This window comes from Hemitrygon akajei, chromosome 7, assembly GCF_048418815.1.
Source record: "Hemitrygon akajei chromosome 7, sHemAka1.3, whole genome shotgun sequence".
Lineage (NCBI taxonomy): Eukaryota > Metazoa > Chordata > Chondrichthyes > Myliobatiformes > Dasyatidae > Hemitrygon > Hemitrygon akajei.
The window spans coordinates 10,044,344-10,116,432 of NC_133130.1; the positions used below are offsets into that span (position 1 = coordinate 10,044,344).

At 43.6% G+C, this 72,089-nt stretch overlaps 1 protein-coding gene across 4 annotated transcripts; it reads left to right on the plus strand.

Moving 5' to 3' along the window:
• The first annotated feature begins 3,403 nt into the window (after positions 1 to 3,403).
• Positions 3,404 to 39,097, plus strand: LOC140730219 (neuronal acetylcholine receptor subunit alpha-2-like). 4 transcript variants are annotated; one of them, XM_073050381.1, is made up of 7 exons: positions 3,404 to 3,529; positions 4,839 to 5,081; positions 13,067 to 13,218; positions 23,331 to 23,375; positions 25,703 to 25,812; positions 29,032 to 29,995; positions 38,814 to 39,097. In XM_073050381.1, exons 2-7 carry the CDS (start codon positions 5,015 to 5,017, stop codon positions 38,937 to 38,939), a joined length of 1,464 nt encoding a protein of 487 aa, XP_072906482.1. In that variant the 5' UTR covers positions 3,404 to 3,529; positions 4,839 to 5,014; the 3' UTR covers positions 38,940 to 39,097. The 4 variants fall into 4 exon arrangements, with proteins under 4 accessions (XP_072906482.1, XP_072906481.1, XP_072906480.1 ...); XM_073050380.1 differs by lacking the exon at positions 3,404 to 3,529 and adding an exon at positions 3,620 to 3,743; XM_073050379.1 differs by lacking the exon at positions 3,404 to 3,529 and adding an exon at positions 3,797 to 4,245.
• The last annotated feature ends 32,992 nt before the right edge of the window (positions 39,098 to 72,089 follow it).

Below are 72,089 nucleotides of genomic sequence, written 5' to 3' on the forward strand. Positions count from 1 at the left end.
AAGATTGACTACTAAGGTCTTTCTATCAACACTCCTAAGCACCCTACCATTTAGTCTTAGAATCAGAATTACTATCACTAACAGATGTCATGAAAAGTGTTGCTTTATGGCAGCAGTACAGTGCAATGCATTAAAAATTTCTATGCTTCAATGAGAATTATCTAAAAACATAAATAACACACACAAAATGCTGGTGGAACACAGCAGGCCAGGAAGCATCTATAAGGAGAAGCACTGTCAACATTTCGGGCCGAGACCCTTCATCAGGACTAACTAAGTAGTGTAACATGAGAGCAAAATAGTGAAGTAGTTTTCATGGGTTCATTGTCCACTCAGAATTCAGATGATAGAATTGAAAAAGTTGTTCCGAAAAGGTGGTTCTTCAGGCTCCTGTGCCTCCTCCCTACTGCAGCATTGAGAAGAGGGCATGTCCTGAATGATGGGGGTCCTTCTTGAGGCAATGCCTCTTGGAGATATCCTCAATGGTGTGCCTATGGTGGAGCTGGCAGGGTGTACAACCCTCTGCAGCTTTTTCCAATCCTGTGCATGGGACTGCCATGCCAGACGGTGATGCAACCATTCAGAGTGTTCTTCACTGTACATTTCTCAAACACGTTCTCCTAGAACTTGACTTCCTAAGGCGAACATAGACAGTACAGTGTAGGAACAGGCCATTCGGCCCACAGTGTTGTGTTGAACCAGCTATAAAGCAAATCAAAAACATCCAAACACTAATCCCTCCTACCTATATCATGTCCATATTACCCCATCTTTCTTACATCCCATGTAAATGTCTCTCAAGAGCCTCCAATGCATTTGCCTCTAGCACCATACCTGGCAGTGCATTCCAGGCATCCATCAGTCTCTGAGTGAAAAAACTAACCTCTCACATCCCTCTTGAACCTACCCCCTCTCACCTTCAATGTAGGCCCTCTGGTATTAGACTCTGGAAAACAGATTCTCTCTGTCTATTCTATCTATGCCTCTCATAATCTTATAAACCTTGATCAGGTTCCCCCTCAGCCTCAGCTGTTCCAGGATGAGGGGGATCTGTGCATCACTTTACACTTACTTGGTTGAATTCCATCTGTCACCCTTATTTTCCAGCTGATCTGTATCCTGCTGTTTCTTTAGACAAACTTCCTCACCAACATGAAAGATTCTACAGATGCTAGAAACCCAGAGCAACACACATGCACACAAAATGCTGGAGGAACCCAGCAGGTCAGGCAGCATCTATGTAAATGAATAAACAGTCGACATTTTGGTCCAAGACACTTCATCAGAACTGGAAAGGAAGGGTAAAGGTGGCAGATTAAAAAGTTGGGGGTAGGGGAAAGAGGACAAGCTAGAAGGTGATGGGTGAAGCCAGGTGAGTGGGGAAGGTAAAAGGCTGGAGAAGAACCAATCTGATAGGAGAGAATCATGGAACATACAAGAAAGGGTAGAAGGAAGTGCATCAGGGTAGATGATGTGCGAGGAAAAGAGGTGAGAGGCTAGAGTGAGGTATAGAAGAAAAGAGAAGGGGAGGGGTAAAGAAAAAAATGGAAAAGTAAATTACTGGAATGAGAATTCAATGTTCATGCTGCCAAAAGGTTGGAGGGTACCTAGACAGAATATGAGGTGTTGCATCTTCAATCTGAGGGTGGCCTCATCTTGGCAGAAGAGGAGGCCATGGACTGACATGGCAGAACAGGAATGGGGATAGGACTGAAAATGTTTGGCCACTGGGAATTTCCATTTGAGGCAGATGGAGTGGAGATCCTCAACATAGTGTTGGGGCTTACAAATACAGAGGAGGCAGCATTGGAAACACTGGATACAATAGACCACCAGAACAGATTCGCTACCTCACCTGGAAGGACTGGTTGGTACCTTCAATGGAGGTGAGGGAAGAGGTGAATGGTCAGCTGTAGCATTTCTCTCACTTGTGCCAGGAGGGAGATTAATGGGGAGGGATGAACGGACAGGGGAATCAGGGAGGAAGCGATCCCTGCAGAAAGTGGGAAAGGAGAGTGTAGGGGATGTGGAAGTAAAGATGTGTTTGATGGTAGGATCCTGTAGAAGATGGCAAACATTGTGGAGCATGATGCATTGGATTTGGAGGCTCATGGGGTGGTAGGTGAGGGTAAGAGGAATTCTATCCCTGTTAAGGCAGTGGGAAGATGGGTGAGCACAGATATCTGGAAAATGGTGGAGATGCAGAGGAGAAACATCCTCACTAATCACAAGTCCAGCGATGTCTGTGTGATCTGCAAACTTGTTAATCGCACCACCTGCATTCTCATCGAAGTGATTTATATGATACAAACAGCAGAAGTCTTAGCGTCAATCCCTACGAAAAACCACTTGCTAGAAAGTCTCTGTCTCCTATCACCATACATCGTGGATCCACATTGCCTCAGATCCCATGTGCCTCAACTTTCTGGACCACCAGGACCCCAACAAAAGTGTTAGGAAAGTCTTTGTAAACAATGGCCATGGCCCTCCTTCATCTGTTTACATTCGTTACCTCCTCAAAACCACGATTAAATAGAAACATAGAAAACCAACCGTACAATACAGGTCTTTTGGCCCACTGTATTGTGCTGAACATGTACTTTAGAAATTACCTAGGATTACCCATAGCCCTTTATTTTTCTAAGTTCGATGTACCTATCCAGGAGTCTCGTAAAAGACCCTATTGTACCTGTCTCCACCACCACTGCCAGCAGCCTATTCCATGCACTCACCACTCTCTGTATAAAAAACTTAACCCTGACATCGTCTCTGTGATGCACAAAGGGCAAGTTCAAGGACAGCTTCTACCACACTGTGATCAGGTTCTGGGATAGACCTCTTGTACAATAAGAAGGATTCTTGGCCTCACAATCAACCTCAATACGACCTTTCACTTTATCATTTATTTGCACTGCACCTTATCTGTAATTGTTACACCTTATTCTGCATTGTTATTGTTGGTACCTTGTTCTACCTCAATACACCATGTGATCGGATTGTGGAATGATATACAAGACAAGCTTTCACCCTGGTATTCAGTCACTAACTCCAGGACCAGTGTTATCTTTCTCTGAAGCTCACCAGGTGATCATCACTGGTCTCTCCTACCCCGCACAGTGGGAGCCCGTCCCATTCAGTTGGGCTGAGGCGGTTGGAGCCGGTGGGAGGTGACCGCAGTGGGTAAATGAAAAGCTGCTGGGCGGTGTCAGTGGGTGAGTGGGAGAGCAGGTGCCCACGGTGAGTGTTGAGAGGTGTCCACGTCGGTGGATGAAGAGCCGGTGGGCAATGCCCGCCATGGGTGGTGGGAGGTGCCTTCGGTGGGTTTGTGGGAGAGCCGGTGGGAAGTGCCCGCGACGAGTGGTGGGAGAGTCAGTGGACGATACGATCCTCGGCGCCGCTCAGTCTCCTCGGTCCCAAAAGCGCCTGAGTCCGATTCTTCCGGGTGGTTTGCCGGCTGATTTCCCGAGTTTTGTTCTGTCGGTTTGGATTATACATCTCCCCAGGAACAGACGAGTTGCTCTCCGCTCAGGTGCTTCTAATGGGATTGTTTACGGGCTGACCCATTGCTCAGATCGTGCTCACCCTACCTCTCTTGTCTCTCTGCCTCCCCTCCTCCTCCTCACCCTTGTGCCTCACCTCTCCTCCGCACTCCCCCTACCATATATCGCTCTCCCCTTGCCACACTTGAAGCTGTCCTGCGCAATCCTCGCTGATTTGATTTGACACAAACAACGCATTTCACTGTAAGTTCGATGTACTTGTGACGAATAAAGCTAATCTCTTTTCCTTCCTCTTCCCCATCATTTCTCCACCTCTCGCCCTACTCTCCTCCCTCCTTCCTCCACTCTCCTTTCCTCTTTCTCTTTTTCCCGTCCTTCTCTCTTTCTCTTCCTCCCCTCTCTCTCTTCTCTGCCCTCTCCTCTCCTCCCTCTCCAGGAGATGCCAGTCTCCTGCTGTTAATGTTGTTGCACCCCCTCCCTCGCTCTGTGAGAGGGAGTTTGGTTGGGAAAGCGAATGAGCCCTTGTCTCTGCCACCCCCCCCCCCCCAGACCCCCCATTGTCTCAGTTGCTCCGCCGCTGAGGAGATGGTCGGAGCTACGGATCGAGCTAGGCACTAACTCTCCGCTTTCAACCGAGGTCTCCGCCGTCTCAACGCCCTTACCCTCGGGAAAGTGACACCGTCGTCCCTTCACAACTTCAGCCGTGCAGCAACCGCAGTAGGCACATCTGTGTGTGTGTGCATTTGTGAGTATCTGTGTGATTGTGTATTGTGCGTGTGCTTAAGACGGAGTGCACCTGTATGCGAGAGTGTCTGAGAGCACGTGTACGCTGTGCAGATGTGCCAGAGAGGGAATTGTAAGGGAGAGGATGTATGTAAATGTGATAGTGAGTGCGGAGGTGTGTATGTTTGCGTGTGTTGTGAGTCTGATAGTGGGGTGTGTATATGCTGTATATGAGTGTGTGTGGGTTGTTTGTGAGCGGTGAGTTCATGCGTGTGTGAGAACTAGAAACATTATGTGAGAGAGATAGTGTGTGAGTGAGAAAGTCTGTGTGTGTGAGAGAGAAAGACATAGATAGTGTGTGTGTGTATATGTGGGTGTAGAGAGAGGGGGAATGAGAGTGGTTGTGAATGAGTGCGGGAGAGAGAGAGAGAGAAAGAGAGAGGGAGTGTTGAGTCGCTGGGCTGTGAATTGATCCAGTCTGGGACCGACTCTTGCTCATTGCCGTTGTCCGGTGCTGCCTCTCGGGACCCCGGCCCAGCCAATCCCTCTCACCAGCACTTCACTTCCCTCCTACTGTTTAAATGTTAACATGAACATCTCTCTCCTACCCCGCAGAGCCGCTTTTACCCCCCGTTGCACCGCTCCTCCCCGCGAGGCTCTAACATATCCCCAGAGGCGGGGACAACGGCGAGACCGATTGTTGGTGGGGCCGGCGGCCACTCGGCCCTTCAGCATCGTACTAACGCTGGCGCCACCAGCCCGAGGCTGCAACGCGTCGGTGTGAAATTCGGATGAAGAACGCAACGGTCAGAGGCGCCTGCCTCCTCCTCTCTCTCTCCGCCGCTTTCCCAGGACCCGGTGAGTAGATCATGAGGATCCGGACCCTCAATACCTCTCTCCCTTCCCTCCACACTGCCGCACCATCACTCTTCACCCCGAAGCCGTCGTCCTGTTCCGTTGGTTATGGGAAACGCTGAGGGGAAAGTAAAGACGTCAAATGCAGGGCAAACGCCCCACCCCCACATATTGTGATTAAGCCTGAAGGAGGGAGAAGAGATGTGGGTAGGGGAGTGGTGCATGTTGGGTTTCAGCTCTGGCTCTCCCCATCACGAACATCACCTCCTCCTGTCACCCAGGCTGGGGCTGGGGGAATTCACCTGTCTTGTCCCTCCCTACAACCCACATCTGGGGGTGGGGTGGGGGGGGGGCGGTTGGTCTGTGACCGTGATCAGGGACTTCATTCGCTTGGCGGTTTTATTAGGCTTCAGGCTTACATGGGGCCCACGCTGTGCCGACTGACTTACCCTCTCTATACTGAACAGTAGAGCCCAGGAACGGGCACTTCGGCTCATCGTGTCTGTGCCAATCGTGATGCCAAATTAATCTAGCCCCATCTCCCAAGACAATGGGCACAGGCAGGTAAGCAGAGGCCAGAGGAGGGAACAGAAGAAGAGGGAAGGGTGAGGGAAAGAATCATGCCATCAGGTTTGAGGGTATCCAGACGGAATATAAAGTGTTGCTCCTACACCATGAGGGCACTCTCATTTTGGCACGAGGAGGCCATGGACCCAAATATCGGAACGGGAATCGGAATTAAACGGGGAGTGCACAGTGAGGATGGGCTCCCACTGACCCACCCCCAAATAAATGCTCCCAAGCTTCTCAGATAGCGTCTTACAAACAAGACCGACTCCTGGCCTGCACTGGTGGTTTGGCTACCAAGCCCGGTGGAATCGTTTCTGCTGATAGGAGAGGCGGCAACGGCGAGTATTGGCGTCTTAAAACACGACGCTCCGGGCAGATGGAGCTCGTCAGCCGTGGTGGGCAGCTCATCTAGGAAAAGGATAAATCTGATCTTAAATCTCAGCTGCCTTGGCGCCATACCCATTCACGGGGAAGGCCTCGAGAGGAAAGCCGTGAGAATCCGGAGTTGGAGTCACAAAGAAGTTCAACTCTGATTGGTAACTCGCTGGTGCCAAACTGTATCAGCCTCTGCCCTTCTTTTGGGTCAATCCGCCGCATGGTTGGGGGTGGAGGTGCGTGAGTCTGCTGCATGGGCAACAGCTTCCTTTTCACATTGTACTGTCCTGGCTTGTGTATGATCCATGGTCGATCAACGGAGGGCCACTATCCAGTGTAGGAGAAGGTGAAGGCACTGCAGGTTCCATACTGGAGAAAACCTGCAGATACTGGAGATCCAGAGCAACACAGACACGATGCTGGAGGAACTCAGCAAGCCAGCCAGCATCTGTGGAGAAGAGTAAACAGTCAGGCTTCTCTTCCTTCCTGAGGGTCTCAGCCTGAAACTTCAGCAGTTTACTCTTTTTCATAGATGCTTTCTGGACTGCTGAGCTCCTCCAGAATTTTGAGTGTGTTGCAGGGTTCAGACAACCCTCCTGGTGAGCTGGGGAGGAGATGGACTGTTTTCTCATGTTATTCCTGAACATGAGAATCACTCCTTTGTTATCTCAAAGTCAAACTCGATTTATCCTCAAACTACAGTAAGTCCATAGGACCATAAGACATGGAAGCAGAATTAAGCATTTTGACCCATCGAGTCTGCACCGCCATTTCATCACGGTCGATTTATTATCTCTCTCAACCGTCCTGACTGATCAAGTACCTATCAACCTCTGCTTTAAGCATATCCAATGACTTATCTTCACAGCCGTCTGTGACAATGAATTCCACCGATTCACCACCCTCTGGCTGAAGAAATTCCTCTTCATCTCCATTCTAAAGGGTGTTCTTCTATTCTGATGCTGTGGCCGCTGGTCCTAGATTTCCCCACTACAGGAAATATACCCTCCACATCCACTCTATCTGGGCCTTTCAATATTCGATAGGTTTCAATGAGATTACCGCCTCATTCTTCGAAACTCCAGCGAGTACAGGCCGAGAGCCAACCAACTCTCCTCATACATTAACCCTTTCATTCCTGGAATAATTCTCCTCCGGACCCTCTCTAGTTAAGGGATCCCCAAACTGCCCACAATACTCCAAGAGCATTCTGACCAATATCTTCTAAAGCCTAAATGTCATATACTAGCTTGTCACCATATACGACTACGAGATCTCTGGACTCTACTTATAGAACTACCGTTCATTGATCTCCCACCAGACCCAGTGCAAGACGATCAACGTTAAATGCCAACTCTGTCTCCTCCTCCACAATCTGACCTGCTGAGCTTTTCCAGAATTTGGAGGCTGTACTTTGGACTTCATGACCTTGGCTGCACTTTGGACTAGTAATCTCCTGTGCCCTCCACCCCAGTCTCTGTGAATATCAGCTCTCCACCTACCACGGAGTGCGGGTTTAGTCTGGATTAACAGGGTGACATTTAGATGGACTCTGATGTGCTCCCTGATCCTGAAAAGCCCAGGGGAAATCCCTCAGGGTGTGTGTGTGTGTGTGTGTGTGTGTGTGTGTGTGTGTGTGTGTGTGTGTGTGTGTGTGTGTGTGTGTGTGTGTGTGTGTGTGTGTGTGTGTGTGTGTGTGTGTGTGTGTGTGTGTGTGTGTGTGTGTGTGTGTGTGAAATAAAAACAGGAACTCAGCATAGTCAGACAGCAAGACAGCATCTGTGGAGGGGTATACACACAGTTGATGTTTCGGGTCGAGAATATTAGTCCTGTAGAAGGTCTCGATCCGAAATTTCAGCTGTTTATTCAGTTCTATATACACTGCCTGACTTTCTGAGTTCCTCCAGCATTTTGTGGCTGTTGCTCTAGATTCCGAGCATCTGCAGAACCTCTTGTGTTTGAAACAGTAAGAGAATGCAGAATAAAATGCATCAGGTGACAGAAACAGTACCATGCAAATAAACAGATCATTACAATGTTGATTGTGAGGGCACCTGTCCATTTGTCGTTCTGGGGGTAAGAAAGTCATTGGGTATATTTAAAGCAGGTAGGCACTTGATTAGTCAGGGCTTCAAAGGTTACAGGATGAAGGCAGGAGAATACGATTGGGGGGTAAGGGAATAATAAAACGGCCATAATCAAACAGTGGAACAGACTCGAATGACTAAATGGCCCAATTCTGCTCCTTTATCTTATAATCTTATAGTCTTTACCAGTTTTGTTATAATGGTGTAACAATTGTCCTTGAGTGTGTGTCTGTCTGTGTCTCCACAGACGCTGCCTGACCAACCCGCTGAGTGCTTCTGACGATCTCTTTGTTCGGGATTCATTGGTTTTAACCGTTTCTCTTTCCCTGAGCTCCCCCAGCATGACCGCACCAGGTCGCCTGGGCGCCAATGGCAGCGTTAATGTTCCTGAGCCTCCCTCCTTTGCAACAATTCTCTGCCCCTTTTAGCTAGTGGGAGTTTTCCTTTCCCACCCCTCTACAACCCTCACCCCCATCATCCCTCAGCCATGGACTGGGGGAAGGGAGCGGAGGAGGAGAGAGGAGGTGCAGTGGGGCAGTGAGAAGGAGCTGACAGACAGGGCTGGAGCGGGGGTGGGATGCAGTGATCACAGTGGGGTTTGTCCAAGTTAATTCTCTCTCGACATGAGAGGCACGGAACAGTGTTCAGCCAACACCTGGATTCTGATTTAATTAATAAGAGAAAGAAAAGTGAGTTAAATTGAAAAGTGATTCAATATTTATAGAATACGGCATAGTATGGTAGTGGTTAATATTATGTTTTACAGCATCAGCGAAGCGGGTTCAATTCTTGCTGCTGTCCGTAAGGAGCTCGTATGTTCTCCTCGTGATTGCTTGGGCTTTCTAGAGTCATAGAAAAGCACGGAACAGAAACAGGACATTCAGCCCATCTAGTACATGCCAAACCATTTATACTGCCTACTCTCATTGACCTGCACTGGGACAATAACCCTCCATGTACCGATCCAAGCTTCTCTTAAGCATTGAAATCCAGCTCGCAAACACCACTTGTGCTGGCAGCTCATTCTACACTTACAATACCCTCAGAGCGAAGAAGCTTCCCCTGGTGTCCTCCTGAAGTTTTTCACCTTTCCCCCTAACCTGTGACCTCTAGTTGTAGTCCCACCTAACCCCAGTAGAAAAAGCCTGCTTGCAGTTACCCTATCTATCTCTCTCATCATTTTGTAAACTCTATCAACTCTCCTCTCAATCTTCTATGGTCTGAGGATTAAAGTCCAGGCCTATGCAACTGCTTCAGTTTCTTCCCAAACTTCAAAGAAAATTCCAGGTTAATTGTTTACATGGGTGTAATTAGGCAGTGTGTACTCTTTGGGCTGGAAGTGCCTGTTATCGTGCTATGCCTCTAAGATCTAAATTTAAATGGAAAACAGCACAGCGCAGTAACAGGCCATTTGACCCACCACATCCTCATGATACTAATTTAAGCTGCATGCTATTTATCCCTCATTTTCCCACATATTCATGTGCATGTTTCAATGCCTCTGTTACACCTGATTATACCCCTGGCACTTGAAGAGGTGTCACCCTCCTTAACAATGGTAATGAAGGAGCGTCGCAGTGTGGAAGGGTCGGTACTCAGGAAGTGCCACATTGTGGGGGAGCAGTAGTGATAGAGCGCCTCAGTTTGCTAAAGTGGTACAGAGGGAGCGGCACACTGTAAGAGAGGCAGACCGAAGACATTGGCCTCAAGCATTCTATATCACTACAGCACCAACATTAACTCACTGTCCACATTGAAGTCCCAATGCTACCGAAGTCCACAATACGGGATTTGTTAAATCATTAACGGTAACGTCCGATATTGTGGTCCAATAGGGTTTAGATAGTCTCCTGATTCTGCAAAGAAAGATCACCAAAGGGAAAATTGAATCCAGGGCATCTGACCAGAAAGATAAAAATAAATTGTAAAGGCACATTTAATAGAAAGGGAAGTATTAACAAAAGTTAATAAGGGTCACTGCCTGAAGCAGCACAATCTAGATTAGGTTATAATGAAACAGCTCCATCATGGGCACTGGCCTCCCCAGCGTCGAGGACATCTTCAAAAGGCGATGCAGGACTGAAGGTGCTGTATTTAAATGCACGTAATATTTGGAGTGAGGTGGATGAACTCGTGGCGCAATGAGAGATTGGTCAGTATGACATTGTGTGCATCGCTTAGTCGTGGCTGAAAGAAAGTCATAGTTGGAACTTAACATTAACATCGAAATGACAGGCAGGAAGGCATAGGACAGGGATGGCCAGCCTATGGCGCATGCGCCAAAAGTGATGCATTGGATGATTAGAAGTGGCGCACTGCACCCCAGTGATAATAATAAAACAGTAAACCTACTCATGCAAAAAGTATTAACCAAAAACCGATTCGTAGAAAAAAAAAATCTATAACAGGAATTCAAGTAGCTTAGAGCTAGAAATGGGTTTTACTGAGAATAAATCTAACTTAGCAATTTTTAAAACTATTTTATTATTTCATGCACATCTTTTGGCGAATGTAACACTGACAGACACCAACAGAATCAACAAACTCATTCATAAGGCCAGTGATGTTGTGGGGGTGGAACTGGACTCTCTGATGGTGGTGTCTGAAAAGAGGATGCTGTCCAAATTGCATGCCATCTTGGACAATGACTCCCATCCAGTCCATAATGTACTGGTTAGGCACAGGAGTACATTCGGCCAGAGACTCATCCCACTGAGATGTAACACTGAGCGTCATAGGAAGTCATTCCTACCTGTGGCCATCAAACTTTACAACTCCTTCCTTGGAGTGTCAGACACCCTGAGCCAATAGGTTGGTCCTGGACTGGTTTCCACTTGGCATGATTAACTTATTATTATTTAATTATTAATGGTTTTATATTGTTATATTTCTTCACTATTCTTGGTTGGTGCAGCTGTAACGAAACCCAATTTCCCTCAGGATCAATAAAGTATGTCTGTCTGTTATCTTCTTTCACATTAATCTGTTTTCAATTTTAAAGAAATGTTCAATGAGTCAAACTAGGAAAGAAGGACCTTTGTTCTGCAGTCGTTCCATAACTGTTCAATACACGTTTGATATTCGTTTGATCCCGAGGCGCCAGGCGTCTGCACCAGCGGTGCGTCGCAGGTTTTTGCCAGTCAGTTTACAATTGACATATGCGCTACGGAGTTGTGCTTTGTTCACCCTTTGTGAACATTTGCAGTTCTGTACTTCTTCGAAAATTAAGCCTTATTTTTATATTCAGTTACCCATCACAGTGCAAAAGAAAATGAGCAAAAGTAAAGCAGAAAGTGATAGTAAGTGTGAATTCAATGAGCAGTGGGAAAATTAGTTCTTATTTATAGCGGGTCCATCAGGAAAACCGTTGTGCATTGTTTGTGAAAACACTTTCTCACATAATAGAAGACATGGTCTTAATAGACACTATAAAACACAACATCAGACTGAAATAGAAGGAAAACTGAAGCTAGTGCTTGGGTCTGAGTTACGGAAAGAATATGTGATTAAGAAAAAGGAAGAAACCAAAAGAAGACAAAATATATTTGTTAAAAGTCTCATTAAGGTAAGTAATGTTTATCCAGAATGAGGGGTCACAGTTTAAGGATAAAGGGGAAGCCTTTTAGGACTGAGATGAGGAAAAACTTCTTCACAGAGAGTGGTGAATCTGTGGAATTCTCTGCCACAGGAAACAGTTGAGGCCGGTTCATTGGCTATATTTAAGAGGGAGTTAGATATGGCCCTTGTGGCTAAAAGGATCAGGGGGTATGGAGAGAAAGCAGGTACAGGGTTCTGAGTTGGATGATCAGCCATGATCATACTGAATGGCGGTGCAGGCTCGAAGGGCCGAATGGCCTACTCCTGCACCTATTTTCTATGTTTCTATCTTGTTTTTTATATTAAATCAATATATCATGTAAAATGCTAAATATGTCTATATAAATATTTTTTACAAGAATTGAATGGGGTACAAGAGTTGCACGGCACATCTGAACTCGTGCGTGAAAAAATTGACGCATGGAATGTAAAAGGTTGGCCACCCCTGGCATAGGCAGTGGTGAGCCTCTGTTGGTAAGAGATGGAATTAAGAGGTGACATAGGGTCAAAGAATGTTGTATCTTTGTAGGTGGAGTTAAGAAACTGCAAGGGTGAAAACCATTATGGGAACCAGAATAGACTTCATATATAGATTTTATTAGGGTGCTTAATATAAAGCAACCCTGAGAGGGCAGTGATAATAATAAGATTAATTCATACTGCAATTTGAGAGGGAGAAGCATAAGTCAGATGTATCAGTATTGTAATGGAATAAGGGGAATTACAGAGGCACGAGAGAGGAGCCTGCCCAGGTGGATTGGAGGAGGATACCGGTAGGGGATGACAGCAGAGTAGAGATGGCTGAAGTTTCTGGGAATGGTTCACAAGGTACAGCATAGATACGTCCCACAGAAGAAATTGTTATCAAATGACAAGGGAAGTTAAGAACTCCATAAAAGCCAAGGAGTGGGCAAATAATATAGCAAAAGAGAGTGGGAGTTGGATGATTGGGATGTTTTTTAAAATCCAGCAAAAGGCAACTAAAAAGGAAGGAAAAGATGAAATATCAAAAAGATGCAAACTAGCCAATAATATAAAGCAGGATACTGAATGTTTTTTTCAGTTATACGAATTGTAAAAGGGAGGTGAGAGTTGATATAGGACCACTCAAAGATGATGTGGATGCAATAGTAATGGGGGACAAAGAAATGGTGGGTGATGTTAATGCATACTTTGCATTAGGCTTCACTGTGGAAGACACTGGCAGTGTGCTAGAGATCCCTGAGTGTCAGGGAGCAGGAGTGAGTGGCATTGCCATTACCCAGCAAAAGTTCGAAGCAAACTGAATCGTACTATACTGTGATAGTGTGATCCTCTGAGAACTTCCCGTTAACCTCTCTGTCTCTGCTTTGCTTCCAGTCCGTGGTCAGGAGAGGACGCACTCCCAGGCTGAGGAGAGACTTTTCAAGCACCTCTTCACTGGCTACAACCGCTGGTCCAGGCCTGTGGCCAACAGCTCAGACGCTGTCATCGTCACCTTCGGCCTCTCCATTGCCCAGCTCATTGATGTGGTGAGATACAAGTGTTTCCTTCCTCAGTGTGGGGGTAGGGTTGGCCTTTATACCGATAGATGGAGACTGGAAGGAGAGGACAGGATTATAGTGCAGTTTCAAATGGGAAAACACGTCAGGCTGTCCCAGGTAAGTGAATCTCGGGATTGGATGTCCGTGCGAATAGGAGGCACAAGGAAGAGTGCCGGCAAGCCCAGAGTTCAAGAAGCAGTCCAGGCGTCGGGAAAGAAGATTGGAGCCTGAAAGTTGAATGGATTGCTGAAAGCTGAAGCCCGATTGCCAAAGGATGGAAGTGTGTGTGTGTGTGTGTGTGTGTGTGTGTGTGTGTGTGTGTGTGTGTGTGTGTGTGTGTGTGTGTGTGTGTGTGTGTGTGTGTGTGTGTGTGTGTGTGTGTGTGTGTGTGTGTGTGTGTGTGTGTGTGTGTGTGTTGTTACGAACCCCGTAACTGGGTCACTTACCAGCAAAGATAGAGAGGTCTGTTGAAGTCTGATGGTACTATTTTTAACAGTATTTATTGGTAAAAATACACAAAAATAATATCAATGCAAACATACAGATACTATACGTTGTCAATACTAACTCTAAAAGTGCGGGTATAATAATAATCAATAAGAAATAAGCTCTATCGTTGTCTAGGGGATAATGTAGTGTCCGATGGAAATATAAAAGTCACTCAAGTTCATTCAGGCTGCAGTCTTTGGTTGGAGTCAAAAGACAGATTTTTAGAACTTGCCAGCTTTTCCTTTTTATGATGTCGATCCTTCCAGAGTTCCGTGGGTGTTGGTTTCTCCTTTTAGCTAAAGCCGTTCTTCCGTGGTAAGGCCCCCAATCCCAGCAAAGGGAAAGGACGCACGCGAGCCCCCCACCGGCCGTCGCTACTAAACGCTGTCACGGGACTTCCAGCGTCTCTCCTGGTGCGTCTCAAGGGGTTGTTCCTCAGACCCTCTTTTATCCTTACTCATGGGGTCTCAGATGTCAATCAGGTTGGGATGATGCCATCCCCCAACCAGCCCACTCTGGTCATTCCCTGAGGGCTTCAATGAATAGTACAGTACTCAATACACAATTCCGTCTCCAAGAGACAATGGCCGGTATCCATGGCTTTGTCTCGCTGAGGGCAGGACTACATTCCAAACCCTTGAGGATTCTCTCTCATTTCCTGGGTCCCCAGACCTGAATTAATAGCGATCTTGCGATTCTCAAAAAGGAGGGGGCTACTTTCTACCCTTTGGCCCCTCAGAGTTGTGGCACGTTCATAACTCTGTGTGTGTATGTGTGTGTGTGTGTGTGTGTGTGTGTGTGTGTGTGTGTTTGTGTGTGTGTGTGTGTGTGTGTGTGTGTGTGTGTGTGTGTGTGTGTCTGTGTGAGAGAGAGAGAGAGAGAGTGAGAGAAAAGGGGCTGTTTTTTGCTGTTGCTGTTTTGTTGCTAATTGTGTTATTCTGCTGAACATTGTGGGTGGGCTATTATGGTGCTGGAATGTGCGGTGACCCATTCAAATCCAGTGGTGCCCCATCTAGCTATCCTGGTGATTTTTGCTGTGTTCTTCATCCCCGGTCCGGGGCCATGGTTCCCTGATCTACTGTCCAGGGACCTAGTTCCCTGACCCACCCTTTCCATTCTGGATGCAGCAATTCAGATCGACAGGTTCACAATACACTGCTGAGTCTTTTAAAGCCAAAGGGGGTGGAGTGTCCTTCACAATCAACTCCTCGAGGTGTACAAACATGGCAATGCTGCCCTAGTCTTGTTCACCAGACCTGGAATACCTTAAAATCAAGTGCCGGCCATTTTACCTGCCGCGGGACTTTTCAGCCATCATTTTGGTAGTGGTGTATATCCCACCTCAGGCCAATGACAAACAGGCTCTGGACAAACTGCTCAGAGTGATCAACAGGCAAGAAACTGCACATCCTGTGCCTTCTCCATCATCCTGAGGGATTTTAAACAGGCCAACTTGAAGAAGTATCTAAATAATAATTACCAACATAATGCCAGTGGAACCAACACACTAGACCACAGTCACACCACTATCCAGAGTGCTTATGGTGCTATCCCACACCCACACTTCAGAGAGTCTGATCACTTGACTGTACTTCTACTCCCTGAGTATAGGCAGAGACTGAAGACTGAGGACCAAGAAGGTATGGACAAGGGAAGCACAGGAGCACTTACAGGACTGCTTTGAATTGGTGGACAGGACTGTATTCAGGGATCAGTTTTCGAGTTTTGATGAGTACATCCCTGACTTCATTAAAACCTGCGTAGATGAGAACCTACTGTACATGTACAAATCAAAAGCAGGTTCATGGTCTGCTGAGGGCTAAATCTATGGCATTCAAGCCTGGTGACCCAGGTCTGCACAAGAACACCAGGTATGACTTGTGGAGGGCTAATTCAAGAGCTAAGAAACAATTCCAAGCGAGGTTGGAGGTGACTTCGGAAGCGCGCCAACTCTGGCAGGGTTGCAAGACATTAGTTCCTACAAAGTGAAACCCAGCATCATGAATGGCAGTGACACTTCACTCCCACATGAGCTCAACATCTTTTTTGCTCGCTTTGAAAGGGAGAACAAAACTACAGCTATGAGGACTCCTTCTGCACCCGGTGACCCTGAGATCTCCATCTAAGAGGCCAACATCAGGCTGTTTTTCAGGAGGGTGAACCTTCACAAGGTGGCAGGCCCCAATGGATTACCCGTTAAGGCTCTGAAAACCTGTGACAACCGACTGACAGAGGTGTTCAAAGACATTTTCAATCTCTTATTGCTACAGTCGCAAGTTCCCACCTGGTTCAAAAGGGTAACAATCATACCAGTGCCCAAGAAGAGCAGGATGAGCATCCTTTACTGTCGTCCAGTAGCTTTCATGTCTACAAAGATGAAATGCTTTGAGAGGTTGGTCATAGCTAGAATCAACTCCTGTCTCAGCAAGTTCCTGGACCCACTGCAATTTACTAATTGTGACAGTAAGTCGATGATGGATGCAATCTCATTGGCTCTTCATACGGCCTTAGATCACCTGGACAATACACATACTTATGTCAGGATGCTGCAGCTCTGTGTTTAACACGATCATTCTTACAGTCCTGGTTGTAAAGCTATGGAACCTGGGCCTCTGTACCTCCTTTTGCAACTGGATCCTTGACTTCCTAACTGTAAGACCACAATCGGTGCAGATTGGAAATAACATCTCCACCTCACTCTCAATCAATATTGGCACACCTCAGGGATGTGTGCTTAGCCCACTGCTCTACTCTCTTGACAATCATGACAGCTTAAATGCCATCTATAGATTTGCTGATGATTCAACCATTCTTGGCAGAATCTCAGATGGCGACAAGAGGGTGTACAGGAGCAAGATATCCCAGCTAGTTGAGTGGTGTCGCAGCAACAGCCTTGCACTTGATGTTAGTAAAACTAAACAGCTGACTGTGGACTTCAGGAAGTTTAAAGACAAAGGAACACACACCAGTCCTCATAGAGGTATCAGAAGTGGAGTGAGTGAGCAATTTCAAGTTCCTGAGTGTTAATATCTCTGAGCACCCATCTGGGTTCTAACATATCTGTGCAGCTATATAGAAGGCAAGACAATGGTAGATTTCATTAGGAGTTTGAGGAGATTTGGTATGCACCCCAAAACACTCACAAATTTTTACGGATGTACCATGGAGAGCATTCTGACTGGCTGCATCACCATCTGGTATGGGCTGGTGGTTGGGTACTGCATAGGATCGAAGTAAGCTGCAGAAAGTTGTAAAGTTAGTCAGCTCTGTCATGGACACTAGCCTCTGTAGTATCCAAGACATCTTCAAGGGCATCTTCTTAAGGATCCCCACCACCCAGGACATGCCCTCTTCACACTGTTACCATCAGGTAGGAGGTAAAGAAGCCTGAAGGAACACACTCAGTGATTCAGGAACAGCTTCTTCCCCTCTGTCATCTGATTTCTGAACCAGTGAACACTACCTCACTACTTATTTTAAATTTCTAGTTTAGCACTATTTATTTAACTATTTAATATACATAAATGTATTTACTGTAATCCACATTTTTCCTATATTATCATGTATTTCATTGTACTGCTGCCACAAAGTTAACAAATTTCACAACACATGCCAGCGATATTAAACCTGATTCTGAGTCTATCCAGGGCCCACTCCTTGAATATCTGTCAGGGGCCCCAGTTTCTTGATCCATTGTCAGGGCCCCAGTTCCTTAATCCACTCCCCAGGGCCCCAGTTCCCTGATCTACTGTTCGGGGCCCAGCACCCCAGTTCACTGTCCGGGAGTCTGGTTCTATGAGACACTGTCAGTGACTTCAGTTTCTTGATTCACTGTTCTGGGCCTAGTGTCCTGATTCACTGTCCGAGGATCCAGTTATCTGATCCACTGTCCAGATTCCAGATTGCTATCCTCTCATTAAACCTACTTTATTTCCTGTGCTTCTTTCAAACTTACTCTGCTGAATCTAAAATATATAAAGTGGAGGGAAGAGGAATGTCCTGATGTAGATCTCAAACCAGAATATCGACATTGCTCTCCAGGTATGCCAAATGGCTTGCTGAGTTGCTCCTGCAGTTTGTTCTCAACTTGTATTTAAAGATGCTTTAGCTTTACTTGTTGCATGTACGTACACCGAAACATACCATCGTCATCATCATCATGTGCTGTGTCAAACGGCCATCCTTGATCTTGGCAAATTTTTCCACACAAATGGTTTGCCATTGCCTTCTTCTGGACAGTCCCTTTATGGATTGGGTGATGCCAACTGTTATCAATACTTTCCAGAGATTGTCTGCCTGATGCCAGCGGTCACATAAGCAGGACCTGCGATATGTATCAGCTGTTTATACGACCATCCACCACCTGCTCCCCTGGCTTCACATGACCCTGTTCAGGGGGCTAACAGGTGCTACACCTTGCCCAAGGATGACCTGCAGGTTAGCGGAGGGAAGGAGTGCCTTACACCTCCTTTGGTGAGAGCTATCTCCACCCTGCCTCCCACAAAACATACAATGAACAGCGTTAAATCAAGTCAGCGGGTATGTGCTGGGGGCAGCCCACAAATGTCGCCGTGCTTCTGGCACCAACATAGCATGGCAACAACTGACTAACCCTAATGCGCGTGTCTTTGGACTGTGGGAGGAAACCGGAGCACAGCGAGGAATCCACGTGCTCACAGGGAGAGTGTACAAACCCCTTCAGACAGCAGTGGCAACTGAACCCGAATCAGTGATCTCCGGCATTGGAAAGGGTTGTGCTAACAGCTATCCTACCATGGTCGCCCCAGACACAGGCAGCAGAGATCTGGGCCGTGCGTTTGCGGAGGGTGTAGGAGGGAAGGCAGTGGTGGGAATTGAATTCTGATCTTACAGCCAAAGGCACTGTGCTAACTCTCACACTGCGTGCCCTCCCACACTGTAAACGTTAAGCTGTGACATCAACAATTGTGAGGTCATCATACTATGGGACTTTTGAATAGTGGGATAGAAACTGAATCTGAGCCGGGTGTTGCATGTTCTCAGGCATTTGTATCTGCTGCTCAGTGGGAGAGAAGAGAGAAGATTTTATTGAGATAGTGTGTGGAATGGGTTCTTCCAGCTGTTCAGCTACACCACTCAGCAACTCCCAATTTAACCCTAGCCAAGGGGTTCCCAATCTTTTGTTTTGCCATGGACCAAGACCATTAAATAAGGGGTCCATGAACCCCTGTTGTAGCCTAGTCACATGAAAGCTTAGCTTACCAACCTTCATGCCTTTGGATTGTGGGAGGAAACCCATGCGGTCACGGAGAGAACGCACAAACTCATACAGACAGTGGCAGGTCTAGGATAGGTGATGTTCCTGATCATCTTGGCTGCTTTACTGAGTCAGCAGGAAGTGTGGACAGACTCCACAATGGGAAAACGCTTCTCCCTATAGATGCTGCCTGGCCTGCTGTGTTCCACCAGCATTTTGGGTGTGTTGTTGTTTGAATTTCCAGCATCTGCAGATTTCCTCCTGTTTGCTCCTGATCATCTTGGCTGCTTTACTGAGTCAGCAGGAAGTGTGGACAGACTCCACAATGGGAAAACTGGTTTCTGTGATGTGCTGAGCTGTGTCCACAAATCTCTGTAGTTCTAGTGGTCACGTGCAGAGCAGTTGCCATACCCAACAATTGGTGAGCCAGAGGACCAGTTGCTCTGCTGTCTGACTCTATAATTCTATGATTGTGGAGGAACTAGATGACAAATAAACACACTTATGTTCTTAGATGTTTAATGTTTAATGAGCCCTCTACTGAATCATTTATATTCACATTGTGGTACATTATTTGTGCTGTGGATATTGAGAGTGTCTCATTCTCTCTGACAATTTCCCATAACTTGTAACCCTTTAACACTCCCAGGGAGCCTCCCTCCACAAGCAGTCCTGTGCTGGGCAAGAGGAAGCATTCTCCGCAGTGAGTCAGTAATCATTTCCCACCTCCTGTATTCCACTGAGGTCTTGCACAGACCAACAATTTCTTAAATTGGCAATGACCTGGGTGCAGGAACTGCTCTAGGCTGATAGGAGTCCCCACCTAGTCCGCATGTCCTCTCTGCTCCCCTCTCCCATCAGACAGAAGATACAAGCACAGCTTTTATCCCGCTGTTAAAGACTATTGAATGGAACTTCTGTACGATAAGACGCACTCTTGCCCTCACAGTCTGCCTGCTCTGCACTCTCTCTGTGACTGTTACACTTTTTATTGCACCCTGTTATGTTTTATCTTGTACTCTCAATACACTGTAATGATCTGATCTGTAGGAACAGTGTGCAAGACAAGCATTTCACTGTATCTCAGTACACGTGACAATAAAAAACCAATACCAAAAATCCTCTTAGCTCATTGTGGCTCTTCTGTGGCCAGATAACATCTGGTTATGCAGATGTGAACCCTGGGTTGATTCTTTGAGCTACAAAAGGTTCTTGGACTTTTCACAGAGCAGAATTTTCAGAGAGAGCACAGAACACCATAGGGTACAGGGCAACGCTCCCTCTCATTTTTTTTACAAGATGCGCAGAGCAACCATTGCTCTGAGCAGGAATTTGTTACTTAGCCTAAAAACTGTGCGACATTTTAAATGAGATCATGTAGAGGAAATTTCCAGCTGCGCAGACTGGTGGCATTTTAGTTGCATCCACACAGCCTAGACAGAACAGTGGTATGGGTCCTTCATCCAATGATATTGTACCGACTTTATAAACGAATCCAAGTTCAGCCTAATCCTTCCCTCCAACAGAGCCTAACATTTCAGGATGCAATCCAAGCGAGGGTGTAATGCTGAGGCTTTGTAAAGAATTGCTCAGACTGCCCTCGGGGTATTGTGAGCAGTTTTGGTCCCCTTATCTGAGAAAAGATGTGCTGGCAGTGGCTGGCACTGGAGCAGGTCCAGAGGAGGTTTGCAAGAATGATTCTGGGAATAAAAGGGTTAACATAGGTGGAGCTTTTGCTGGCTTTGGGCCTGTACTTGCTGGCATTTAGAAGAGTGAGGAGGGAAACCTCTCAAATATTGAAAGGCCCAGGTAAAGTGAAAGTGGAGAGGATGTTTCCAATAATGAGGGAGTCTATGACCAGAAGGCACAGCCTCAGAACAGAAAAATATCCATTAAGAACAGAGATGAGGAGAACTTTCTTTGGCCAGAGGGGAGTGAAACTGTGAAATTCATAACCACAGATGCTTGTGGAAGCCAAGTCATTACGTATATTTAAAGCTGAAGTTGATAGGTTCTTGATTAATCTGGGAAGAAGGCAGGAGAATGGTGTTAAAAGGGATAGTAAATCAGTGATGAGGATTTGGAGGCAGGGTTAAACTTACGGTACAAGGAGGGGGATAAAGAGTGTGGGGAGGGGGAGAATTTGTTAAGACAAGGGATTAGGGCAGAAGGAGGGGTTATGAGGAAGGAGATAGGTGAGGAGATGTTGTACAAGAGGAAGGAGGAGATGGGCAGGTGAGAGGAGGAGAGTGCAAGGAGGGGTTCAGTCCAGAGGAGGATGCATGGAAGGGGGGTTTCATTCTGGAGGAGAGGGTCATGGAGGGGAGGAACGTGCAGGGGGAGGGGTTCAGTCTGGACGAGGTGAGTAGAGGGAAGGGGAGTGCAGGGAGAGGGATTCAATCTCAAGGAGGGGAAGGTATAGAGAGTAGGCATTAGAGTGTGGGGATGGGGTAGAAGTGGATTGAGGAGGGTTCACTGGAAGGGAGGAGATTACAAATGCCTCAGTCCATGAAGGATCGGGGAGACCCTGCACCGTGAACTGCGAAGCCCAGTCCCTACATTGTCACACGAGCCAGTTATCCGTGGCGGCCTTGGCCGCACACAGGATGGTGAGCTGGGTGACAGCACAGCCTGTTGATGCTCACTCCATGCCATACCACGGCAAGGTGTGTGCTGCTCGTGCAGTGTTACTGGAACAGAAATATTCCTTCCTGCCTGCCGATAACTCACAACCATTTCAGGTCCTCCAAGTCTCCTCACCAGAATGGCTTTCAGAATGGGGAGCCCAGTCCCTGGCAGCCATCAGGAATATCGGCCAACAGCAATGGCTGCCTGTGGGATCTTGGTGTGTGAAGACTGCTGCCATGTTTCCCATGTCATCACTTCAAATCCCATCTCCACTGCTTGTCAGGAGCTTTGAGGTAAATCATCAAGAAGGTTGTTATTTTGGGTCAGCAGTACAGTGAAATACATAAATAATTCTGTAAATTACAAAATAAATAGTGCTAAAGGGAAATAACTGGTTAGTGTTCATGGACCGTACAGAAATCTGATGGTAGAGAGAAGATTTCTTCCTCAGTCATTGAGTGTGTGTCTTCAGGCACCAATGCCTCCTCCCTGATGGTATTAATGAGAAGAGGGTATGTCCTGGGTGGGGTCAGTCCTTAATTGATGGATGCGGCCTTCTTGAGGCAACATCTTTTGAAGACGTCCTCGATGCTGCTGGGGGTGTTGTGCCCATGATGGAGATGGTTGAGTTTGCAACCCGCTCACAAACAAGAGCAGATCTGCAGGTGCTGGAAATCCAAGCAACACACACAACATGTTGGAGGAACTCAGCAGGCCAGGCAGCATCCATGGAAATGATTCTGGCCTGAAGAAGGGACTCAGCCTAAAACATCAGCTGTTTACTCTTTTACATCGATGCTGCCTGACCTGCTGAGTTCCTCAGCAGATTGTGTGTGCTGTTTACAACCCTCTGCTGCTTTTTCCAACCCTGTGCATTGGCTCCTCCATGCAGTCAGAATTCCCTCCACCAAAACTTTCTTGAGTCTTTGGAAGACATAAAATCACCTTAAACTCCTAATGAAGTAGAGCCACTGGTGCGTCTTCTTCATGATTGCATCAATGTGCTGGGCTCAGGACAGATCCTCTGACAATCTGCCACCAGGAACTTGAAGCCTCTCACCCGTTCTACCACTGACCCTTTTCCTGAAATACACAATCAATTCCTTAGTCTTTCTGATCTTCAGAGCAAGGTTCTGGCTGCTGCACCACTCATCCAGTCCTTCTATCTCATTCTTGTACACCTCCTCGGCACCATCTGAAATTCTGTCATCAGCGAATTTATAGAAGACATTTGAGCTCTGTCTGGCCACACAGTCATCAGTGTAGAGAGAGAAGAGCAGTGGACTAAGCACACATCCCCAAAGTGTGCCAATGTTGATTGTCAGCAAAGAGCAGATGTTATTACCGAATCCTACTGACTATGCGGATTAAATTAAAGCGGTATTTCGGGTTAGCATTGTAACGCGTGCTGAGTGAAAGGATTCTCTTGCATACTGTTCATACAGATCAATGTACTACGGGGTATTGAGTCAGTACTGCAGATAAAGAATAAGGTGCAAAGCCACTAAGATGTAGATTATGAGGTCAAGAATCTCTTTTATAGTACCAAATAACAATGGGGAAGAGGCTGTCCTTGAGCCTGGTGGTTTGTCTCTGGGGAGGCTGGTGTTAGTTCTGTGATGTCGCTGGGTTCAGTCAGAGACCGATGGTCAATACTGGCCCTCGTCAGCCATAGCCGCATGGGCTGATTTATTTTCGGGTGAGCACGGGTAAGAGCTGACTGTTGTCTCTGTACTGCCCCCTACAGGATGAGAAGAATCAGATGATGACCACCAACGTCTGGCTGAAGCAGGTGGGTCTGTCCTCGTTCTACCACTTCCCAACTCAGGCATCACCAGCCCAGAATCTCCTCAGAGAATCATAGGCCCACACAGCAGGGAAACAGCCCTGATGCTTACCAGGATTCTCAGCTACGCTAATACCACTTACCTGTGTTTGGCCCATATTCCTCTAAACCATGGTTTCCCAACCTGGACCTCACAGTTAATGGTAGGGGTCCATGGCATAAAAAAAGAAACCTTTATTTTCTGTTTACTTGTCCAAGTAGAACATGGCAGCATAGAGAGATCACAGAGGCAAATTTACTTCAGTCTAGGGATGTGTGAAGTGATCCACTATGGAAGATTGAATTTGATGACAGATTACAAGGTTAAGGGCAGGTCTCTTGGTAGTGTCCAATCTAATCCCTTGAGTTCTTCCGGGAGTCAGAAATGATGAGCAGTCTTAATTCAAATATTTCAGTTTATTTTACAGTACAAACAAACATACAGATTCTAAGGAAACTAAATGAAGAGCGGAGAAATGATGCTAAAGGGAATTCATGCTAAGGGTTATAAAACAAAGGAATAAAGAAATAAATGGTGGCAGTTCTGAAAAATCCACTACTTTTATAGATAAGATAAAGAAAATCCCTTAGTTATTTAACAGGCCACATAATTAAAACAATTACATCACGTGGGTCATTTGCTAATACTTAGCCAATGAAAAATGACAGAGGTGATAAACCATTAGTATAGCTGCTATAAGCACTTTCTGCCAGTGGGTGTGAAAATACAAGGAGTTTGTTAGAAAGTACAAATCTATAAAAAGGATTATTTAAAAACCAGTTGTTTCCAATAATAACGGAGAAGAGCAGAGGGACCTGGTCGTTGCTTGTTGCTGCACAAGTTGTACCTACCTAAATGCATTTTAAATGTTGTTAACACAGCTGCCTCAAACACTTCCTCTGCAGCTCATTTCGTACTCTCTGTGAACTCTCTGAGAGTTCTGTGAACTCTTTCCCCTCTTGTTTTTCATCCCCCAGCAATGGGAAAGAGATGATGTGCATTAACCCCAATTCTCTAGATTCCATGGTCCCCTCTCCTCTCCTATCAAATTTCTTCTTCTCAGCCCTTTACCTCTTCCACCTATCACCTTCCAGCTTCTTACTTCCCCCTCCCCCCACCCGCCTACCTTCCTCCTCACCTGCTCTCATATACCCACCAGCTGGCTTGTACAACTCTTCCTTCCCCTACCTTCTGGCTTCTGTCCTCTTCCTTTCCAGTCCTAATTAAATTCTCTGTCTGGAGCATTGATTCTTTATCCTCTCCATAGATGCTGCCTGACCTTCTGAGCTCCTCTGTCAATTTGTGTGTGCTGCTCTTGTTGTCCAGAGAACCGTTTTCATTGGCCAGCCTGATGGGAGCTGAACTTCTAACCTACTCTAAGATCATTCTAATCCTAACCTCCCACATAGCCCTCAAGTTTTCTATCATCCATGTGCCTATTTAAAAGTTAATTAAATGTCCCAAATGTGTCTGCCTCCACCACCACTCTGACAGCAGGTTCCACACACCCACCACTGTGTACCATGAAAGAAAACTCCCTCTAATATCTCCCCTATACTCGCCCCAACTCAGCTTACAATTAGCCATCACTGCCCCACAAAAAAAACCTGGCTGTCCACTCACTCTCTGTCTTTGTTAACCAGAGAGTGGCAAATCTGGAATTCAGTGCCACAGACAGCTGTGGAGGCCATGTCACTGTGTACATTTAAGGTGGAGGTTGACAGGTTTTTGATTAGTCAGGGCATCAAAGGTTATGGAAAAGGGGCCAGAAAATGGATTTCAGAGGGATAATAAATCAGCCATGATGGAATTACAGAGCAGACTTGATGGATTGAATGGCCTTACTCTGCTCCTATTTCTTACGGTCCTATCCCCTTGTATTCCTCTATCGTCACCTCTCATCCTCCTATTGTATAGACAATAATATATACAGTGACGGGTTCAAAACAGCAGACTGGTGCAGAGGTTGTAGTGCAGTGTGACATCGTGGAACAAGAAATGTTAAAGTGGCAATAATGGAATAACCGAGATAGAGAGTGAAGAGTCCGAGGACTGGGAAGCTACACTGGGAATAGGATTGGTTCAGCAGTCTGGGTACAATGGAGTACAGGTGTTTGCAGAGATATGGGAATGTTCCAAGTTGGTTTACTCAGTGACAAGTGCCAACTGTATCACCAATAACACAGTCACCTTTCACCCTCACAATGATGCTTCACCGCTGACCTCCTGCCAGGTACTGTTCCAGCTCCTTGTAAACTCTGTGTAACTCCTATTTGTCTCCTGTCTGTTGTAGGAATGGTTTGACTACAAACTCACATGGGATCCTGGTGAGTTTGATAATGTAACCTCAATCCGTGTCCCATCTGAGATGATCTGGATACCCGACATTGTTCTGTACAACAAGTGAGTCTCACAGGGAATGGCTGGGGAGAGGTGGTGGAGAAGGTGGGAAGCTGAAAGGAGGAGGGAAATGCAAATGTGGGGATCTATAGAGGCCTGCTGATCAGCTAGTCTAACTTCCCGGAAGATTCAAGTACAGGTGTGAAACACAAACTGGACATTTGACATTCTAGTGGTAAATAAAACCCTGGTTAGTCCACACTTGGAGAATTGTGTTTGGTTCTGGTCACCTCACTATAGGAAGGATGTGGATGCATTGGAGAGGATGCAGAGGAGATTTATCAGGATGCTGCCTTGATTACAGAGTGTGTCTTATGAGGGTTGGTTGAGTGAGCTTTTCTCTTTGGAGCGAGAGGTGACTTGATAGAAGAATACAGAATGATAAGATGCATAGATCAGAGACATTTCCCAAGGCAGAAATGCCTAGTAGGAGGGAGCATAATTTTAAGGTGATTGGAAGTAAGAATAGGGAGATGTCAGAAGTAGCCTTTTCATATAGAGAAGGGACACACTGCCAGGGCTGGTGGTAGAGGCAGATACATTAGGAGATATTTACAAGTTTCTTGGTTAGTGTTATGATCCAGCAACAATGAATATATGACTGAGACAGGTTTTTTATAACAAATAAAACATTTATTAAACACTGCTACAAAAAAACCCAAAAGTAAATAAATGACTAACTTAACCGGAAGTCGACTGCTATACGGCAGCTTGAACAGTTCTTAAACTGTGAAATGCAAACTCAGTTCTTTAAAGTAGTATTGCAAAAAGTCCAAAATGATTTACACAGTCAGTTAGGAGAGACTTTCCTTGAAGTAATAAATGCTCTTTCACGACGTTACTGCTGATCCCAGCCGAAGTATGCATTGCCGAGGGATTTACAATAGAAGCAAATAAAACAGCTTAAAGGCACTGACCTTTCCTTGGCGAAACTCTGCATCCAACTCTTTCTGCTCTTTTGGCAAATTAGGAGTTATCTTGGACATAAGTTACTAATTCCTTGTACAAAGATTAAATAAAGGTCGAACCTGTTTCATGGCCAACATCAACTTTCCTCGATCCTTCAGCTTCCCGAACTTCGATAAATCTTCACTCTCCGACTAGACTGAACTGGCAATATTGTAGCAAAACTGCCGGCAATAACCTTTGAGACTTAGGGCAGAAAATAAAACTCCACTTTAAAACAAAACTGTGTCATAACTTCGAATACACAGCAAAACAGAGTCACAGGCAAATTCAACCACGAACTGCCCTGCGTCACAGGGAGGAGTTCTCCTTTTATACACTGTTGAAAAAAAACTGTCACATGACCTCTCACTGGCAGGAAAATTACATCACTCCACCATGACAAGACCATTACATCATGCCCAGCATAGTCTCAATTACATCATGGTCATGTGACAGGCACAAGATACCCACGGGTGCGTAACAGTTGGGCACATAGAGGAAGGAAAATGGAGAGCTGTGTGGGAGGGAAGTGATCTTTGAGGGAAGGGTTAGATTGATATTGGAGTAGGTTAAAAGGTCGCAGAACATCATTTGCCAAATGGCCTGTATAGTGTTGTAATGTTCAATGTTCTATGCTAAATTGGAGAGTCCATGAGCAAGTTCTGGGACACAGATTCCTATACAGATAAGGTGATGAGTGAAACTTCCTCTACACTGTCTTGGCAAAAAAAATGGGTTAGACACAGAGCAAAACTTCCTCAACATTGTCCAATTACATAGTCTCAGGGGAGGGTCAAAACAGGTTAGATATAGAGTGAACATCCCTCTACAATGTCCCATCACACACTCCCAGGGCAGGGACAACACAGGTTAGATACAGAGTGAACATCCCTCTACACTGTCCCACCACACACTCCCAGGGCAGGGACAATGCAGACTAGATACAGAGTAAACATCACTCCAACATTAACCAGTAACCTACTGTCAGGGCAGTGACAGCATGTTTTAGATACAGAGTGAGTCTAAGACTAGAGGATACAGCCTCACAATAGAGGGGTATCCTTTTAGAATGGATATGAGGAGGAATTTTAGCCAGTGAATGGTACTTGGTCCAAAACATTGACTGTAAGGATCTTAGCCCGAAATTTTGACTGTACTTTTTTTCATAGATGCTGCCTGGCCTTCTGAGTTCCTCCAGCATTTTGTGTGTGTTGCAGCTGTGGAGGCCAAGCCTTTTTGTGTATTTAAGGGCGAGGTTGATAGATTCTTGATTGGTCAGGGCATGAAGGGATATTGGGGGAGGAGGAGACAGGAGATAGGGCTGAGAGGATAAATGGATCAGCTGTGATGTACTGGCAGAGCAGACTCGATGGGCAGAAAGACCTAATTTTGCTCCTATATCATATGGTCTTCTGGTTGTATGGTACAAGGGAACCATTCAATAGCCTTATGACGGTAGAATAGAAGCTGTCCTTGAGCCTGGCACTACAGGCTTTCAGGCTTTTGTATCTTCTGTCCGATGGCAAAGGGGGAAACAGTGGCTTCCTACTGTTGTTGGGAGAGATTTGAGGTGGCAGGTTTGGGTTTGAGGGTGGAGTTGAGTCAATGGTGAAGAAAGCAAATGCAATGTTAGGATTCATTTCAAAAAGACTAGATTATAAAAGCAAGGATCTAATGCTAAGGCTTAAGGCATTGGTCAGACCACACTTGGAGTATTGTGAGCAGTTCTGAGCCCCTTAGGAAGGATGTGCTAGCATTGGAGAGGGTCCAGAGGAGGTTCACGAGAAAGAGAGGATTAACATACGAGGAACATTTAATGTTCTTAACCTATACTTGCTCAAGAATGAGGGGGTTCTCATTGAAACCTGCTGACTATTGAATAGCCGAGATAGAGTGGATGTGGAGAAGATGTTTCCAATGGTGAAACAGATAGTGCCAGAGGGCACATCCTCAAAATAGAGGGATGTCCATTTAGGACAAGGTGAGGAGGAGTTTCTTTAGCTAGAGGGTGATGTCTGTGGAATTCATTGCCACAGATGGCTATGGAGATCAAGTCAATGGATATATTTAAAGCAGAGTTTGATAGGTTCTTGATTACTAAGGATGTCAAAGTTACAGAGAGAAGGTGTGAGAATGGGGTTGACAGGATTAAATCAGCCATGACGGAAAGGTGGAGCAGACTAGATGGGCCAAATGGCCCCTTTCTGCTCCTATGTGGTTTTATGGTCTCTACCTACTGGCACGGGACAGCTGAGCTATCTTTCCTGTTTGCAGTGCTGATGGTGAGTTCGCTGTGACACACATGACCAAGGCTCACCTCTTTGCAGCCGGCCGTGTCCAATGGGTTCCGCCAGCCATCTACAAGAGCTCGTGCAGCATCGATGTCACCTTCTTCCCCTTCGACCAGCAGAACTGCAGGATGAAGTTTGGTTCATGGACTCATGACAAGTCCAAGATCGACCTTCGCTTCATGGACAGGAAAGTGGACCTAAAAGACTACTGGGAGAGCGGTGAATGGGCTATCGTCAATGCTGTGGGCACCTACAACAGCGAGAAATATGACTGCTGCTACGAAGTTTATGTTGACATCACATACTCCTTCATCATCAGGAGGATGCCCCTCTTCTACACTGTCAACCTCATCATCCCCTGCCTCCTCATCTCCTGCCTAACTGTTCTGGTCTTCTACCTGCCTTCAGGCTGCGGGGAGAAGATCACTCTCTGCATCTCCGTCCTGCTCTCTCTCACCGTCTTCCTGCTGCTCATCACGGAGATCATCCCCTCCACCTCGCTGGTCATCCCCCTCATCGGCGAGTACCTCCTCTTCACCATGATCTTCGTCACCCTCTCAATCATCATCACTGTCTTTGTCCTCAACGTCCACCACCGCTCGCCCAGCACCCACAGGATGCCCCGGTGGGTGCGCCGCCTGTTCCTGGAATTTGTTCCCCGCTGGCTCTTCATGCGGAGGCCAACACATCCGGCCGAGACTTTTGTCAACAGGCAAGGCCTGCTGGAGCTGGAGACAAGGGACTCTAGCCCGGGCCTGGCACTCCGCCAAGCCGTGCCATCAGTGACCCCCCACAGTCATCCCTGCCAGTGCCACGTCTGGAATTGCAGACCCGGAGAGGGCCCCGAGGTCAGGTCCAGTCCGCCGCTGTCTGCCGGCATCATCCGTGCACTGGAGGGGGTGAACTACATCGCCAATCACCTGCGTGCTGAGGATGCAGACTTCTCGGTGAGCACTGGGCGGGGGGAGCCATGTGATGTTCTCACACTGGGGAGTGGGAAGACATGGTGGGAGTCTAGGGTACAGAGAGAATCGTGCAGGGACCGAGAGGGTTCGGGTGGGGAGAATCTTCAAGATACACTGCATGGAAATGGGTTCTTTGGCCCAGCTTTTCAATTCCGAGTAAGAGTCCCATCTGAATCAATCCCAGTGGCTCGCATTGGTTTATTAATTAATTTATTTGTATTTGGAGATGCAGCACTAGCGATACATCCCTTTGTCGACTAATGAGCTGTGCCACCCAGTTTAACCCTAGCCTCATTACAAGACAATTTACAATGACCAATTAACCTACGAACCAGTTCATCTTTGGACTGTGGGAGGAAACCAGAGAACCCAGTGAAAACCCATGCACTATGAGAAGGACGAGCAAGCTTCTTACAGATGGTGCTGGAAATGAAATCTGAATTCCCACGCCTTGAGTTGCAATAGTGTTGTAGTGGATCATCATAGCTGTCACCTTGCATATGTGAGCTTAAATACCACAGTTAGAGTATGTGGTCCTAGTCTGTCACTTAGCCCGCTGACCAACCTGAGGGCAGTTTTGTTTACAGCACGTGGAGGGTGCCCGGAGTGGGCTGCCAGGGTTGGAAGTGGAGGCAGATACGAAAGTGGTGTTTACGAGGCTATTAGACAAGTGAACAACCAGGGAATGAAGGATGTAGAATGTGTGCTTTGAAGATGAGGTTATTTTAAATTGATATCATGGTCAATACAAACATGATGGGCCAAAGGGCCATTTCCAGTGCTGTACTCTTCTCCATTCTAACCAATCATAATGAACGGATACCCCGGTCAAATCCTCCTTGGGTAGGTCCTGTGGTTGTGACCTTTCTTCACCTCTAGCTTCACCTGGGTGGACATGGTGTGTCAGGTGTAGACAACTTCTAACCTTCTCTGACAGTTCTAAGGTAATTGACAGATTACCCATTGAAAGGAGTGGATCCCAATGTCTTCCTCATCAGCCTGCCAGATAGTGTGCTGTCTTAGTTTGATTTTCCCAGGGATGTGTGTCCTGCCTTTGCCAGATACCAGCTGACAGACTCTGTTGTTAAGCTGCTGATAGAAGACTGTCTTCGGAAGCTGTTAAAAAGTTCAAGAACGTTGTCTCATCATCTTTTCCTTGTTTCACTTGTTTCTCTGATCACACGACCTTCCACATTGACGTAGTTAATATTTTCATGTAATGAGTACCTTCGTCATGTTGAGTAACTCAAAGTTTAACTTTCAACTTATTTAATGACTTTGTACGAAAACTATGGACCTAACTCACTGCACCAGAAACCCATAAAGAGATCTGATCCCACAGTGACAGAACAGGGTGACTGAATCTCCCTTTCCCACTGCAATCTCCGTCACACAAAGCTCGAAGTTTGTCTTCATCGACTATCAGTGAAATGCCTACCACAAGGTATGGGAGCACAATCAGACCATTTGGCCCATCGAGTCTTCTCTGCCATTCAATTATGGCTGATTCTTTTCACTGTAATCCTTAACCCTTTTACCAGTCAAGGACCTATCAATCTCTGCATCAAACACAAATATGACTTGTCCTCCACGGACATCAGTGGTAATGAATTCCACAGCTTCACCGCCCTCTGGCTAAGGAAATTCCTTTTTAGCTCTGTTCTAAAAGCAAGTCCTTTATACATTGTGTAATGATTTGATCTGTGCAAGACCCGCTTTTCTCCATACATGTGACATAAATAATCAAAATACCCCTTTGTTCTGAGTCTGCACCATCTGCTCCGAGACTCTCCCACTGTTAGAAACATCCTCTCTGGGTACAGTCTATCCAGGTCTTTCAATATTTGATAGGATTCAATGTGATAACCACCCCACCCCACACCCCACACAACATCCTTCTGAGCTCCAGTGAGTACAGTCCCAGAGACATCAAACACTGGAAAATACTGGAGGGATATTCAGCAGTGTCAAAGCCTTTCGTCATCATCATGACAATTTAAGTAAATTTTACTGCGGAGTGACTGTATATTCAAGTGACACAATGGAGCAATGGGTAGAGAATCTGCTTCAGAGCACCAGAGACCCAGGTTTGATCCTGACCTTGGGTGCTGTCTGTGTGGAATTTACAATTATGCTTGGAACTGTAAGCGACTGGGTGACTGGAATGATACTCACCGTAAGGCAGATGTGTACACACACACACACACAAACTCAGCAGGTCAGGCAGCATCTATGGATGGGAATAACTGGTTAATGTTTCAGGCTGAGAATAATATCATAAGATATTTGAGCAGAATTAGTCCATTCAGCCCATCATCAACTCTATTCTGCTATTCCATCATGGCTGGTCCATTTCCTTCTTAACCCCATTCTCCTGAGTTCTCCCTGTAACCTTTCATGCCCTGAATAATCAAGAACCTATCAACCTCTGCCTTAAATACACCCAATTACCTGGCCTCCGCAGCAGCTTGTGATGATGAATTCCACAGATTCACCACCCTCTGGCTAAAGAAATTCCTCCTCATCTCCATTCTAAATGGATGCTCCTCTATTCAGAATTTGTGCTGTCTGATCCTAGACTTCCCCACTATAGGGAACATCCTCTCCACATCCACTCCATCTAGGCCTATGCATATTTGGCAGGTTTCAATGGAATGCCTCCCCCCCTCATTATTCTCTAAAGAGTTCAGGCCCAGAGCCATAAAGAAACTCCTATATGATAAGCCTTTCATGTTTGGAATTATTTTTGTGAATGCCGTTTGAACCCTCTCCAATGTCAGTAAGTGAAGCCTCACTAGTTCTTAAAAAGCCTTATTATTATTTCCTTGCTTTTATACTCCAGTTCACTCAAAATGAATGCTAACATTGCATTCGCCTTCCTCACCACCAACTCAACCTTCCTAATTTGTCAAAGTCCTTCTGCAGTCTTCCTGCATCCTAAACAGTCTTTGCCCCTCCACCTTGTATTGTCCACAAACTTGGCCACAAAGCCTTCAATTCCATCATCTAAATCATCACAGTAATCATGTCATAGTGTCCATGCCAAAAACATTTAAGCTGTCTACTCCCATCAACCTACACTGGGGATCATAGCCTTCCATACCCTTACCATCCATGTACCTCTCCAAACTTCTCTTAAACATTGAAATCGGGCTTGTGTGCACCACTTGTGCTGGCAGCTCATTCCACACTCTCATCACCCTCTCTGTTCCCCTTAAACTGCTTACCTTTCACCCTTAATCCAAGGCCAAGTTCACTCAACCTATTCTCATAATGCATGCTCCCCAATACAGGCAACATCCTTGTAAATCTCTGCACCCTTTCTATGGTTTCCACATCCTTCCTGTAGTGAGACGACCAGAACTGAGCACAGTACTCTAAGTGGGGTCTGACCAGGGTCCAAAATAAATGCAACATTAACTCTCGGCTCCTAAGTTCAATTCCACGATTGATGAAGGCCAATACTCCATTTGCCTTCTTAACCACAGAGTCAACCTGCACAGCAGCTTTGAGTGTCCTATGGACTCGGACCCCAAGATCTCTCTGATCCTCCACACTGCCAAGAGTCTTACCATTAATACTATATTCTGCCATCATATTTGACCTACCAACATGAACCACTTCACGCTTATCTGGGTTGAGCTCCATCTGCCACTTCTCAGCCCAGTTTTGCATCCTATCAATGTCCTGCTGTAACCTCTGACAGCCCTCCACACTATCCACAACACCTCCAACTAGGACTACTCTAGCTGTAGTCCTACCCAACCTCAGTGGAAAAGGCAGCTTACGTTTACCCTAATTAAACTCCTCATAATTTTGTTTTGCTCTATCTAATCGCTACTCAATCTTCTACATTCTAAGGAATGCAGTCCTATCTCTATTCAATATTTCCTTATATCTCAGGAAATTGTAGATTTTCTCTCTACTCTTTCAACCTTGTTTACATCTTTCCTGTAGGTATTTGACTAAAACTGAACTCAATACTCCAAATTAGGCCTCATCAATGTCTTATACAACTTCAACATATTATCACCTGTATTCAGTACATTGATATATGAGAGCCAATGTGCCAAAAGCTTTCTTTACATCCCTATATAACTGTAATGCCACTTTCAATGAATTATGGACCTGTGTTACCAGATCCCTTTGTTCTACTGCCTTGCTGAGTGCCCTACCATTCACTGTGTAAGACCTACCCTAGTTGGTCCTACCAAAGCGCAAAACCTCACACTTGTCTGCATTAAATTCCACCTGCCATTTTATGGCCCATTTTTGCAATAGATCCAGATCTCTCTGCAAGCCTTGATAGTCTTTCTTGCTGTTCACTACACCCCCAATCTTGATGTCATCTGCAAATTTGCTGATCCAGTTGACCACATTGATATAGATGAGAAACAATAAAGAACCCAGCAGTGATCCCTGCTACACACGACTGGTCACAGGTCTCCAGTCTATGACCACCCTCTGGCTTCTCCCACAAAGCCATTGTCAAATCCAATTGAGTACCTTGTCTTGAATGCCGAGTGACTGAACCTTCTTGACCAACTTTCCATGCGGGACCTTGACAAATGTCTTGCTAAAGTCCATTTAGACCACATCCACAGCCTTGCCTTCATCCCCATTCCTGGTAACTTCCTCGAAAAACACTCTAAAATCAGTTAGACATGACCTGCTACTCATGAAGCCATTCTTAATTGGTCCATGCCTATTCAAATACTTACATATCTGATCCCATAGAATACCTTCAACTAACTTTCCCACAACTGATGTCTGACTCATTGGCCTATAATTTCCTGGTTTCTGTTTCGAGCCTTTTTGAAACAGTCAAACAACAATCCTCTGGGACTTCTCCTGACACTAATGTTGATTTAAATATCTCTTCTAGGGCCCTGATAATTTCTGCCCTTTCCTTTTGTAGGTTCTGAGGGAGCACCTTGTCAGGCCCTAGGGATTTATCCACTCTGATTTCCCTCAGGATAGCAAACAGCTCATCCTCTGGAATCTGTGCAAGGTCCATAAAGTTGATGCTGTTTTGCCTCACTGCAATAGACTCTGTGTCTGTCTCATTGATATACAACATAAAAATAATTGTGGAACTCCACCATTTACTGGTAGTCACTCAGAAAAGTCTCACTTTATTCCCACTCTTTGCCGCCTGCCAATCAACAACTGTTTTATCCATGCTAGAATCCTTCCTGTAGTACCATGTGCTCTTATCTTGTTAAGCAGCCTTATGTGCAGTACCTTGTCAAGTGCCTTCTGAAAATCTAAATACACAACATCTACCGATTCTCCTTTGTCTATCCTGCTTGTTTTTTCTTCAAAGAATTCCAATAGATTTGTCAGGCAAAATTTTCCCTCAAAAGAACCATGCTGACTTTAGGTTATTTTATCATGTGCCTCCAGGTAACCTTACAGTTGACTCTAGCATCTTCCTGACCAGTGAGGTCAGACTAATTGGACTATGTTTTCTTATCTTCTGCCTCCCTCCCTTTTTGAAAAGTTGAATGATATTTGCTGTTTTCCAGTCTTTGAGAACCATGCCAGCATCCAGTGACTCTTGTAACATCATTACTAATGTCTCCACAATCTCTTCAGCTACCTCTTTCATAAACCTGGGATGTAGTCCACCTGATCCAGGTTGACTAATCTACCTTCAAACCTTTCACCACCTCCCTAGTAATAGCAATTGCACACACTTCTGCCCCCTGATACTCTCAAACCTCTGGCATAGTTAGAGTCTTCCACAGTGAAGACTAATGCAAGGTACTTTTTAGTTTGTCAGCCATTACTACTTCTCCAGCATCATTTTTCAGCAGTCCAGTATCTGCTCTGACCTCTCTTTTACTCTTTAAATATATGAGAAAACTTTTGGTATCCTCTTCTATATTATTGGCTATCTATTTCTTCTCTTCCTTCCTTATGGCTTTTTGCTTCCCTTTTCTTGGTTTCTAAAACTTCTCAATCCTCTAACTTCCCACTGCTTTTGGTCTATGATCTGCCCTCACATTTGCTTTTATGTTTGTTTTGACTTTCCTTGTCAGGCACAGTTGTGTCATCCTACCTTTAGAATACTTCTTTTTCTTTGGTGTGTATCAATCCTGCTTCCTCCAAATTGCTCCCAGAAACTCCAGCCATTGCAGCTCTGCTGTTCCCTGCTCATGTCCCCTTCCAAACAACTTTGGCCAGCACCTCTCTCGTGCCTCGGTAAATCCCTTTGCTCCACTATAGTACTGTTACATTTATTGTCCTTCTCAGATTGCCGGGTGAATTATATCATATTATGTTCAGAGGCAAGTATATATCTCACATTCGTGTATTTTTACACTTGGAGTTTCATAACTCCACCCACAAGGATTCTACAACTTTTGATCCTATGTCACCACTTTCTAAGGATTTGATTTCATTTTTAACAACAGAGCCATGCCACCCTCTCGACCTGTTTGCCTGCCCTTTTGATATAATGTTTGTCCTTGGATGTTAAGCTCCCACCCATAATCTTCTTCCACCCATGTTTCACTGATACCCACAAAGTCATACCTGCCATTGTCTAATTGCGCTACAAGATCATCTACATTATTCTGTATACTGCATGCTTTCAGTCCTGTATTCATCACTTGTCGATTTTGTTCTCCTGAATATCAGAAACATCGGAACTTGCCACAAAAGTTGTATGTTTATTCCTCTGCACAGATGCTGCCTGACCTGCTGAGATCCTCTTGTGTGTTACACAAGATTTCCAGCATCTGCAGACTCTCTTATTGTCCCCAAAGTTGGACTTAAATCTGCGCTGAAAATTTGATGAGTAAATGAGAGGCAGGGAAAGCTATACAGAGTTAAGGCCGCCTGATGGAGGGATCAAGTCCCACTGGATGATCTCCTGTATGATCACTGGATGATGTCCTGTATGTAACCAATAGAGTCAGAATCATTCAGCACAGAAACAGGCCCTTTGTGTCACGGTCTGGTCCGTTGACCCCTCATTTCTGTTTATTGCCTTTTCCCCGTGTTCTGCTGGGTTCTGTGACTAGGGAACTCAATTCACATCTGAACCGGCAGCATAAAAACTCCGGCTTACATCTACTCAGTGCAGGACTGTCACATCAGCCAGAGCAGCAATGTATGTTCTGGGTGGCCAAGAATTCTGGACCATCACCTGAGCCTCCTGGGCTATGCGGCAATGCTCGTTCTGGGCCGCCAAGAATAGGGACCATCTTCCGAGCCAGGACATAGAATTGTCTGTCGTTGTTGGGTTTTGTTGCCTCGTATCCATCCAAGGGTTACTGGCCATTTGCCGCTCCTCTGAGCCAAGATACAAATCGTCTGTCTTCGTATGGTGTTGTCGTCTCCATGTTCAAGTCCAAGTCCAAGCTCCGTCTCCGTGTCCAAGTTCCGAGTCCCGGCTCAGTGTCCAAGTTCTGAGTCCCGGCTCTGTGTCCAAGTCAAGTCCAAGTCAACGTTCAAGTCCGCGTAAGAATCCTAACCCGCTCTCTGTACCTGTGTCCTGCACTTAAGTCCACTCTAGCTGCTCATTGCAACACTTTGGACCAAATGGTGCATGCCCCATCCCAGCTAGTCCCATTTGCCAGTGTTAGCCCATAACCTTTTAAACCTTTTCAATCCACATCTGTCCAAGTGTCTTCTAAAAGTTGTTATTGTATCTGTCTCAACCACTTCCTCTGTCAGCTATTCTTACATAGATACAAGCAATTTGTTTGTAAATAAGTTGCACCACAAGTTTTAATTAAATCTCTCCTCCCTCTCCTTAACCCTCCAGTTTGTAATTCCACCACTCTGGAAAAAGACTGAGTGACTGAGGTTTTATGAAGCCACACTATTGCATTGCAAACTGTTCTGGGTCCCTTATCTAGGAAAATATGTGCTGGTAATGGAGGGGTCCAGAGGAGGGTCAGGAGAATGATTCCTGGAATAAAAGGATTAATGTATGAGGAGTGTTTGATAGCTCTGCACCTGTACTCGTTGGAATTTAGAAGAATGCTTGGGGTGTGGGCATTCACAAAAGCCTATTGATTATCGACAGGCCTAGAAAGAGTGGATATGGAGAGGATGTTTCTGATAGAGAGCACAGTGTCAGAATAGAGGGACATCTCTTTAGGATAGAGATGAAGAGAAATTTCTTTTACCAGAAGATGGAAAATCTGTGGAATTCATTGCCACAGATGGGTGTGGACACCAAGCACTGGGTATATTTATAGCGGAGGTTGATAGGTTCTTGATCAGTCAGGGCGCTAAAGAATGGGGATGAGCCCATTTACTATGAGCCCACAGTAAATCAGTCATACTGAGAAGGTGGGTCAGACTTGATGGACCAAATGGCCTAATTCTATTCCTTATGGTCTTATGTGCTCACGCAGTCAGTGTCACTCATGATCTTATACACGTCTGTGACATCACCTTTCAGTCTCCTGCAGTTTAAGGAATAAAGTCCAACCTTTCTCTATACCTCAGTCTCTCAAATACTGTCAGCAGTCTCTCGTGGTTCCAAATGTGACAGAAGTGTTTAATGAATGAGCTCCCACATTTTAGGAGATTAATCCACTTCCCCAGGAATTCCGGAGCATCCAGAGCATTCTAGCACAGCTCAGAAGGTCACAAGCTCTTGTTGTTCTCTTTCTCACTCATTTCCAGGTGCATGAATATCCAGTAGACCTGGAATTTCTAGCCCTGACACTGGAGAAGTTCAAAGTTCAGATGGAGAGCAGCAGATACCCCAAAACTGCTGAACCTTCCATCTTCCCAATTTCACCTGATTTTTCCCCGTTCTCCTCCACCACTACAGGTCAAAGAAGACTGGAAGTACGTTGCCATGGTGATTGACCGGATCTTTCTCTGGATATTCATCATTGCATGCCTGTTAGGAACCATTGGACTTTTCCTGCCCCCGTGGCTGGCTGGAATGATCTGAAGATGGGAGGATGATAGAGCCAGAATAACACACTCCAATCAACCCTGCCTGCCATGACCCACACACTGAACCCTTGCACAACTCTCTGCACCAAACTGTTACCAGTAATGCATTTTAATGAAAATAGATAATAATAAAAATAATTTGAATGTTGTGGATTTGTGGTTCAGTAAAATTTTTATCATCAGTTGATGCTTCTTCAATGTAATGGAAGATTCCAGAAAATACTTGCATCTCTTGGTCTTCATTATTCGGGGGGCTGAGTTCAAAGTTGTAAGGTAATATAGCAACTCTGTAAAACTCTGGTTGGACCACACTCAGAATATTGTGTTCAGCTGGTCACACCATTATAGCAAGGTTGTGGAAGCTTTTGAGAGTGGGCGAAGGAGGTTTACCAGGACACTGCCTGGAATAGAGAGGATGTCTCATAAGGATAGGTTGAGTGAGCCAGAGCTTTTCTCTCTAGAGAGAAGGAGGATGAGAGACTTTATCCAAGGGTGGAAACGATTAATAGGAGGGGGCATCATTTTAAGCTGATTGGAAGAAGTTTGAAGTGAGAAGTAGATCTTCTACACAGAGAATAGTGAGTGTGTGTTGAGTGATCTGTCAGGGGTGGTGGTAGAGGCAGAAACATTAGCAACATTTAAGAGGCACATATACGACAGAACAATGGAGAGTGAAGTGGGAGAGAAGGTTTAGATTGATCTTTATGTGTTTAGAGATACAGAGTGGCCTTCCATGGCCATCCTCCTCAACAGCAGATTATCACTTTGCATACTGTTGGGGGGAGTGACCCAGCAGAGGAAAGTCACAGTGGTTGGATCTCTGGCACTGATTCTGGCTCTCTGACTCAAAAGAGATGTGGGCAGAAGAGATGAGCTGTGGCGACAGGAGATTCATTAGACAGGAGAACAGAAAGGAGGATCTGTGAGTGAAAATGAGATTCCTGGACGGCATACTTTCTTCCTGATGCTAGGGTCCAGGACAACTCAGATTGAATCCTCAGCATTCTTAGGTTGGAGGGTGAACAGCCAGAGGTTGTTGTCCATGTAATTACAAATTATATTTGTTGGAAGAGTCATAATTTCTGCAGAGTGAGTTCAGGAAGTTAGAGGCTCAGTTAAAGGGCAGGCCCTCCAGGGTTGTGATTTCAGGAATTCTACCCATGCCACGTGCTAGTGAGGCCAAAACTAGGAAGGTTATAGCATTTAATATGTTGCTAGGGAGTTGGTGTAGGAGGGAGGGCATAAGAATTTTGATCACTGGGCTCTCCTCCAGGGAAGGTGGGACCTGTATAGAAGAGACAGTTTGCATCTGAACTGGAGGAGAACTAATATCCTAGTGGAAAGGTTCTCCATTGCTGCACGGTGAGGTTTAATCTAGATTTGTAGGGGGATGGGAACCAGAGTGCCAGAACAGTTAGTGAAGAGGTTGTGGAGGCAGATGTTGGTAAGACCTCAACCAAAGTCAGGAATCAAAAGGTTGAGTACCTCCACTCCGTCCGTCACAATAGACAGGACTTCCCGGTTGCCACCCACTTCAACTCTGCCTCTCATTCCCATCTAGATATGTCCATACATGGCCTCCTCTACTGCCATGATGAGGCCAAACTCAGGTTGGAGGAGCAACACCTCATCTACCGTCTGGGTAGCCTCCAGCCTGGTGGTATGAACATTGAATTCTCCAATTTCCGGTAATTTCCTCCCCCTCCCCCTATCCCAGGTCCCTTTCTGCCTCTCTCCCCTTTCCACTTTCTGCTCCTTTATCTCTACAGTTCTTTCATGCTTATCCCCTCCCCCCTTTATCTTTCCTCTGATTGGTTTTTCACCTGGCGCCTCTAGGCCCTACCCCCTCCCTTATCTCTATTACTGGGCTTCAGCCCTCTGTTCCCCCCCATTCCTGATGAAGGGTCTCGGCCCGAAACGTTGGCTACTCTTTTCTCACGGATGCTGCCTGACCTGCTGAGTTCTTCAAGTGTTGTGTACGTATTCTTTGATCCACAGCATCTGTAGTTGTATTTTTGTGAAAAGGTTGAGCATAGTACGACCAGAAACCTGAGATGCGTATATTTCAGTGCGAGAGGTATCACAGGAATGGTGGATGAGCTCAAGGCATGGATCCACATCAGGAATTCTGACATTGTAGCCATTAGTGAAACTTGGTTGCAGGAGGGGCAGGACTGGCAGCTCAATATTCTGGGGTTCCATAGTTTTAGACCTGACAGAGCAGGACAGATTAAAGGAGGAAGGGTGGTGTTACTGGACAGGGAATATGTTTCAGCCGTGCATCAACAGGACAGACTAGAGAACTCAGCCAGTGACACAATATGGGTGAAGCTGAGAAATAAGAAAAGTATGACCATGCTATTTTACAGACCACCCAGCAGTCCAAGGGATTTTGAGAAGCAAATTAGGAGAGTTTGCAGGCTGTTTCAAGAAAAATAAGAGTTATAGAATGTGATTTTAACTTTTGACATATCAAAAGGGATTCTTATACTGTAAAAAGACCAGGTGAGATAGTGTTTGTCAGCTGTGTTCAGGATAGTTTTCTTCATCAGCATGTAGGGGGAGAGGGAACGGCCAGGGTTTGTGATGCATATTGGCATCAATAACAGGCAGAAAATGGGAAGAGGTCCAACGCACTGAGTATAGGGAGTCAGGAAAGAGTAGTATCTCCGGATTACCCTCTGTGCTGTGGCCCAGTGCAGGTAGAAATGGGGTGATAGACAAATGAGTGAGTGGCTGCAGAGACGGTGCAGGGGACAGAGTTTCAAGTTCTCCAATCAATGGAATCTTTTTTTGGTGAAAGGGTGACCTGGACAAGAGAGACAAGTTGCACTTGAATTGGAGGGGAGCCAATATCCTGGCCACAGAGTTTGCTGAATCCACTCAGGAGAGTTTAAACTAGTTTTGCTGGGGTCTGGGAACTGCAGGCCCAGGTCATTATGGGAAGGATCAGATCAGAAGGAATATGTCAGGAAAAGTATCGAAAGGTGGAATCAAAATAACAGGTATGATGGGTCAGATAGTTTGAAGAGTGTATATTTTAATGTTAAGAGTAATATGGGTATGGGTAATCTAGAGCAAGGATCAGTACATGAAATGACGATGTTGTAGCCATTACTGAAGCTTGGCTGAGAGAAAGGCAGGAATGGGTGATTAATGTATCAGGTTTCCAAAGTTTTAGAAAAGATGGAAGAGGAGGTAAAAGAGAGTTTGGAGTTGCATGACTAATCAGAGACAATATCACAGCTGCACCCAGGGGAGACAGGATTGTTATGTGGCTGGCAACAATGAATATAGAATTGAGTTAGGTTTTATAAACAAACATAACCACTTATTAAACTCTGCCCAACAAAAGTGAAAAGTAAACAAACAATTAACTTAACCGGAAGTTAACTGCTATACGGCAACTTAACAAACAGCCAAACTCTGGAATAGTTCTTAAAGTGGTAAATTTGAACACAGTCTTAAAGTGATAAATTCAAAAGTCCAAGTGATTTATACAGTCAGTAAGGAGAGACTTCACTGCAATAACTATTTCGCCGAAGAAATGACGAATCTGCTGATCACAGTCGAGTGATGCCTTGTCCGAAGGATTCATGACGAAGGAAATGAAACGGCTTAAAGGAACTGACCTTTTTTGCTGCTGGAAAGTGAACACTGCACAAACCTTCCTGATCTTGCAGGAGTTATCTCCGATGCAGATCACTATTCCTGAACAAAGATTCAATAAGGTCAATCCTTTATAAAACCGCTGAACGACACCAACTTTACTCAATCCTTTGGATTCCCGTACTTCAGTACAGTCTTCACTCTCCAACTCGACTGTAAAGATAAAACAAAGATGCAACAAACCAGAACCAGCAGCAATTGGTGAAACTGCCGGCACAACGGCTTTTGCTCCTTACAATAGAAAGTAGAAACTCCCCTTTAAAAACAAAACTGCGTCATGAGATGAATACACAGAAAAACTAACTAACGAACTACCCCGAACTAACTGCGTCACTGCTGGGGTTTCCCCTTCTATACCTGTTGGAACATAACATCACGTGACCACACACCCGCGGGAAAATTACATCATATGACCTCAAACTGGTGGGAAAATTATATCACCCTACCATCACAAGACAATTACATCACGCTCACAAGATACTCAATTACACCATGGTCATAAAACCCATGGAGTACATAACACCTCCCTCCAAAAAAAGGAAAATTCCGGTTTTGTTATGAACAAAATTTTAACAACTATTTACAAAATAAAACAAATGTAAAAAATCTACAACCTACACACTATACATAGAATTATCATACAGCACCTTACAAACTAATATACAGTAGGAGTGTTACAAATGTTAAAATCACACTCTGTAAAAAAATTACATTGTACATTCAACATCTAGATAGTCAGCAATCACATTATCTTTGCCTTTAATATGAATTATCAAAATATTACATTCCTGTAACATCAAACTTTGTTGCTGAATTGGAGTTTGATTTATTTCCTTAACTATTTTCCTTAACCAAGCCCAGACCTACAACATAACCAAGGTAGGTCACAGTGGCATGAACAAATTCACTTTTATCTAAGTTAATAATGCAGTTAGTTTTTGAAAGCCTTGCAAATAGTTTCTCCATCTCAGTAATACGTGCTTCCCAAGTATCATTTCCTGTTACTAAATCAGAGCCGTCTCTATTTCCTGAGGAGACTGAGGTCCTTTAACATCTGCCAGACGATGCTGAGGATGTTCTACAAGTCTGTGGTGGCCAGTGCTATCATGTTTGCTGTTGTGTGCTGGGGCATCAGGCTGAGGGTAGCAGACACCAACAGAATCAACAAACTCATTCGTAAGGCCAGTGAAGTTGTGGGGGCGGAACTGGACTGTCTGATGGTGGTGTATGAAAAGAGGATGCTGTCCAAGTTGCATGCCATCTTGGACAATGACTTCCATCCACTCCATAATGTACTGATTAGGCACAGGAGTACATTCAGCCAGAGACTCATTCCACCAAGATGTAACACTGAGCGTCATAGGAAGTCATTCCTGCCTGTGGCCATCAAACTTTACAACTCCTCCCTCGGAGTGTCAGACACCCTGAGCTAATAGGCGGGTCCTGGACTTATTTCCACTTGGCATGAGTAACTTATTATTTAATTATTTATGGTTTTATATTGCTATATTTCTACACTATTCTTGGTTGGCGTGGCTATAACGAAACCCAATTTCCTCGGGATCAATAAAGTATGTCTGTCTGTCTGTCAATATAGGCATCTGTATCTTTAACCCATGAATCACAGAATTAATCATCTGCTGGAAACACCTGGGACATTCTTCATCTGAAAAGGAAGAACATTATATTCATATAACCCAGATGGGGTTACAAATGCAGAAATCTCTCTACCTCTATCCATCAATGGAACACAGCAATACCCTTTGAACAAATCAATCTTTGTAAGGACTTGCTTTTCCGATTTTGTCCACACAATCATCCACTCTAGGGATTGGATACACATCTGTTTTTGTTACAGCCCCCACCTTCCTGTAATCAGTACATAACCGAATACGACCATCTGACATAGGCACCATAACACAAGGTGAACTCCAATTTGAATTAAAAGGTCTAATAATATTATTCTCTAACATATACTTAATTTCTTGCTCAGCAAGTTCACATTTTTCCATGTTCATCTGATATGGATGTTGCTTTATGGGTTTGGCATCTGTAACATTTACATCACGTGAAGCTACTGTGGTCCTCTTAGGAACATCTGGAAATAAATCGCTATGCTTCATCTGCTGCCTCTGCTCTGGCTGTAAATGCGCTAATTTCTCATCAATATTTTCCAGAATTGTTGAGTTTGGTAATCTGGCAGAAACAATGTTGGGTTAGAATGAGTTTCAGATGAATCATCCATTAAGTTCCCAGTGGAATCAGTCTCATTATTATTAGTAGTGGACTGTTCCTCATAATATGGTTTTATCATATTTATATGACAAAGCTGTGTTGTCTTTCTTCGATCTGGAGTTTTTATCACATAATCCACATCATTAACTTTAGACATAATTTCATAAGGACCATGAAATTTAACTTGTAAAGGTTTTGTTTGCACCAGGAGAAGAACCAAAACCTTATTCCCAGGCTTAAGTGACCTCATTCTAGCTTTCTTATCATGCCAGGTTTTCATTTTCTCCTGAGCTGGTTTTAAATCTTCCCTGGCTAAGATACAAGCTTTATGCAATCTATCCTTAAATTTTAAAACATAATTCAGCAAATCATAATGTACCTCTTTATTAATCTATTTTTCTTTTAAAGCCAAAGGTCCTCTAACTCTTTGCTCAAACATAAGTTCAAAAGGGCTAAAACCTAATGATTCCTGCACTGACTCCTGTACAGCAAATAAAATTAAATATACACCCTCATCCCAATCCTTTTCATTTTCCACACAATACGTCCTAATCATGATTTTGAGGGTAGAATGGAACCTCTCCAAGGCTCCTTGCAATTCTGGATGGTATGCAGACGGCATATTCTGTTTAGCTCCCAGTTTATAAACTATCTGCTGGAACACTCCAGACATAAAATTACTACCTTGATCGGATTATATTTCCTTAGGCAACCCAAAATAAGTAAAGAATTTTATAAGAGCCTTTATTACAGTTTTAGCCATTATATTCCTGAGTGATATTGCCTCTGGAAACCTAGATGCTGTGCAGATGATGGTCAGCAAATATTGATGGCCAGTTTTAGTTTTTGGCAATGGGCCTACACAATCTACAGTAATTTTGGAAAATGGTTCACCAAATGTAGGAATAGGTTGCAGTGGGGCCACTGGAGTAACTTGATTAAGTTCACCTGCAATCTGGCAAGTATGACAAGTTCGGCAAAATGTTGCCACATCTTTTCTTAAACCAGGCCAGTAAAAATGTTTAAAAACCTTGTTCAGTTTTCTTCACACCTTGATGTCCACCCAAGGGCATACTATGAGCCAAAGTTATAATCTCATTCTGATAAACATTAGGAACTACTAACTGGTGAACAACTTCCCATTCCTCACTTGCAGGAATTGTAGGTGATCACCACTTCCTCATTTGTACTCCCTTCTCAGAATAATATCCTACTGGTACTTTCTCAATTTCGCTATCTGAAAAAGCTTGTTCTTTTAATTTGATAATCTCAGGTTCTCTACTCTGCTCTGCTATCATCTCCTTCCAAGATAGAGGCAAATCTTCATGGTCAGACTTACGACAAGAGTTTTGATTAAACAATGAAGGTATAGTTTCTGATACATCCTCAAAATTCGAATCCCGAGTTGAAAGGTTATGGGTAACAGACCCATCCTCCTCATCCATCTTTTTGGCTATAACTTGGGTTATAACACAGGAGGAATCCATGTTAGAACCTGTCTTTGGTTCATCAGTTCATCTTTGGCTTAATCACCAAATGCACTTCAGGAAAAACTTGTCCATCTGCTAAGTCATTCCCTAAAAATAGAGAAACATCATTCATGGGTAAACTGGGTTGTAGTCCGACCTTAACAAGTCCTGTAACTAACCCTGACCTTTAATTTACAAATATATGCAAATTACAGGCATAACGGCACTCCCAACACCTCATATATAGTTTAACTCACCAGTGTCAGACTCATCACTAAACTTTAGCACACATTAGTGTGACTGAGAAGCTTCAGTATCACTAAGGATTTTTATTGGCACCGGAGCGGATCCCTCTTTCAAGGATACAAATCCTTTGGTTATAAAAAGATCATATCCCCTCTTAACTTGGTCAGACTCTGACAAAGCTTCATTTGTATTTCTCAAACTCTTTGGATTTACAGGTTGTTCAATATATTACACACAAGCATCTGGGACTGCTTCCTTCTCCTTCTTCAGTTGGAAACAGTTAGCTATTACATGACCAGGTTTCTTACAATAATTACAAATAGGACCAAACTGTCTTTCCTTCACATGTTTCCCTTCATCCTTACCTTTCTCACTAACTTCTGACTTAATTTTGGGTTTACCTTGATTCTCTGTGCTATTTTTCCTTTTAAAAATTCTACCCTGAGGAAATTTACTCTTATGGATTAAAGCATTCTCATCTGCTAATTTAGCAGACTCCTGCAATGTAGCAGTGTCCCTCTCATTTAAGTATGTCCTTACTTCAACAGGGATGCTCCTTTTAAATTCCTCCATTTAAATTCCTCCATTAAGTTACCATATTTCCCATTCATATTTTTAGAGGAAACCCATCTCTCAAGACACACAGATTTATCGTAGGCAAATTCCATGTAACTATTTTCCATGGATTTCTTCAAATTTCTGTATCTTTCTCGATAAGCTTCTGGATCCAGTTCATACACTTTCAGTATATGCTGCTTCACAATATCATAATCAATTGCTTGCTCTGCCATTAAAGCTGTACAAACTTGTTGATTAAACCGGTCCGCAGTGCAAAAAAGGGTGGGTACCCCTGGTGTTTATACATTATTTCTACTTCCAGGTTGCGGGGTTTTACTTCCGGTCTCCCCCCAAGTGCGCATGTGTGTAACTAATCAATCTGGAGTCGATCTCGCCTTGGACTAAGGCTGAGGTCGGGGATCTTGGGCTTGAAAAGGTTGGTGACCACTACTTTAAAGGCATGTGGATCTGGTCTCTGCAGAGAGAGAAAGGAGTTGTCCGATGTGAAGGGACTAATCAGTCCTTCAGTAAGGGGGTAAAAATTCTGGGCTGTTTTCGGCAATTGCATCCCTGGCCAATAAATGGCAAAATGCACCGGTGGAGAATCGACGTTATGGTAGGCTGAGGATGGTCTCTGGAGTGGAGCCCACACCCGAGGTGGAGGAGGAATGAGACCCGGGCAGAGCAGGCCTCTCAGATGCCGGGTAAGTGTCAGTGCTCAGGTAATATGAAAAGACAGCGACTGGCAGAGAGTCTAAAAGGTCTCTGGCTGCTGAGGGCGAGACTTCCTCGAAGGCAGAGAATCCATTTGCCGCTTCTGTGGGGTACATGAAAGCGTTTTTGGTGTGACGGGAAGCCCACCAGAGCTTATGAGATTCAGGCACATGTTCCAAGAGAAAGGGGAGAAACTTTCTGCCTACATTTTCCGCTAGAGAGTCAGCTGCTTTGCAGACACCATAAAGGGGCTGATGTGAATCGATTAAGGATGGACCATGTGGCAAAGGTGTACAGTCACATGATGTCATTTTTTTGAGCCTTGGAATGGCTCATAGGAAGCGTCCCCCCTCCTTGTATGTTGAGCTGATCAGAAATGTAAGAGGAGAAAAATGTGCCGGATTGGGAGGTCTCCATCAGCAGGCCACAGTCCTTGTGGTATCCTCTGTCACTGAAACGAGCCCTGATGCCACATAGGTGGCTCTTTGGCAGGATTTCATGAAGATTTGAGAGCCGAGAGGTCTCAGTTAATATCGGCAGGTATTGCCTCCAAATGTGACAAGGGAGCTGGACCCACCAGTGGGACGTACTAAGCAGAAGGCTGCTACTGAGCTGGGTTCTTTGACCAAGGGAGTGACTAGTATCGTCTCTTACAACTGTGGTAAGGATGGACGTTTGAAGCGGGAGTGTGAAGGACTGGAACACCTTTGGAAAGTGAACCAACAGTTATTTAAACTGAAGAGGAAATCAGGAAACCTTGGAGAGACCCACTTGTGGAATGGGCTGCTGTCTTGGGAAGAGCACGTTCCAATCAAAGTATCAAGGAACACTCCACAGTGTGAAACCCCATTCCTGAAGGCTGAGTGGGACCAAGCACCAGTGTATCTTTGTGGATCGAAGGTATTTGTACGAGAGCCATACTTGACACAGGTTCTCAGGTTCCTCTGCTATACAGATCCCTTTACAACTGGTATTTGATGCATTTACCTTTGATGCCACTCAGTGTGCCAGAGATCTGGGTTCTTAGTATGGATGACTATCTGTACGATGGTTACTTGTCATTGAAGCTGGAGTTTTCAGAGACAGGTTTGGGAGTAACTGAAGTCCTCGATGCATTAGTGTTGGTTTGTCCAAACCCAGTTAAGAAGGGTGAAGCTTCAATTCTTGTGGGAACAAATACTGATGCGAGGAGACTAGTAGGAGTTTGCAAGTAGGGAACTGGAAAGAGCTTTCTGAAAACCTTGCCCATTCACCCTTTTTTGAGTAAGTACAAGCCTATCCTAGGCTGGAGGATGAGCACAATTGAGGAAATATGTGGTACACCCAGTCCAAAATATAGTGTTATGGCCTGGAGAAGTAACTAGAGTGATGGGAAACCTGGAATTCATGATGCAAAGGTCCTCCTGAAAGACGCTCCGGAAGACCACGAAGATGAGTCATGCTTACCTGATGTGGTACCGATGAGGCCTGAACTGCAGAAACCACTTGCTGTACATATAAACAGGATGACTGTGATTATCAGGAACACTTCGGAGAGAGATGTCACCCCCAGACAGCGGATCCAAATGGCACATCGTTCCCTAGTTACCTGAATGTCGAGTTTTCCTGTGAGAAAACCAGGAGAGGGAATCTCCTGGATCAGGAAGACTACTTCAATCTGTAACAACCAAGTCATTCAACATTGGTGACTCCCTGGTACCCAAGAGTTAGAAAAGGAAACTGGCGGAGAAGATGTGAAAGTTCAAGACTCTTTTCTATTGAGTTTGATATGGGTTGTTCCAAGAGTACTTGCTACACCACCCGAGTGACAGAGGACACCCTTTTCAGAGGAAGGTCTCAGTGATTAGGACCAGCAGAGGTGGAGGACGTGCAGCAACATCTGTGGAAGCTAAAGGAAGCTGGGATTATCACTGAACCCAGGAGTTCCTATGCATCGCCCATCATGGTGGTGAGGAAGAAGAATGAGAAAGTCAACACACTTTCTTACTATCGGGCACTGAATGATGCACAGTCCCTGACCAGTACATTGTTCTGTGGATCGAGGATGCACTGGCCTGGCTGAGTGGAGTGAAGTGGTTCAGTGAGCTGGACCCGAGGAGTGGGTATTATCAGATCCCCATGTGTGAGGCTGACAAAGAGAAGACGGCATTTATATAACCATATAACAATATAACAATCACAGCATGGAAACAGGTCATCTCAGCCCTTCTAGTCCGTGCCAATGCTTACACTCACCTAGTCCCACTGGCCCGCACTCAGCCCATAACCCTCCATTCCTTTCCTATCCATATACCTATCTAATTTTACTTTAAATGATAATACCGGACCTGCCTCTACCACTTCTACTAGAAGCTCATTCCACACAGCTATCACTCTCTAAGTAAAGAAATTCCCCCTCGTGTTACCCTTAAACTTTTGCCCCCTAACTCTCAACTCACGTCCTGTTGTTTGAATCTCCCCTACTCTCAATGGAAAAAGCCTATCCACGTCAACTCTATCTATCCCCCTCATAATTTTAAATACCTCTATCAAGCCCCCCTCAACCTTCTATGTTCCAAAGAATAAAGACCTAACTTGTTCAATCTTTCTCTGTAACTTAGGTGCTGAAACCCAGGTAACATTCTAGTAAATCTTCTCTGTACTCTCTCTATTTTGTTGATATCTTTCCTATAATTCGGTGACCAGAACTGTACACAATACTCCAAAGTCAGCCTTACCAATGCCTTGTACAATATTAACATTACATCCCAACTCCTATAAAGAATCCGCTGGGATTCTTTCAGTTTGAAAGAATGTCCCAGGGCATATCAGGAGCATTGGCTACCTTCCAGTATGTCAGGTGGAAGACTATTGGGGCCATGAACTTGCTTGAGGCGCTGGTGCACCTGCAAGATTTCAGTGTTTGGTGTCACCCTGGAAGAGCACAAGATGAAGATAACATAAGAAGTAGGAACAGGAGTAGACCATCTGGCCGGTCAAGCCTGGCTGAATGTGGCCATGGACTCATCTCCACCTATCTGCTTTTCCCCCTAACCTTTAATTCCCCTGCTCTGCAAAAATCTATCCATCAAGACTGCTGAAGGTGTTAGGCAGCCTGAAAGCTGAAGGGTTAAAACATTTCCCTGGATAAGTACCAGTTCTACAAGACGACTACAGTTCTACAGTTCTACATTGGGCACATAGTCTCACAGGATGGAGTAGTTACGATCTGTCTAAGATAGAGCCGGTGACCACGTGGCCAAGGCCCCAGACTGTGAGGGTATTATGATTGTTCCTTGAATTCTGTGGCTGCTACCAAAAGTTCATGGAGAACCACTCCAAAGTAAGCCACCACTTGAGTCAGCTTCTGTGCTGTTACCTTCCCTTGGGAAGGAAGAGAAGAAGGTAAAGTTTATCTTAGCCCTTTGGAGACTTTTGGAGTGAGATGGGATGCAAAATGTGCAGAGGACTTTCAGTCGCTGAAGGAGCTACTGACTAAAACACCTGTGTTGACCTTGAAAACCCCCAGTTGCTGTATGTGCTGCGTACAGATACCAGCTGAGGGGGCTTGGGGGTGACCTGTATCAGGATCAAGGCATTGGGTTGAGACCTGTCGCACTTGTCAGCTAGAGCCTCCAAACAAAACTACCCCCCACACAAACTGGAGCTTCTGGCGTTGAGATGGGCTGTGATGGATAAGTTAAATGACTATCTGGTTCTAAGTTTGCCAATAATCCACTGACTTTTATATCCGGATTTCAGTGAAATTGGATGCCACAGGCCATTGTTTGCTTGTGATTTCAGCCAGGGAGCTGGAACATCGATGTGGCTGCGTTGTTCTGATGTTCGCATGGGGGGCCAGAAATGGACGGAGAGTGCGAGAGCATTCCTGCCTTTGAGATTAGAGCAATGTGCCAGTTTTCTGCCACAGGGAGATCAGGGGGAAGGCTCCAACAGGTTAGAGCTGTGGATCATTTGGGCACCTCTGGTTGTGCCATTGCACAAATTGATTGCAACTTTGACCGCTCTGAATACGAAGCAGTTGCCTGCCTTGAATTTGGGAAATGAGCGGCAGCTCACTGTACAGGTGCTGTCTGGTCAGGTGTGGAAGAAGGGCATCTGGCCCAAAATTAAACAAAGAAATGCCCTGCCATATCCCTACTGACGAGAATGGAGCAAACTGGAGCTGAGGAACCAAGTCACATCTCCTCCAGACAGGCCTCTGCATTCCCAGTTTTTGTCTGAGAAGCGTCGGAGGATTGTGTTAAAGTCAATTCATGATTCAGGACGTTTGAGGTTTGACAAGACCTATGGATTGCTCGGAGATCAGTTCTACTGACCCTGAATGAAGCCAGAGGTCAAAGAGTACTGTAAGTCGTGCATACGATATATTTGGAGAAAGTCGTTGCCACTCATTTATCCCATTTACAGAATGTGAGGCCGCTTGATTTAGTACATCTGGATTTCTTATAACATATAACAATTACAGCATGGTAACAAGCCATCTTGGCCCTTCCAGTCCGTGCCAAACACTTACTCTCACCTCGTCCCACTGACCTGCACTCAGCCCATAACCCTCCGTTTCTTCCCTGTCCATATACCTATCCAATTTTACTTTAAATGACAATATCGAACCTGCCTCTTCTACTGGAAGCTTGTTCCACACAGCTACCACTCTCTGAGTAAAGAAATTCCCCCTCGTGTTACCCCTAAACTTTTGCTCCCTAAATCTCAACTCCTGTCCACTTGTTTGAATTTCCCCTACCCTCAATGGCAAAAGCCTATCCACGTCAACTCTATCTATCCCCCTCATAATTTTAAATACCTCTATCAAGTCCCTCCTCAACCTTCTATGCTTCAAAGAATAAAGACCTAACTTTTTCAACCTTTCTCTGTAACTTAGGTGCTGAAACCCAGGTAACATTCTAATAAATCTCCTCTGTACTCTCTCTATTTTGTTGACATAGAGTTCATAGAGTCTGACTCCAGCAACACTGTGAATGTTTTGGTTATTACTGATCACTACATCAAATAAGCTCAAGCCTTCCCTGCAAGGGATCAGAGGGTGATCACTGTGACTAAAGTGTTTTGGGAAAAGTATTTTGTTTATTATGGTCTTCCCAGATGGATACAGAGTGATCAGGGAAGGGATTTTGAGAGTTGGCTCATACGTGAGTTACTGGGCATGCTTGGAGTCAAGAAGTTGGATCACATCCTGTTGTCCCTGGGGTGATCCCGAGCCCAAGAGGTTCAACCAGACATTGCTAGACATGCTTGGAACCCTGGAGAAGAACAAACATAGTCAGCACATTGGGTATCTGGTCCAGTGCTGTAATTCTACACAGAACGAAGCTACTGGGTACTCACCATATCATTTGATGCTTGGATGGGAAGTAAGTTTTCCTGCAGACCTCTGTTTTGGGACTGGCAGGGAAGATTTGCCACAGAAGACCTATTTGAAGTATGTGTCTGATATGAGGAGGGAATTGCAAAAGGCTTGTGAACCAGCTGAGGTATTTGCGACTAAGCAGAATCAAGGAGACTAGGAGATATGATCAAAAGATTAGGTTCTCTCAACTGATGCCTGGAGACAATTTTCATAAGGAATTTGGGGCTACCTGGGAAGCATAAGTTGGCTGGCCACTGGGCAGCTATGTCTTGTATAGTGGAGATCCAGATGGCAAACATGGCAGTTTTCTGGGTGAAGCCAGAAGACAGGAATAGGCCTTTCAAAATTCTCCACCAGAATCACCTTGTATCTCCTGTCCTGGAGGTAAGCGTTGACCCAGAGGCTAGCATGGACTCTACACCCAGTGGGAGAACTCTGTGCAGAAGTGGAAGAACAGAAAGCCAAGCTCTCACGACCAGACTATGTAATAGTTTCTTCCCCCAAGCCATCAGACTCAATACCCAAAGCCTGGACTGACACCATCCTACTGCCCTCTACTGTGCCTATTGTCTTGTTATTATTTATTGTAATGCCTGAAAAACATTTTTCAGGACAATGGTGCTACATGAAACAATACAAAAACTACACTGAACTACGTAAAACAACACAAAAACTACACTAGATTTCAGACCTACACTGGACTGCATAAAGTGCACAAAACAGTGCAGGCATTACAATAAATAATAACAAGACAATAGGCACAGTAGAGGGCAGTAGGATGGTGTCAGTCCAGGCTTTGGGTATTGAGGAGTCTGATGGCTTGGGGGAAGAAACTATTACATAGTCTAGTCGTGAGAGCCTGAATGCTTTGGAGCCTTTTCCCAGATGGCAGAAGAGTTTGTATGAGGGGTGCGTGGAGTCCTTCATAATGCTGTTTGCTTTGCGGATGCAGCATGTGGTTTAATTGTCCATAATGGTGGGAAGAGAGACCCCAATGATCTTCTCAGCTGACCTCACTATACGCTACAGGGTCTTGCAATCCGAGATGGTGCAAATTCCGAACCAGGCAGTGAAGCAGCTGCTCAGGATGCTCTCAATACAACCTCTGTAGAATGTGGTGAGGATGGGGGTGGGGTTGGGAGTTGGACTTTTCTCAGCCTTCTCTGAAAGTAGAGACGCTGCTGGGCTTTCTTTGCTATGGAGCTGATGTTGAGGGACCAGGTAAGATTCTCCGCCAGGTGAACACCAAGAAATTTGGTGCTCTTAATGATCTCTACAGAGGAGCCATCGATGTTCAGCTGAGAGTGGTCACTCCGTGCCCTCCTGAAGTCAACAACCATCTCTTTCTGATGCTAGTGTTTGGGTTACTGGTAAAGATGTTGATCAGAGATAGAGTCACGGCTGCAGAAAAGGAGAACGTTATTGAGGGATTATCTACGGAGTCTTTGTGGGCAGAAGTTAGGATCAGGAAGGGCTCAATAATTCTATTAGCTGTTTTTTATGGACCACCCAATAGTAAGAGGGACATCAAGGAGCAGATAGGGAGATAGATTCTGGAAAGGTGTAATAATAACAGGGATGTTGTGGTGGGAGATTTTTATTTCCCAAATATTGATTGACATCTCCCCAGAGTGAGGGGTTTAGATGGGGTGAAGTTTGTTGGGTGTGTTCAGGAAGGTTTCTTGACACAATATGTAGAGCCAACAAGAGGAAAGGCTGTACTTGATCTGGTATTGGGAAATGAACCTGGTCAGGTGTCAGATCTCTCAGTGGGAGAGCATTTTGGAGATAGTGATCATAATTCTATCTCCTTTACAATAGCATTGGAGAGAGATAGGAACAGACAATTTAGGGAAACGTTTAATTGGAGTAAGGGGAAATATCAGGCTATCAAGCAGGAACTTGGAAGCATAAATTGGGAACAGATGTTCTTAGGGAAAAGTATGGAAGAAATGTGGCAAATGTTCAGGGGATATTTGCATGGAGTTCTGTGTAGGTATGTTCCAATGATTCAGGGAAAGGATGGTAGGGGAGAGGAACCATGGTGTACAAAGGCTGTTGAAAATCTAGTCAAGAAGAAAAGAAGAGCTTACAGAAGGTTCAAAAGACTAGGTAATGATAGAGATCTAGAATATTATAAGGCTAGCAGGAAGGAGCTTAAGAATGAAATTAGGAGAGCCAGAAGGGGCCATGAGAAGACCTTGGTAGACAATATTAAAGAAAACCCCAAGGCATTCTACAAGTATGTGAAGAGCAAGAGGATAAGACGTGAGAGAATAGGACCAATCAAGTGTGACAGTGGAAAAGTGTGTATGGAACCAGAGGAGATAGCAAAGGTACTTAATGAATACTTGATTCAGTATTCACTACGGAAAGGGACCTTGGTGACTGTAGGGATGACTTACAGCAGACTGAAAAGCCTGAGCATTTATATATTAATTAAGAGGATCTGATGGAGCTTTTAGAAAACATCAAGTTGGATATGCCACAGGGACCAGACAAGATGTACCCCAGACTACTGTGGGAGGTGAGGGAGGAGATTGCTGAGCCTCTGGCGATGATCTTTGCATCATCAATGGGGATGGGAGAGGTTCTGGAGGTTTGGAGTGTTGCAGATATTGTTCCCTTATTCAAGAAAGGGAGTAGAGATAGCCCAGGAAATTATAGACCAGTGAGTCTTACCTCAGTGATTGGTAAGTTGATAGAGAAGATCCTGAGAGGCAGGATTTATGAACATTTGGAGAGGTATAATATGATCAGGAGTAGTCAGCATGGCTTTGTCAAAGACAGGTCGTGCCTTATGAGACTGATTGAATTTTTTGAGGATGTGACTAAACACATTGATGAAGGAAGAGCAGTAGATGTAGTGTATATGGATTTCAGCAAGGCATTTGATAAGGTACCCCATGCAAGGCTTATTGAGTAATTAAGAAGCCATGCGATCCAAGGGGGCATTGTTTTGTGGATCCAGAACTGGCTTGCCCACAGAAGGCAAAGTGTGATTGTAGACGGGTCATATTCTGCATGGAGGTCAGTAACCAGTGGTGTGCCTCAGGGATCTGTTCTGGGTCCCCTACTCTTCATGATTTTTATAAATGACCTGGATGAGGAAGTGGAGGGATGGGTTAGTAAATTTGCTGATGACACAAAGGTTGGAGATGTTGTGGATAGTGTGGAGGGCTGTCAGAGGTTACAACGGAATGTTGATAGGATGCAAAACTGGGCTGAGAATTGCCAAGTGGAGGTTAACCCAGATAAGTGCGAGGTGGTTCATTTTGGTAGGTCAAATATGATGGCAGAATTTAGGATTAATGATAAGACTCTTGGCAGTGTGGAGGATCAGAGGGATCTTGGGGTCTGAGTCCATAGGACACTCAAAGCTGCTACGCAGCTTGACTCTGTGGTGAAGAAAGCATACGATGCATTGGCCTTCATCAATTGTGGGATTGAGTTTAAGAGCCGAGAGGTAATGTTGCAGCTATATAGGACCCTGATCAGACTCAAATTGCAGTACTGTGCTCAATTCTGGTCGCCTCACTACAGGAAGGATGTGGAAACCATAGAAAGGGTGCAGAGGAGATTTACAAGGATGTTGCCTGGATTGGGGAGCAGGCCTGAGTGAACTCAGCCTTTTCTCCTTGGATTGATGGAGGATGAGAGATGACCTGATAGAGGTGTATAAGATGATGAGAGGCATTGATTGTGTGGATAGTCAGAGGGCTTTTCCCAGGGCTGAAATTGCTAACATGAGAGGACACAGTTTTAAGGTGCTTGGAAGCAGGTACAGAGGAGATGTCAGGGGTAAGGTTTTTAATGCAGAGAATGGTAAATGTGTGGAATGGGCTGCTGGTGACGGTGGTGGAGGCAGATACGATAAGGTCTTTTAAGAGACTCCTGGACAGGTACATGGAGCTTAGAAAAATAGAGAGCTCTAGGTAACCCTAGGTAATTACTAAAGTAAGTACATGTTCAGCACAGCATTGTGTGCTGAAGGGCCTGTATTGTGCTTTAAGTTTTCTATTTTTCTATAAGAGGTTGTGATGTTCAGCTAAGAATGTCGATTCATCCAACCAGGATGGTAGAATTGGGAGAAGTTCTAGAGAATGCTGAGCAAAGAGTGTTTGTGGGGTGGGTTGAGGTCTTTTTGGGGGCAGATGGGGAAAGACATTTGAGAGAACTGGCCATGAGTAGGAATGAGCAATTTGATGCAGTCCAAGAGGACATTCTACTGATGAGCCATGAATAGGGATTGGTATTGTGAGTACACAGAACATCAGCTTTTAGAACAGTGGAGCTTCAATATTGTGCATGTTTGACCATTTTAATTATAATGGGCCCTTGTGTTTTTCTTTCTTCATTAATGTTTTGGTTAACATTCATAAATATAGTTTCTTTGTAAGTGTATGCAGTGTACGATTTGTTATTTCTTGACAACAGCACATTGCATAGGGCAGTAGTTACACAGAATTCACACAGACCAGGGTTCAGCTGAGCGAGACATCCCAACTTTCCAGTTTTGGTGGGACCCAAGTCATACTGACTCTAGATGTATAGAGTCTGTGAAATGTGTCTTTTCTCACTGCTAAGTCCAGTGGCTGACAGTGAAGGGTTAATGAGATGTGTCTCGAGAAACGCCCAGTAATAAGGGGCTAGTGTTCATAATATAACTGTATTCACCCTGAGATTTAAGAGAAGCTGAAGTCATATGTATCCATTTTACAGTGTGGTAAAGGAAATTAGAGGCATGAGAGAAGAATTGGCCAAAACTGATTGGAAAAGAAGACTGGTAGAGATGATGGCAGAGTTGCAATGGCTGGAATTTCTGGAAGCAATTCAGAAGGCACAGGGTATATACATCCCAAAGAGAAAGGAGTATTCCAGAGGCAAGATGACACAACCATGACTAACAAAGGATGTCAAATCCAACATACAGGTTAAAGGGAGGGCATATAATAGAGCAAAACTTAGTGGGAAGTTAGAGGATTGAGAAGCTTTTAAACACTAACAGAAGGGAACTGAAGTCATTAAGAAGGTAAATAATATTAATGAATACTTTATTGATCCCGAGAGGGAAATTCTTTCATTACAGCAGCAACATTTAAAAACAGTGTGCAGACTTAACTAATGATAAAGTGCAGAATAATATACACAATAATGTATTAAGGTGCAATAATAATGTATGAAATAATAAAACTATGATGTGTGCTCTCCTGTCTCTCAGAGATGAACTGTTGTATATGCCCATTGCATTTGGTAGGAACGATTTTTCTGTATCGATCCTTGTGACAGCGGAGCTGAGTGAGTTTGTTTGAAAAGGGTCTCTGCTGCTTATTCAGCAGGTCATGGAGAGATGTTCCAGCTTGTCCATGCTGGATAACAGATGGAATATCAAACTATGATAACCAATAATACTAAAGAGGATATCGAAAATACCTTCAGACATATAAAGTGTGAAAGAGGGTCGAGAGTGGATATCAGTCCACTGGAAAATGATACTGGAGGTGTAGTAATGAAGGACAAGGAAATGGCAGATGAACTTGTTAAGTATTTTGCGTCAGTCTTCACTGTGGAAGACTCTAGCAGTATGGTGGAAGTTCCAGGAGTCAGGGCTTATGAAGGGTGTGAAGTGGCCATAACTAGAGAAACTGAAAGGTCACCTGGACCAGATGGTGTACACCCAGGGTTCTGAAAGAAGTGGCTGAAGAGATCGTGGAAGCACTAGTCTTTCAAGATTCACTTGGTTCTGGAGGACTGGAAAATTCCAAATGTCACTCCTCCCTTCAAGAAGGGAGAGAGGCAGAACAATGGAAATTATAGGCCAGTTAGTCCGACCTCAGTAGATGGGAAGATGTTCTAGCTGATTGTTAAGGATGTGGTTTTGGGGTACTGGGAGGCTCATGGTTTCTGCGAGAGAATCTTGGCTGACTAATCTTTTGGAATTCCTTGAGGCAATAACAAGCAGGATACACGAGGGAGAGTCAGTCGATGTTGTGTACCTAGTTTTTCAGAAGGCCTTTGACAAGTTGCCACACATCTGGTTGCTTAACAAGCTATGAGCCCATGTATTGCAGGAAAGATTCTAGCATGGATGAAGCAGTGGTTGATTGGCAGGAAGTAAAGGGTGGGAATAAAGGGAGTTTTTTTCTGGTTGGCTGCCAGTCTCTAGTGAAGTTTCACAACAAACTGTGTTGAGGCCGATTCTTTTTATATTATATGTCAACAATTTGAATGATGGAATCAATGGCTTTGTTGAAAAAAGCTTGCAGACGATACGAAGATGGTTAGAAGGGTAGGTAATTTTGACGAATTAGACTGGCTACAGAATGACTTAGACAGATTTGGAGAATGGAGGTCAGCAGGAGATGCTCATGGAGTGAGCACTGTTTCAGATTCGCTCCATAACCTTTACTTTTTTTAACCTATGATCACCTTTATTTAACTTACTTTTACCTACACCAAAAGATTCTTGCCACTTTCTTGGACTTATCTTTAAGAGTTTATTGTGAATTTTGAAGAAATGAATACAGAAATGGCTCTTAGATCTAAAGGGTGAGAACCTGGGAAAGATCCTAATGGGAACAGGAAGAGGAAAAAGACCAATCCTAAGCGCACTGAATTGACTTATGAAATATTATTGGAGGTTTTAAATGAAAGATTTGAAGAACAACGACAAATTTTCAAACAAGATATAAAGGCTTTTCAAGATTATATGGATAAGACGGATTCAGTAGTTAACCAGCAGCAAGCTCTGATCGCAACTTTGCAAGAGGACGCTCAGAAGCGAGACTTGATAATTGAAAAACTGGAGCAGAAATTACTTTCGATGATTAAACAGGTGGAAACACTTGAAGCCAAGAGTGTTGACTTTGAGAATCGGTCCAGAAGACAGAACTTATGCATACTTGGTCTTCCGGAAGGTATTGAACAAGGGGACCCCTCGAAGTACTTTGCTCAACTTTTAAAGGATGCGTTCCCTTCTGTATTCCCAGACAGTCCTCCGTTACTTGATCGCACTCACAGAATTATGCGTCGATCACCAAGTGCTTCAGCTAAACCACTGGTTGTAATTGTCCGATTTCATTATGTGCATATTAAAGAGCAACTTATTCGTGTGGCTCGGCGTGTAGGGATGGTCAAGTTTCAAGAATTCAATTTTCGATTAGTGGAAGATTTTAGTCCAGAAGTAATGAAGACAAGGTTTCTTTTTACACCTCTGATGTCCGAATGTTATGAGAAAAATCTAAAACCTGCGCTCTTATACCCTGCGAAGCTCAGGATATCGCCTCCCAATGCATCACGGCGTGTTTTCTTTTCTACACCTGAAGTGAGAAGCTTTTTGAATGAGAACTTCCCTACTGCTACGGATTCTCATCTCTAATAAATGAATGATTTTGATCGTTGCAAGATGGTTTTTGTTTCCAAAACCAGATTTTGTTTCTGGCTATTGGTGCAGGTTTACTCTATATTTTATACTCTAGTTAAAGTTTTTTTTTGATGTACTAATCTTTTTATTTTACTTACTTCAATCACTGTACTTTAGCTTTGGTCATTTTTATTAATCCTTCAAAGGTGAATTTTTTTTTACTAAGATGGTGGTTTCTTTAAAATATTTTTGGCTTTGTTTTTGATTTCGCTATTTTTTTTCTCTCATCTTCTTCCTATAATGCATTTCTTATCACAGTTTAAATTTTTTTTGGCTTGTTTTGGTTTTAACCCGATTTATAAGTTACTAGTGATTATATTCTTTTTGGTTTTTTTACTACCAATTATATTAAGAAGTTTGGTTTTAGTATAGTGATTATTATTTCTTTAGAGTTTGGGTGGATCTTTTTTAACCTTTATGTACGGAGTTGCCTTCTGCTGATATGGGGGTAGATTTAGTTTCATCTCTCCTTTTTCCCAGCCTTTTCCTGGCTGGTGAGATATTTTCTCCTCTTGGGTGGGGGGTGATTTTTCTAAATCTTATGTTCTTTACATCAGTTTTTTTTAGTTTCTTCATTTGGGCTGATTTTAAACTACTAAAATGTCCATGATGTTGTCACTTCCGGGTCCGCCCCTTATTTTTGTTCCTCTTCCGGGTGCATGAGTTCATAATTTGGTTAACCCTTTATATACCAAAGGGTTGATTTCAGAAATATGGCTCAGACCATTAATTTTGTCTCTTGGAATACTAATGGCTTAAACCATCCGATTAAACGGGAAAAGATTTTCAAAGTATTCCAAAGATTTAATGCACATATTATTTTTGTACAAGAAACTCATGTGAGGAAAGAGGGTAATTATCGCTTTTTTAGGTTTTGGAGGGATCAACAGTATCATTCGAATTTGAATGCCAAAGTAAAGGGAGTTTCAATTTTTATTGACTCCTCTATTGCATTTGTCCAGCACAATAACCTTTCGGATCCGAATGGTAGATTTTTGTTAATTACTGGCTTACTTTTTAACAAAAAGGTTACTATGGTTAATGTTTATGCTCCAAATGTGGATTATCCCGATTTTTTTAAGTCCTTATTTACTTCTCTACCTAATCTAAATGAATATAAGTTAATAATGGGTGGTGACTTTAATTGTTGTTTAAATCCTTTGTTGGGCAAATCTATATCTACTCAGACTTTACCTAATAAGTCGGCCACTTGTATTAATTCTTTTTTGACTGATAATGGAATTTTTGATATTTGGAGATTTCGGCATTCTAAGGACAAAGAGTTTTCATTTTTCTCACATGTTTATCATTCCTACTCGAGAATTGATTATTTTTTTATTGACTCTTGTTTTATTCCATCGGTAATTGGTTGTAATTATGATATTATAGCCATCTCTGACCATGCTCCATTAAAACTTTCTATTAAATTTACGGATGCAGCTTCTAGTGCTAGACAAAGGCGATTTGATTCTACCTTACTGCAAGATCCGGATTTTATTAAATTTATGAAGGAACAGATCAATTTCTTCTTTTCAACTAATTCCACGGATGATATTTCTTGTGGAACACTTTGGGACACTTTTAAAGCATATATACGTGGACAGATTATCTCCTACTCCATTGGTCTGAGAAAACGCATTAAGAAGGAAACTCTTTTATTGGTTGATAAAATTAAAGAGATTGACAAGAAATACTCGACTGCTCCTAGTAAGGAGCTTTACAAAGGGTTGAACTTCAAATGGAACATAGTTTATTACTTACATCTTCGATTGAAAATCAATTAATGAAAACCAGATCTGATTTTTATATACATAGTGATAAATCGGGTAAACTGTTAGCTAGTCAATTGAAGAATGCTTTGGTTAAACGTCAAATTACTAAGATTCGTCAGCAGAATGGGTATCTGACAGTTAACCATGATGAGATAAACAAATCATTTCAAGATTTTTATACCTCCCTGTATCATTCTGAATTCCCTCATTATTATAACACCATGTGTGATTTTCTTGGGAAATTGAATTTTCCAAAATTATCATCAGATGATCCTTCAATATTAGAAACTCCTATTACGGATGCAGAAATTAAAGGGGTTATTTCCTCTATGAATTCTGGGAAAGCACCAGGTCCAGATGGGTATACAGTAGAATTTTTAAAATGTTTTTCCACTACTCTTTCTCCTTGGTTATGCAGGGTTTTTGAAGAAGCAATTAGATTGGGTAATCTGCCACAATCTTTTTATAGAGCTTCCATTTCTTTAATATTGAAGAAAGATAAAGACCCTACTGACTGTGCATCCTATAGACCAATATCTTTATTGAATGTAGATTCCAAGATCTTTTCCAAGTTACTGGCATCCAGGCTGGAGAAGGTATTACCCCAAATTATTTCAGAAGATCAAACTGGTTTTATTAAAAATCGCTATTCTTTTTTCAATGTTAGGAGATTATTGAATATTGTTTATACTCCTTCACATAGCACTTCAGGATGTGTCATTTCACTAGATGCGGAGAAAGCATTTGATAGAGTTGAATGGCCATACTTATTTACTGTGCTTGAGAAGTTTAATTTTAGTCTGACATTCATTTCCCGGATTAAATTGATATATCATACTCCAGTAGCGTCGGTGCTTACTAACAATAAAATATCTCCCTTTTTTTGCTTATTTCGGGGTACTAGACAAGGCTGTCCTCTCAGTCCATTATTATTTGATATTGCTTTAGAACCCATGGCAATTGCTATCAGAGAATCACATAACATTTTTGGCATTAATCGTGGGACAGATATACATAAGCTATCATTATATGCAGATGATTTATTATTATTTATTTCTGATCCTGAGAAATCCATTCCTGCAGTTATATCATTGTTAGCTCAATTTAGTAATTTTTCTGGGTATAAATTAAATCTTAATAAGAGTGAATTGTTTCCTTTAAATAGACAGGTTCCAATTTATGGAAATTTACTTTTTAAATTAGTTAATGACTCTTTTATTTACTTAGGGATTAAAATCACAAAAAACTATAAGGACTTATTTAAGGTTAATTTTTTACCCCTAATCGATCAGATTAAATGTTGGTTTACTAAATGGTCACCAGTATCTTTATCTCTGATAGGTCGGATTAATGCTATTAAGATGGTTATTTTACCCAAGTTTTTATATATATTTCAAGCGGTACCAATTTTTATTCTGAAATCTTTTTTTGCTAATGTTGATTCAAAAATTTCCTCATATATATGGCAGAATAAAAATCCTAGATTAGGTAAAAAATATTTACAGAAGGCAAGGAAGGAAGGTGGATTGGCATTGCCTAATTTTAGATTTTATTATTGGGCAGTTAATATCCGATATTTGATATGTTGGTTAAAGGATTGGGATTTATCTTTTAGCCCTCATTGGGTGAACCTGGAAATTAAATCTGTACAAGGATTTTCATTGGGTTCTATTTTAGGGTCTTCTCTTCCCTTTGCTCTTTCTAAATTGCCAAAACGAATTGACAATCCAATAGTTAAACATACTTTACGTATATGGTTTCAATTTCGGAAATTTTTTGGATTGACTCAGTTTGTTTTAAATATTCCTATTAACCATATAACCATATAACAATCACAGCACGGAAACAGGCCATTCCGGCCCTCCTAGTCCATGCCGAACTCTTAATCTCACCTAGTCCCACCTACCCGCACTCAGCCCATAACCCTCCACTCCTTTCCTGTCCATATACCTATCCAATTTTACCTTAAATGACACAACTGAACTGGCCTCTACTACTTCTACAGGAAGCTCATTCCACACAGCTATCACTCTCTGAGTAAAGAAATACCCCCTCGTGTTTCCCTTAAACTTTTGTCCCCTAACTCTCAAATCATGTCCTCTCGTTTGAATCTCCCCTACTCTCAATGGAAACAGCCTATTCACGTCAACTCTATCTATCCCTCTCAACATTTTAAATACCTCGATCAAATCCCCCCTCAACCTTCTACGCTCCAATGAATAGAGACCTAACTTGTTCAACCTTTCTCTGTAACTTAAGTGCTGAAACCCAGGTAACATCCTAGTAAATCGTCTCTGCACTCTCTCTAATTTATTGATATCTTTCCTATAATTCGGTGACCAGAACTGTACACAATATTCCAAATTTGGCCTTACCAATGCCTTGTACAATTTTAACATTACATCCCAACTTCTGTACTCAATGCTCTGATTTATAAAGGCCAGCGTTCCAAAAGCCTTCTTCACCACCCTATCTACATGAGACTCCACCTTCAGGGAACTATGCACTGTTATTCCTAGATCTCTCTGTTCCACTGCATTCCTCAATGCCCTACCATTTACCCTGCATGTTCTATTTGGATTATTCCTGCCAAAATGTAGAACCTTACACTTCTCAGCATTAAACTCCATCTGTCAACATTCAGCCCATTCTTCTAACCGGCATAAATCTCCCTGCAAGCTTTGAAAACCCACCTCATTATCCACAACACCTCCTACCTTAGTATCATCAGCATACTTACTAATCCAATTTTCCACCCCATCATCCAGATCATTTATGTATATTACAAACAACATTGGGCCCAAAACAGATCCCTGAGGCACCCCGCTAGTCACCGGCCTCCATCCCGATAAACAATTATCCACCACTACTCTCTGGCATCTCCCATCTAGCCACTGTTGAATCCATTTTATTACTCCAGCATTAATACCTAATGACTGAACCTTCTTAACTAACCTTGCATGTGGAACTTTGTCAAAGGCCTTGCTGAAGTCCATATAGACTACATCCACTGCCTTACCCTCGTCAACATTCCTCATAACTACTTCAAAAAATTCAATAAGGTTTGTCAAACATGACCTTCCACGCACAAATCCATGCTGGCTACTCCTAATCAGATCCTGTCTCTCCAGATAATTATAAATACTATCTCTAAGAATACTTTCCATTAATTTACCCACCACTGATGTCAAACTGACAGGTCTATAATTGCCAGGCTTACTTCTAGAACCCTTTTTAAACAATGGAACCACATGAGCAATACGCCAATCCTCCGGCACAATCCCCGTTTCTAATGACATCTGAAAGATCTCCGTCAGAGCTCCTGCTATCTCTACACAAACTTCCCTCAAGGTCCTGGGGAATATCCGGTCAGGACCCGGAGATTTATCCACTTTTAAATTTCTTAAAAGTGCCAGTACTTCCACCTCTTTAATTGTCATAGGATCCATAACTTCCTTACTAGTTTCCCACACCTTACACCATTCAATATCCTTCTCTTTAGTGAATACCGAAGAGAAGAAATCGTTCAAAATCTCTCCCATCTCTCTCGGCTCCACACATAGCTGACCACCCTGATTCTCTAAGGGACCAATTTTATCCCTCACTATCCTCTTGCTTTTAATATAACTGTAGAAGCCTTTCGGATTTACTTCCACCTTATTTGCCAAACCAAACTCATAACTTCTTTTAGCTTTTCTAATCTCTTTCTTAAGTTTCCTTTTACATTCCTTATATTCCTCGAGCAATTCCTTTACTCCATGCTGCCTATATCTATTGTAGATATCCCTCTTTTTTCGAACCAAGTTTCTAATATCCCTTGAAAACCATGGCTCTTTCAAACCTTTAACCTTTCCTTTCAACCGATCAGGAACATAAAGATTCTGTACCCTCATAATTTCACCCTTAAATGACCTCCATTTCTCTATTACATCCTTCCCATAAAACAACTTGACCCAATCCACTCTCTCTAAATCCCTGCGCATCTCCTCAAAGTTAGCCTTTCTCCAATCAAAAATCTCAACTCTAGGTCCAGTCCTGTCCTTCTCCATAATTATATTGAAGCTAATGCTATTGTGATCACTGGACCCGAAGTGCTCCCCAACACATACATCTGTCAGCTGACCTATCGCATTCCCTAACAGGAGATCCAACACTGCCCCATCTCTAGTCGGTACTTCTATGTATTGTTGCAAAAAACTATCCTGCACACATTTCACAAACTCTAAACCATCCAGCCTTTTTACAGAATGAGCTTCCCAATCTATGTGTGGAAAATTAAAATCTCCCACAATCACCACCTTGTGTTTACTACAAATATCTGCTATCTCCTTACACATTTGCTCTTCCAACTCACGCTCCCCATTAGGTGGCCTATAATACACTCCTATCAGTGTTACTACACCTTTCCCATTCCTCAATTCCACCCAAATAGCCTCCCTAGAGGAGCTCTGTAATCTATCCTTCCAAAGCACCGCCATAAGATTTTCTCGGACAAGCAATGCAACACCTCCTCCTCTGGCCCCTCCTACTCTATCACACCTGAAGCAACTAAATCCAGGAATATTTAGTTGCCAATCACACCCTTCCTGCAACCATGTTTCACTAATAGCTACAACATCATAATTCCAGGTATCAATCCACACTTTAAGCTCATCCACCTTTCTTACAATGCTCCTAGCATTAAAATAGATACATTTATTGTATCCAATTGCTTTTTTTATCCTTCTATTATAGACCAAGCTTATTCAGCTTGGAAGACTAAAGGATTACTACAATTTTCTGATTTATTTTTGGATAATTGTTTTATGTCTTTTGAACAATAATCTAATAAATATAATTTCCCTAGATTTCATTTTTTTAGATATTTACAGATTAGGAATTTCTTAAATACTGTACTTCCTACTTTTCCAAATTTTGTGTCTTCAGGTATTTTGGAGAATTTGTTTGAACTAAATCCTTCTCAGAAAGGGCTAATATCAAAACTTTACAATATAATTATGAAGATACGTTCAGAGCCCTTCTATAAGATTAAAAATGATTGGGAAAGAGAACTTAACCTTACTATCCCTATTGAGAATTGGGATAAAATTCTTCAATTAGTTAATGCATCATCTATATGTGCTAAACATTCATTAATACAGTTTAAGTTTGTGCATAGGGCTCATATGTCCAAGGATAAATTGGCTCATTTTTATTCCTATATAAATCCTATTTGTGACAGATGTCATTCTGAGATAGCGTCTTTAACTCATATGTTCTGGTCGTGTCCACTTTTGAAAAAAATATTGGAAAGACATTTTTGATATTATTTCTACGGTATTGAACATTGATTTACAACCTCATTCTATCACTGCAATTTTTGGTTTACCAATGATGAACTCACTCCATTTATCCTCTTCTGCTTGTCGAATGATTGCATTTCTTACATTAATGGCTAGAAGATCTATTTTGTTGAATTGGAAAGAAATTAATCCCCCTACCGTATTTCATTGGTTTTCTCAAACTATGTTATGTCTAAATTTAGAAAAAATTAGAAGTGTTGTATTTGATACTTCTATTAAATTTGAAAAGATATGGAGACCATTTCAATATTTTCATATGATGTAATATGACCCTGTTCCAAGCCTATTTGATTTTCCAGTTTTGATTTTATATATGTTGAGAGGATCGGAGTTGACGACACTGATGATTTTGTATTTTTGTGAGATATTATAAACAGCCCTTTTTTCCATTTTTTCTTTTTCTCTTTTTTCTTTTTTCGTTTTTTTTCCTTATTAGTTATTAGATTATTAGATTAGTTTTTTTTGCATATTTTTTTCTTTTTCTTTTTTCTGTTTTTTTTAATATATATTATGATATACTTAGGTTTGCCTTGTTTATTTGTTACTTGTATCGTCCATGATTTGGGAATACTCAGTTATACTGTAACTATTGCTTATGTATTCTTTCATGTTCAGTTGTAATGTGTATGTTTGTAATCCATTATCTATGTTTCAATTTTATTTTGTTGATATTAATAATAATAATAATAAAAAGATTGAAGAAAAAAAGATTTGGAGAATGGGCAAAGATGGAATATAGTGTCGGGAAGTGTATGGTCATGCACTTTGGTCAAAGAAATGAAAGGGTTGACTATTTTCTCAATTGAGAGAAAAATACAAAGAACTGAGGCACAAAGGGACTTGGGAGTCCTTGTGCAGGATTCATTAAAGGTTAAGTCAACATGTAAAAACAAGCTTGAAGAACTCAGCAGGTTGGGCAGCATCTGTTGAAATGAGCAGTCAACGTTTCAGGCCGAGACCCTTCGTCAGGACTGTTCATTAAAGGTTAATAGGCAGATTGAGTCCGTGGTGAGGAAGGCAAATGGGACATTAGCATTCATTTCAAGACGACTAGAATATAAAAGCAAGGATGTAATATTGAGATTTTATAAAGCACAAGTGAGTCCTCACTTGGAGTATTGTGTGCAGTTTTGGACCTCTTATCTTTGAAAGGATGTGCTGAAACTGGAGAGGGTTAAAGGAGGTTCACATAAATGATTCCAGGATTAAACACCCTATCATAAAAAGAGTGTTTGATAGCTCTGGCCCTGTATTCACTGGCATTTCACAGGATGAGGAGTGATCTGTCGAATGATGAAAGGCCTTGATAGAGTCGATGCGGAAAGGATGTTTCCTGTGGTGGGTGTCTAAGACCAGAGCACACAGCCTCAAAACAGAGCGGCATCATTTTGGAATGGAGATGAGGGGGAGCTACTTTAGCCTGAGAGTGGTGAATCTGTGGAATTTGTTGCCACAGGCAGCTGTGGAACCCATCTTTATGTATATTGAAGACAGAGGTGGAGAAATTCCTGATTGGTCTGTGGATAAAGGGAGAAGGCAGGAGATTGGGGTTGAGAGGAAAATTGGATCAGCCATGATGAAATGGCAGAGTGGACTCGATAGGCCAAGTGGCCTAATTCTTATGATCTTATGGCCTTTCCAATGTCACTGATACCGATGTGTACCAAGACATCTGCAGCTCTCCCTCCCACTTTAGAAATTCATAGAGGCAATCTGAGTCACAATTGACCCTGGTGCCTGGGGGCAACATACCATTTGTGTCTCTCTATCACATTGACAGACTCCCCTATCTGCTCCTCTAACTATGGAATCTCCTATTGCCACTGCATTCCTCCTCAGACCCCTCCCCTTCTGAGCCACAGCACCAGACACCCAGTCACTGTGACTCACCCCTCGAATGTCATCCCTCCCAACAGTATCCAAAACGGTTAAGTTCTATCAAACACTCCCAGGGCAGGGAAAGGGTGTACTGGTACTTTTAGCTTGTATGCTGTTGCTGACAAACTGTATTTTTTTCTCTCAATAATAATAATGTTTTCATTATTATGGTTTGCAAGGTACTGCTGCCACATAACAAGTTTCACAACAGATGCCTGTGATATTAAACCTAGCACTGCTTCTCCTTGTCAATATTGTCTAGTTGAGATTTTCTGTGGGTCAGCGAGCCTTAGGGTCCCACCATCGTCAGGACAGAAATGCATCCGCCTGCCCCGTCTGCGTGGGATGATGAACCAACAGCGCCCTCTGGTGGCCAGCGGGCCACATGACAAACACTTTTCTTCCACCACAGCCGCACAAAAAGTGCTTCAGGAACTCAGCGGGTCAGGCAGCATCGGGGGAGAGAAACAGACAGTCGACATTTCAGGTTGAGACCTTTCCTCACAGAGCATATTCCCTTTGATATTTGGGTAATATGGTGTGATAATGGAGATTCAAATATTAATGAAGAGTCTGAATGGGAGAAATATGGGGGGGGGGGATTTAAAGAGGAAGATCCAATGAGAAGGATCTAAAAGTGATTTGAAGTGCAGTCACTGTTGTTGGTAAAACACAAACATCTAACACACAGGAAGATCCACTAAGAAGGGACAGAATATGGAACTGTGCACCATCTGGAAATATGATATACTGGTATTCAAGGACAATCGTAACTTAATTGTAAACGAGAGAAGACCCAACAACAAAACATGAAAAAAACCTGAAGTGCAAAAATACAGATAATTATAATTAATAAAATGCCTTTTGTTCGTGAAGGATTTGAGTTCAAGAGTCAGAAATTCATGTTCCAGCTTTATAAAACTCAGGTTAGGTCCCATTTGGGGTATTGCACTGAGTTCTGTTTGCCCCGTTAGTGGAAGCATGTGGAGGCTTTGGGGAGGGTGAAGAAGAGTTTCACCAGGATGCTGCCTGGATTACAGAAATTATTCCAGGATTGAATGGTTTGTCTAATAAGAGACGTAAGTCCAAGGATACTTAATTTGACACCTTCAAAGTCTCAGAGAATTAATTAGAAATATTCAATCACAATTGCAACTTCAATGTTAAGCAGAGAAAGCCTAATAATAACATAAAGACCCAAAACACACCAATAGAGATAATTATAATTAATAAAATGCAGAGACTGTGAAAAAACAACAGCCAAAAACTCAGAACTCTCAGAATACTCCACCAATGACTCGAGGTCATGACAGCTTCTGCTTTTGGTTTCAGATCACCTTTTTATGAATTTGCTGCCTCTGACAGCACTCTCTTTATCTTCTACTCCTAGCCTCACAGTTTAAGCTGCAACTTGTTAATGTTTCCAATTTCTTCTTCACAGCAGTTAAAAAGGTATAAGCAGTCAATACAATAAGAGAAAAAGAAATTGAGGAATTTTATGCAATTATTCCACAGTCTCGAAAGATTTTATTATCTTTAAATTCTCATCTTACATCAGAAAGCCACAATCCAGCAGATACTCCAACTTTTCCTCCTCTCGTCAGTGTGTGTTGTGTGAGCCAATCAGCAGCTAGCTTCCCTGTGACGTCACTTGTCCTGAACACTTTATGAATGGGAGTGTTGTGGAGACGGGTTAGGAGTGGAATGGGCAATCGGAGTGCAGATCCAGAGATGGGTGGGCTGGGGAGGGTGAGTCCAACCAACAGCAATGAATAGCCCACCTTGGAGAGACCACCACAGCCTGGGACCAGGAGGTTAATAAAGCACAGCCTCATGGTCAGGAGGTGTGCAAGGATCACAGGTTGTCGTCCTCACACCAGTCTTATGTCTGATGAACCACATGAAAGGAGAACCATACTGTGGTTTACAAAGCAAGGACCATCCACTGTCAGGGTGTGGTCCACACTCCCACTGGTCTTTGTGTGACCACATCAGCCTGACAAAAGATTGGACAAATTTGTGTTATTCCCCCTAGAGTGTTGGAGTATATCAGTCAGTGTATCCGTTAGTGTAATGCTTTACAGTGTCACTGTAAGATCGGGATTCAATCCTGCTGCTATCTGTAAGGAGTTTGTACATTCTACCCGTGTCTGTGTGGGTCTCCCCGAGTGCTCCGGTTTCTTCCCACATCCCAGAAGAAATGTACAGGTTAGGGTGAGTGAGCCGTGGGCATGCTATGTTGATGTTGGAAGCTTGGTGACAATTGAAGCTGCATGATCCTCACTGACTTGAATTGACACAGAACACACATCTCATTGCCTGTTTTGATGTATCCATGATAAATAAAACTAATTCTCTACAGGTTGACAGAGACCTGAGAGAGGATTTAAATTTCTGAGAGGTGGAGATGGGGAAAGACAATGAGAATCGTTTCCCCAGGGTGAAAATGTCAAACAGCAAAAGGCAGGTTT

Coding starts and splice junctions, on each gene's coding strand:
- LOC140730219 (XM_073050381.1), top strand. CDS start 5,015: ATGAAGAACGCAACGGTCAGAGGCGCCTGCCTCCTCCTCTCTCTCTCC. Junction 23,376..25,702: donor CCAACGTCTGGCTGAAGCAG/GTGGGTCTGTCC, acceptor TGTCTGTTGTAG/GAATGGTTTGACTACAAACT. Junction 25,813..29,031: donor GACATTGTTCTGTACAACAA/GTGAGTCTCACA, acceptor TCCTGTTTGCAG/TGCTGATGGTGAGTTCGCTG.